The sequence below is a fragment of the Prosopis cineraria genome, unplaced genomic scaffold (assembly GCF_029017545.1).
Source record: "Prosopis cineraria cultivar Desert tree isolate PC_DT_omini unplaced genomic scaffold, ASM2901754v1 PC13, whole genome shotgun sequence".
NCBI lineage: Eukaryota > Viridiplantae > Streptophyta > Magnoliopsida > Fabales > Fabaceae > Prosopis > Prosopis cineraria.
This window is the reverse complement of record NW_026555344.1, coordinates 404,513-476,497: the sequence shown is the minus strand read 5'-3', so window position 1 is coordinate 476,497 and position 71,985 is coordinate 404,513. Positions and strand designations below refer to the sequence as shown.

At 31.8% G+C, this 71,985-nt stretch overlaps 3 protein-coding genes across 11 annotated transcripts; 1 reads left to right on the top strand and 2 right to left on the bottom strand.

Moving 5' to 3' along the window:
• Window positions 1-17,369: 17,369 nt before the first annotated feature.
• LOC129291533 (polygalacturonate 4-alpha-galacturonosyltransferase-like) lies at window positions 17,370-23,047 on the bottom strand. Of its 4 annotated transcripts, none has more exons than XM_054928937.1 (11): window positions 22,702-23,047; window positions 22,458-22,610; window positions 20,451-20,485; window positions 20,295-20,370; window positions 20,066-20,163; window positions 19,874-19,937; window positions 19,747-19,793; window positions 19,331-19,665; window positions 18,893-19,250; window positions 18,096-18,683; window positions 17,370-17,992 (listed from the first exon to the last, which is right to left on the bottom strand). In XM_054928937.1, the coding sequence occupies exons 2-11, from the start codon at window positions 22,588-22,590 to the stop codon at window positions 17,711-17,713; spliced, it is 2,016 nt and encodes a 671-aa protein (XP_054784912.1). In that variant the 5' UTR covers window positions 22,591-22,610; window positions 22,702-23,047; the 3' UTR covers window positions 17,370-17,710. The 4 variants fall into 4 exon arrangements, with proteins under 4 accessions (XP_054784912.1, XP_054784911.1, XP_054784913.1 ...); XM_054928936.1 differs by having other exon boundaries at window positions 20,066-20,191; window positions 20,295-20,354; window positions 22,702-23,046; XM_054928938.1 differs by lacking the exon at window positions 22,702-23,047 and having other exon boundaries at window positions 20,295-20,354; window positions 22,458-22,556.
• Window positions 23,048-42,309: 19,262 nt separating this feature from the next.
• Window positions 42,310-46,464, top strand: LOC129291682 (agamous-like MADS-box protein MADS3). The gene is made up of 8 exons (XM_054929160.1): window positions 42,310-42,684; window positions 44,883-44,961; window positions 45,139-45,200; window positions 45,322-45,421; window positions 45,572-45,613; window positions 45,741-45,782; window positions 45,901-46,073; window positions 46,181-46,464. Exons 1-8 carry the CDS (start codon window positions 42,503-42,505, stop codon window positions 46,275-46,277), a joined length of 777 nt encoding a protein of 258 aa, XP_054785135.1. The 5' UTR covers window positions 42,310-42,502; the 3' UTR covers window positions 46,278-46,464.
• Window positions 46,465-55,999: 9,535 nt separating this feature from the next.
• LOC129291623 (MADS-box protein SOC1) lies at window positions 56,000-68,404 on the bottom strand. 6 transcript variants are annotated; one of them, XM_054929091.1, is made up of 9 exons: window positions 68,128-68,404; window positions 67,799-67,877; window positions 67,483-67,682; window positions 61,087-61,168; window positions 59,364-59,425; window positions 59,143-59,242; window positions 59,008-59,049; window positions 58,497-58,538; window positions 56,000-56,490 (listed from the first exon to the last, which is right to left on the bottom strand). In XM_054929091.1, exons 3-9 carry the CDS (start codon window positions 67,662-67,664, stop codon window positions 56,323-56,325), a joined length of 678 nt encoding a protein of 225 aa, XP_054785066.1. In that variant the 5' UTR covers window positions 67,665-67,682; window positions 67,799-67,877; window positions 68,128-68,404; the 3' UTR covers window positions 56,000-56,322. The 6 variants fall into 6 exon arrangements, with proteins under 6 accessions (XP_054785066.1, XP_054785064.1, XP_054785062.1 ...); XM_054929089.1 differs by having other exon boundaries at window positions 67,483-67,692; window positions 68,128-68,403; XM_054929087.1 differs by having other exon boundaries at window positions 67,483-67,692; window positions 68,232-68,403.
• Window positions 68,405-71,985: the final 3,581 nt, after the last annotated feature.

Below are 71,985 nucleotides of genomic sequence, written 5' to 3'. Positions count from 1 at the left end.
CATATGTCTATTCAAAATTTTAGAAAATATTTATTATTATTCAAAATAATATTTTTAACTGATAAGAAGCTCTACATATTTCTTGTCTCTTTATCACCTATGGTAGAGACAGTTATTGTAATTTTCATTTTTTTTGTAGTGAAATTCCTTACTCATTGTTGTGGATTTTTTGTCCCTCATATTGAGGGTTTTTCCATATTAAATCTCCTATGTTATCTTTTATCATTTTCTTTAACTTGTCTATAATTTTTAATTATTTTATTCTAGTTACTTCTGCTTATTTTTTGCATATTTTCTACCAAGTGGTACCAAAGCCTTGAAATTTTTTTATGATATTTACCATTACAAAGTTTAACATTAAAATTTTGATGACAAGGTTAGTTTTGCTATTTGGCGAGTTCAAATGAAAGCTGTTTTTACTTAAAATGGGTTAAGAAAGCTTTATTTGAAAAGCATAAAAAGTTGGTGACTATGTTTGATGAGCAATTTAAAAAGTTAAATGAAAAAGCTCTTTCGACTATTCAACCATGCCTATCCAAATTTATGAGAAGTGGTCAATGAGATTAGCGCTACCTCATTGTGGTTGAAATTAGAATCTTTCTATATGATGAAAAATTTAGGAAATAAGCTTTGTCTGAAAGAACAGCCATATACCATTTGTATGGTTGAAAGTATTCTTATTCAATCTCATCTTAATGAATTTACTTCTATTATTATGGATTTAGAAAATACTGATGTCAAAATTGAAGATGAAAATAAAGCCATTATATTAGTTGTCTCATTGCCTCTTATTTAAAGAAAATTATGCTATATGAAAATTTAGACATCTTAGCCTTTGAAGATGGAAAATCTAATCTACTGTTCAGAGAAAATTTTGATCTTGAAGTTTGTTATAAGGACAAAGGTGAAGATTTAAATGTGAGAGGAAGAAGTGATGAAAAGGGAAGTACTAGAAAGTTATTCTTACTAGAGATGTTACATTTAATGAAGATGCATTATTTTTTTTAGGAAAAATTCTTGTGTTTCTTCTTCAATTGGTGTAAATAATGAGCAGAATATCAATGAAAAGGTAGAGTCAGAGATTAAAGCTACTACTCCTTGCTCTATTATAAGATTTATCTCTAATGGAGGAAGTTATGATCAAATATATGTTGTTATTACAAGCACCACTCTTACTATCTATCAAGAGTTGTGCTAGTTGCATTTGTTATTTTATGTTGATGATATGCTTATTGCTTCTATAGAGAAGTCTTTGATTAACAAATTGAGAAAACTTAGTAAGGAGTTTGATATGAAGGACATTGGTATAGTAAACAAAATTATTGGCAAGAAAATTTGTAGAGATTGTCGAGCTAGTAAATTGTTTGTATTTCAAAAGAAATATATTTTAAAGATACTTGATCAATTTAATATGAGTGAGTATGAATCCATGTTTGCCCAAAATTCAAAAAGGATACATGAATAATTCGAAAAGGTAGTCTTGTGTATGCTATGGTGTGTACTAGTCTTGATCTTGCATATGTGATGAGTGTGGTAAGCAGAAACATGCATAATCTTAGAGAGGGTCATTGGGATAATGTTTAATGGATCCTTTATTATTTGAAATGTACTTGTAATGTTGGTATGGTATTTCATAGGAATAAGGCTGTAATTAATAATGTTGGTTTTAGTGACTTTGATTATGGCCGTGATTCTAATGGATGAAAGTCTTTTTTTTGCTTATATTTTCTATTTTGTTTCGATGTCTTGTTATTGAACTTGGCATTGTCCAAGGAGCTACTGTTGTTTTTTGTGATACATATGATTAAGAATGATAGGTATCACCTGAAAACTAAGCACATAGATATCAAATATTACTTTATTAGAGATATTGTTATAATTGGTGAAATTGTTATGAAGAAAATTCATACATCTCAAAATCTAATAGACATGTTTATGAAGCCTCTTCTTGATATTAAATTCGAGTATTGTTTGGGTTTAGTTAATATTCGTAACACTAGATTGCCCTTTGAGGCTATTTGGCAACGATGAGTATTACTAAATTTAAGCCAAGGAAATTTTTTTTGAGATTTTGACTCAAATCTTTATAATTCTTTGTTATTATTTTTAAGTATAATCTTAGTTTAAATCTATCATATTTCTATTTGAGATTTTACGAGATATTTATTATTATTGCAGATAATATTTTTAACTAATGAGAATATATATATATAATATTTTTTTATCATCCATAGTAGTGACAATTATTGTAATTGTTTTCTCACGTTAAATTTTTGTGTAATCTTTTATCATTTTTTCTAATTTCTTTATAACTTGTACTTGTTTTATTCTATTTATTTTCATTTATTATTTGAGAAACTTTCTAACATTTTCCTTAAAAAAAATCTCTACATTCTTGTTCAGATTTCAAACTTGAAATTACTTTACGAGCTATAAGAATCTAGTGATATATAGACTGAAACTCACTTATTTTGTCATTACCAAGAAGAAGAAGAGAAAAAAGAAAGAAAACTTACTTATTTCGACTACTTCAGAGTTTAGATAGAAGTTTACCTTTTTTTTTGGTTCAGCATAACGTCTAACATAAAGTTTTACATTCAAATTAAGACTTTTAATCCACAAAATGAAAAAGGTAATCAAGTAACTGGCCTCAAACTTTAAAGAATCTCCCAAAAGGGTTTCTAAACAAGTATGTTATATGCCATAGTTTAACTAGCTAATAAGTAATTTAAGATTAATTTATTCAACTCTAATCCACTTGTCTCTATATTTTTCTTTTCTCACTCAACAATCCTTTGTTCAATTTTTTAATTAAATAAAATAAGATAGAACTTAGATGAGTAGTCAAAATATTTGTAATGAAGGTTTATTTATAAGGACTAAACTAAAATTACGAATTGTAAAAATAAAAAAATAAAAAATGATTTAAATCTATTAAAAGGAATAAATCATGTTTCTCAATTCTTCTTAAATAAGTTTGAAGGGTTCAGCCTTACATATAAAAATAGTTATATTCAAAGAATTATCTCTAATATAATTATATTTGACAACACTTAAGTTTAATTCAATGAAATACATATTACATAATTATATGTAAAAAAAAGTAAAATTTATTTATCTAATATCTCAATGAATATCAATATATATAATAAAATTAATAAAAAATTGTACTATTTGTAAATTATAAATCTTATAGTTTGTTATTGCTTCGGTTTTATGTGGTAACAATATTCACAAATCAAGACTTCTTCTATTTTAGGGAGAATCTTACTTAGAGCCTTCAAAACATAAAAAAAATTATACTTTGGGCCCAATAAAATCTGAAAATGTACTATAAGCTCAAAGGCCCTTCTTGCAATTTTTGTTGTGAACGAAAATATAATCTTACTCGTCTCAAAACAAACTAATCTTCTATGATCTGATCTTCTTCCTCTCTCTTCCTGTTTGTCTTTCTCTTCCTCCTCATAGCATTTTATTACAATTCTCTGATTCTTCCATTTCCTCCTCCATCTTCTCAATCTATTCACCCTTTTTTGCGGTGAGCCAACATATAAGAGCTGGGTTCTGCACATCTTGATCTCGCTACTTTTACTATCATCCCCAAACAACTTCTGTATATCACTCTTCCTATATCAATAACTATTGTTTCTAGATGAGTACTGGTGCATTCTTTAGCATCTAGCCTCTAAAACTCAAGTTTCTCTATGAGTTTTCTTTTAGATCTATTCATCTTTCATTTATATACATATTTTCAAAATTTCTAGGAATTGCAATGAGATTTTTGGGAATTGCTATAAAAGCTGTAAAAACCAAAACTTGCCATCTCTGAGTTTTGAATATTTGAATTTGGAAATTTTGGATTTAGATTTTGAATTGTGAATGGATGAACCTATGCTTGTGAATATTTGGATGTTTAGTTGTAAATTTGTAAACTTTGGTAGCATGTCAACTCTAAACCTTTGCTTGTCAAGATATGGACTTTTATCTGTACATATTTGAACCAATATTTGTGAATATTAAGACTTTTAATTGTACATTTTTGAATTTTGCTTATCTATGCAAAAGTATAAAATGATTTAGGTGTAACATTTTGTACTGGCTAGTTGAGCATTCGAATAACAATAAAGCTTAAAGTGTCCGTGCACTAATAGCAGGAACCAAAGGAAAATGAAAATAAAAGGGAGGATGGCTTCTACATCTCCCTATGTAGTGGCATTCGCTGGAACTTCAACTTTTAATGGTTAAATATTGAATTATGTGTTGTAAAAACATGAACGTTATCTTGTTAATATTGAATATTCAGTTGCAAATTTTTCAAATATGATGTACATGTTCTTGAAAATTCAATGAAAAAATATTGTTAATAATAGAAGGACCTTGTGTAGATATTCAAGTGTGCCATATAGAATGATCTTGTGTTGTTAATAGATGGAACTTGTCATGTTCTTTGTAAATTTTCAACTTAATTACACAAAATATGTGAAATATATGGATATTATATTATTAATAAATGAATATTGTTATGTTATATACAGAATTTTTGTAGTTCATAAACCTGAAATTTTTTTACAAATGTTTAATTTAACCACACGAATAATGTGAAATAGATAGATATTATATTATATTGTTAATAAATGAATATTTTCATGTTATATACAGACTTTCTATTGTTCATAAACTTTAAAAACTTTTACAAAAGTTGTAAAAACTAAAACTTGCCATCATTGAACTGTGAATATCTGAAACAAAAAATTACAGATTTTAAATTGTGAATAGTTGAATCTATGCTTGTAAATTCTAGACTATCTGCTTGGAGAACACTTGTTGTAGTGTAAATGAAATTATTTGCAATTATCATTTGTACACATTTATGGGATTTATGAACAACAAAAAGTTCATATATAACATAAAAATGTTCATTTATTAATAACATAATATTCATCTATTTTACATGGTTTGTGTGATTAAGTTGAATATTTGTAAAAGTTTCTCAAGTTTATAAAAAATAAAAAGTTTGTATCTAACATGAAAATGTTCATTTATTAACAACACAATATAATGTCTATCTATATTACATTATCCGTGTGGTTAAGTCGAATATTTGTAAAAATTTCTTAAATTTATAAATAACAAAAAGTTCGCATATAATATGACAATGTTTATTTATTAATAATATAGTATCCATATATTTTACATCGTTTGCAATGCATTTTCAGATTCTACAATATAATTTTTTGTGTTTTGAGGGTTCTAAGTGAGATTCTCCTTATATTTTACTCTTTATAATGCACAAAATGGTGTTAATTTAAAAAGAGAGAACAAAATGTGAGGACCCTGGCTTATTATGAAAAAGGACCATAAAATGGATTAATTCCTCTAAAGTTCCGAGTCAAACCAAAATTGTGTAGAAAGTATATAACGGACACTACAAAGGAGTAACAAGGACGAAGCCCATGCGGGGGACATTGTTCTCAAAAGATCGGTGGGGGGTCATCTGAAAGAGACTAAACTCAAACCTGGGCAAAGGCACTGAATTCATTTAGCAAATTGCCAAACTGTGATGTTGTTAGTGGGGCTAGAATCTCAAAGCCTGCAAGAGATAATGTTACGAAACTATATTAGATTTAATTATGAGCGAAAATAGATCAGGTCAGGCTAGACTAATTGTTGACTAAATAGACCTGACCTATTCATATAAATATGCTTAATTATAAACCTACAAGCCTATTTATTAATTTTAATATTTTAATAAAATTTAATTTAATTATATTATAATATGTTATAGATGGATTTTATAAGGGAGGAAATGATATTTACTTATATTTATGATAATAGTTTATTTATATAAAATAAAATGGAATTTTACTTTATTTGTTAGTTTAATTTCTAATTCACAAACAATAAAATTTTAAAATAAATTAACACAATTCACACTAATTATATTTATATATATGTCACAATGTTATATTTACATAAATATAATGTAAAAATATATTCAAGTAGGATTTTAAGTAAATAGGCAAGTCCTATTTACTTAAACAGGCTGGGTGATAAATCTAGCCATGATGTTTTGATTTCTCATTATCCACCACTCTAGTACAATAAGAGGGTGGGTGAACAAAAGTACCTGAAAAAAAAAAAAAAAAAACACAAAGCAAGGATAGCTAAAAAGTGAGAGATTTAAAGGAGGGACAGGGGAAGAAGCAGGATTTGACGGAAGGATCCAAATCCTGAAAGCTGTGAGGAGAGTGACATGGAAAGCAAAGATTGCGCAGTTCATAGCATCTGCACCCAAAGCATCTGCACATACTGCCCCACTGCTACTAGCACCCCATCTTCACTCGTTGCTATTCTTCTATTCTTTAATAAAAAATATTATAAAACAAGCTCTGGAAGATGGCCCAAATTAAGACACATATCACCCAAGAAAATATTTACAAATTATTTACTATCAAAATTCTCCACCTATAACGAGGAGTATTATTTGATTTAATTGGTTGAATAAGTTAAATTAGCATATTTTAAGGTCTTGAGTTCAAGTTTTAAATATGAATCAAGTTAAATAAATATGTTAAAGTCATTCATATAATATTCATAAAACCATTATTGATAATAACAGCCTCACACAAACAGAGTGTAAATTTGTTGTTTGGATGAAATATGGTAATGCCCCCATATTACTTGCTTCCCTATGGGTGTGTATGAGAGGGGGGGGGGATAATACAGGGACAATAATTAATTAGTGATATTTTGTGTTACTTTACATTAAAAAAACCTAACTCTTAATTGAGGGAGGTCAACATAAAAATAAAATTTGAGTAAGCCTCCATTTAAACAGTTATTTTAATCGAGTCACCTAAATAATTCGTGCATCAATTAAGCTTTTTTTGGTACATGAATTAAGCTTTTTAGTGAAGTATTCATATATCATAATTCATCCATATGGGACATTTGATCCAAATTAAATCTGTTTCACATGGATATGGTTATGAGCTGTATTAATACATCCTTTCAACTTGTAATAATTATTATTACCACTAATCACTTGATATATTTCTCTGATAAAATTAAATCTAGAGAAAAATGTTTTTGATTATATAGTTTTCCACCAAGTTTTAATTTATCTTTTCAGTAAATAAAAATCATATTTCTTCTTTTCTAAACCAAAATCAATAGTTTTTTTTTAAAAAAAGCGTATAGTCTAAAAAAAATTCCTCTGCTACACATAACCAATACCAAATTTGGTTTTTAATATTTTTAAAATTAAAGAATTACGATTTTTTTAAAAATACAAATAAGAATTAGCAAAATTATATTTTTGTCTTAAGCTATACAAATTACAAAGTGAAAAAGTTCAGTATCTTTAAAAAATATCTGGCTTTTCATTCTTTGTCTTCTATTCATTGGTCCTTCCCAATACTTTATTCGGACAGAATCTTTTTCCGATTATTATTTTATTGCAAATATGAAAGGAGAATCAGTTTTATGTGGCGTGGCATTTTCTCCTCTTCTCGATCGTTTCTTGAGGCATCCCATTTGACATAAATTTAATAATGTAGAATTTAACTTTTAGGAAAGCATAAAAGCTTGATTTATACATAAAGCACAATGGGGATTTCTATTCTCTTCGTATCCTTTTTAACATTTTTTTTTGAATAAATCCTTTTTAACATTTTAAACTACGCATCTGGTATGAGCATGACCAATTCAAATCAAATGATAATATTTTTCATTTTTTAAAAAAATAAAACATAAGAATTATTTAACTTATGCAATATTGTTCAAGTTATAGTGTCTGCCTTACTCTAAGCTCCAGGACATACAGCTAAACTTTTTTCTCACGGGCCCAAAAAAAAAAAATTCTATGAACATATAGATAATGTGAAAAGGAAAGAACTTAATCTTAATCTAGAAAACTAATGACAGATGCATCAATGCACTCCTTTCGTATTAAAATTTGAAAAGCAATATAAAATAAACTTCCAGTTAATTAGGAATCAGCTTATCATTTAGATACACGAATTTCTTTAGCATGATTACGTTCAAAATTGTGCAAATTAGCCCTTTGTAATTGTAATATTCTAACAAACAATACGATAAGATATCCCCAAAATTGTTCCCCAACAAATTCTACTTTTATTTCAGACCCAATAAAAGGTTTACGTTTTCTTCGTAATCAACTGCACTCTAAGAGGGTGTTTCGTATATAAAATAGAACTTAACAAAAATAATTTTATAGATGAAAATCAGGGAAAATTTATTTTATATACTTGAATAAGAAAATTAGTAAAGAATAAAATCTTCTAAATATTTATGAAAATATTATAGATATTACACAACTCACTTTATTAAAAGTAAAAAAGCTTTCACTTTCTTATAACCAAGCATTAATCCCTCAAAGGTAATTTTTTCCTGTCAGCCCAAAATCCTGAATTAACTTACAAATTATTTTCTTAGTGTAATTTTGAGTTTGCCAATAAAGAATTGTCGGCCTTTTTTATTTGCCAACAGAAGTTCAAAATTCGATACACTATAATTCTTAAGATTTACTCTTAAATTAAGACTCTAATTGTGTCTTCCAAACTCCAATTTAGAAACCAATAAAATTAGAAAAAAATTGAAAAAGTTGAGAATATGCGTAACATATATAATGAGTTACTAGTTACTAAATCAAGAAAGTGTATGTCATTTTTTTGATACGTATAACATTTAAAGGGAAGATCTGGGGTGTGGAGGAGGATAGGACATAGGAGGGTTCAAATTCAATGCATTAATTAGAAGGAGAATCTGTTTGTAACTCAGCCTAAAGAGGATTTGTCAAATTTTTGTGCTGCTGAATCCTTATGTCCGATCTGCTTAAAGGAGGAAGAGACAACTGAGTATTTGCTTTTTCACTGTCCTTTAGTAAGATCTTGTTGGTTTGGTTGTAGTTTAGCAACTTTGATACTCTCTCTGTTTAAAAATATAAAGCATTTTTAACCGAATCTCACCCTTCAATAAAATAATTATCTTCTTTCAAAATAACCCTATCTTTCTATATTTACCCCTATTAGATATCCTATAATAAATATAAACTCACTATCAATAGGGGTACTTTTAAAAAAAAATAATAATTACACCTCGAAAGACTAAAAATACCTTACATTTTTAAACATCCAATTCCTCAAAAAATGTCTTTCATTTTTAAATGGAGAGAGTATCTAATATTAGTATTTCTACTATATCTGCTTGGCTGATTGATATTTTGTGTGATAATAATGTGATTGGGGCTTTTGAAAGAACACTTGTTGCTTCAATTTGTTGGGAAATTTGGAAAAGTAGATGTAATTGGGTATTTGATGGGGAAAGGGTGAATGCTAAGAAGGTTATAATTATAAATGCTTATAGGATTGTGAATGAATGTAAAAATTTGAAGCTCCAACATAAATTGAAGAAACATGATATGCATATGAAGTTAGTTGATAGAAGTTTGTCTTGGAGGAGACCTTTACCAAGGGGAGTAAAGATTAATGTTGATGGCTCTTTTAATAGTGCCTTGAAGTCTTCTAGTATTGGTCTTGTTTGCAGAGTTGAATTTGGGAATTCCTCAAGTGAGTGTGGGAAGAATATTGTTGCTAATTCTGCTCTCATGGCTGAATGCTTTGTTGTTCTGGAATGTTTGAGGTTGGCTTAGTGTTATTCTAGTTAGATGGTCTCTATATATGGAAATGATTGTGAGATATTCTTTCAAATGTTATTAGGTAAACTTAATTCTGATTATGATTAGAAATATTCTAGAATTATATTGTGCAAGATATATTCTGGTAGCTAAAGAATCATGCAAGAATGTTTGTTTCTCCTTGGTGGGTTGCCAAGGCAATAAAGCTGCTAACTTTTTAATAGTGATGGGTTCTAAGAAGATATGTTTGATGGAATGGCTTTCTATAGCTACATCTTTGTTTCGGTTGTAACTTGCTTAATTGGAAGCTGCTAATTTTTCTTTTGTTACTTGCTTAGGTTCTCAGAATAAAGAGAGCATTGGTTAATATGCTGTTTTGGTTTTATTGATGTTGTTTCTAGTTTGTTGTTTTGCTTTTATTTTGTTTTGTGAGTTATGTGACGTTGTGTCTTACTTTTTTTTTAGTGTTTTTTGGCTTCAGTTATTAGTGATTGTAATATTTTTTTTTAGTGATGAATAAAATTGGCTCTTTTTTTGACCAAAAAAAAATTAAGGTAGCGTTTTAATTTGTAAATTTGGATTTAAATTTTTAATTTCAAATCTCATATTTAAAATTTATGTATTTAATTTTTTTGTTTGGATAATTTAAAAAATTTCAAATGAAAAGGAGAGTTGAATTGAAATTCAAAATGAAAATGAAAAATTGTAAATGATAGATTTATCCCCATTTTTTCAATCAATGAAGGATGAGAACAAGAGTTAGAAAAGACATGAAAGTCCTAAAAACATCAATAGTAAAGCACGAAGGAAATGAGAAGTTTGAAGTGGTTGAAATTTCAAACGATTAAGGTGTAGAGGGATTTAAAATTACAAAAGAAATATAACAAGAAATGGACTTTGATTTATAAATTTTTATGTATCCAAATAAAGGATTTGATTCAAATCCAAATCTTCAATAATCTAAACACACCATAATATGATATATTAAAAGATTCTTTCATTCACCACAAGGCAACAACCAATTTTAACAAAGTCACCTTTCCTCATGCTTTCGTGATTCTATTTGCTTGACATGCTTTTTATTGTGTTTTGAGTAGGGTTGCCCATGGGCAAGGCCCCTGTCCAATGTCTAGCTCAAGGGATGCACGGGCCATAAAATGTAGCTTGTTGTCCAGCTTTACTAGCAAAAAGCCTTATCAACTTGGGTTGAGCTGGGTGAGCTAGGTATCTTTGGATTGCCTTACCCAACAAATAGCGCCTTGCCCATGATTCTAAAAAGCATGTATAAAACTACTATGAATTAACAATAACAACCCTACTCATCAATTTAAAATAACATCCATAAAGGCATAACAACTGAAGCTAGATCCTTTATACTCACAATTAATTAGTATAACAAAATTACAGAACTACAAATTATTTATATAGTTAAGAAAAATAAATAATAAAATATATAAGCAATATTGATCACTGTGAGTAGACAAATCAAATACAACGATTGAATAAGAAAATTGTAAGCTAATTCTAGGAATGCAAACAAATAGGCTATCACACAAAATTTTTTCCGTACTAAAACAAGATCAAAAATTAACGTTACCTCAAGTATAAAAAATTAATAAACTTTATTGCATCATTAGAAACATTTTCAATTATAATAAATCAAATTGAATGAAAATGTTTTGATTCCTTATCAAGGGTTCAAATTACAACTATAAAAAAAAATGAACTATGTAGTTATCTTTATCAATATATAGAAGAGATGGCAAAGCGTATTAGCTAGAATGAGCCAATAGTGTGTACAAAATTTAAATTTGATCAGTTATACTTAGATCGTTGCTATGAATACAAATTACAACATTGGATTGCATCTCTAGAACTTCCAAGGATTTTAAGACTAAGAAAGCGAACACTTCTAACTTTTGACCTTAATTTTCAGATGAATAGAATGAAGAACGAAGAACAAATTTAAAAACCTTGGTAGATGCAACAACGCAAATGATCAACTAATAACTACTAGGAATGAAAAACAAATTTTAAAACTTGGGCAGATGTGAACAGAGAAATGAACAAAAGATAGAGGCGGCTGACAAGCATGGCAACACAAAGTCACAGTTGAGCAAGACATAGAGATGAGAAACTAGTCAAACACGGCAAGGCAAAGCCGAGTAGAGTAAGAGACGAGCAACACAAAGCCGAGTAAAAGACTAAGATCATGAGATGACAATGACAAAGAGTGTATGCGACGAGAATGATAGCATACAGAGTGAAGATGTGATCCCTTTGGAAGTGAGAGTGAGAGGGGAGAGTGGAGAAGAAGAGTCTAGACTCTAGAGACAAGTAGGAGTGACCGAGTGAGCTTTGAGCGACAAGAATGGGAGAGAACTACTAGGGTTAAGAGGATGGAAACACCAAGCGCAGATAAAATGACTAAAATCTCCCTCCTTAGTCCTTCCTTCAAAGCCTTAAAAAATTAATAAATAACCATATATCTCGGGTAGGGCAGCATACCTTACTTGTAGCCTGGCTTTGCCCAAACATGTCCAAATTATGTTAGACTACTTTTTTTAGAGTTGGGCTAAGTGAAATTTCATCAAGCTCAGGTAAGTATCTTGGGCAATGAACTGGATGAACAACCCTAGTTTTGAGTTCCATATCTCATACTTTGATAATTAACAATATATACACACTTTTAGGCTCAAAAATACCTTTTTATTTTATATCACCAATTAATTTGAAATCAAATTACATTTGAGGAGATTTCTCAATATGATTTTATTTGTTCACAGTACTCAAACTCAAGATCCTCCCTAAGGGTCATCAATTTTCTTATGCATTCAATCCAACCAGCATTATTGTGGATGGATATTTTCTTAGAAGAAAATTCAACCACACGATGAAGGAGGCTAAAAGAGGAAATTAAAGATATTACAAAAGTTTTCAAAAATCCTTATGAAGACGAAAGAAAACGGCGTAGATTGGCGCTATATTATTTTATTTGTGCAAGAGGAGAATGGAACATTGAAAATGGCTCAAAACATGAAAGCTTGATTGATTGGCGCTTTCTTTCTTTCTTTTTAATGCACTCTGCATAATCTTATTGAGGAGTTTTTAGACAAATTTTATGATTTGGTCCTTAAATACTAATATTACACTTTTAACCTCGCTTTATCTCTTGTTTTTTTATTTTGTTTTTGCAATTCATCGAGCCCTTGGAATAATTTCGAACAGGTTCTTCCTCCAATATTTTTATATTATGCTTACCTAAGTCCACAGCAAACTTTTGTTGGTATGCTTTATCATCTTAACTTAGTTATAAAAACACTTATATATATTCACTCAAAGTGCTCAATTTTCTTAATTTCAAAAAATAAACGAAAAATATATTTTCTTGTTAATCTAAAATTTACTGTGTAACACTCTTAACACTAACCTCGACCTACTACTTCCTTGTATGAAAATTCAATTTTTCTTTCAAAATAAAGTGGAGTTTAAAAAAATAATCTGTTAGCAAAATAGCAAAATAACAATCTTTCTCTTGTTAAAAAAAAAAAAAAGCATGAATCATTCTTTAATGATTGAATGATTGATAGGTTCCAAAATATTAATTTTAAAAACAGATTCAAGATGAATTATTTTCAAAAGTATTTGTTAATATCAATTCAAATAGCTGTAAATAAAAATGTCATTTACATGTTGAGTTATATTTAAAACATTAATATTTAATTTGAAATTAAAATTCCTAAATTTATAATAATGTATTTTTTTTCAATTACTTTGCAGAGAATTTTGTTAAAACCAAAATATAATTAAATTATTATTGTGAGACGTAATTGTCTTTTTCTCTTCTTTTATTTATTCAATAAAATACTACGATCATGGATAATATATAAACAATATTATATTCCTTTTTTTATGAACAAAATATTATATTCTATAAATTACGAATACAACAAGCCTTATCTGCCAGATGAGAGTGAGTACATAAATTATAATACATAACCATGTGTGACTCAATGGACAACTTAGGTTATTTACTTATTTTCATAAATTATATGGAAATCATAGATTTCAAATGACTTCATTGATACTTGACCGGGGGAAGACGTATTGATGACCGACGTCCTGCACTATGGTTGCTTTTCTTTTTCTTTATTTTTTGACAAACTTTAAAGAAAAACAGCACATCGTTCAAATATGCATAAAATCTATAGCAAAATTTAAATAAATTTTGAAAAAGACCTACTATATATATATATATATATATATAAAAAAAATCAGTCATGCCCGACTAAACTACATTAGTTGTTATTATGGACTACTCCATTCGAACTAGAATATAAGTTATAGTTAATTAATTTAGGTTAAAATGTATAAAACCTTTTGAACTTTAAGATAGTTGTAAAGAACCCCCTCACTTTTAAAAGTTTAAAATTAACTCTCCTATCCTTTAATTTTGCTTTTCAAAACCCCCTATTGTTAATTATGTTATTTTTTCATAAGGGTTAAAATGTCATTCAAGTAAAAGATGTTATTAAATAAAAATATTATATTGTATAACTATTTACAATAAATTTTTTATATTTTTTGAATAGTTAAGGTATTGATAACAAAAAAAAAATGTTATTATCATTGTATAAAATTTTAAATATTTATGTTTATATTAGTTTTATCTATATTTTTTTGTTATCAATGGTGCGTGATTTTATTATTTTTAAAAATAAATTTTTATTTATATTTTCATATTAAATTAATGTAATACACATAGCTAAAATATTTAAAATTTTAAATATTATCATTTTAGATTAATTTATCTTTTAATACTAGAAAACTATTCACCATTGATAACAAATAAATAGAAAAAAAAGAACATAAAAGTAAATATTTAAAATTTTATATGGTAATAATAATATTTATTTTGGCTATCATCAATGCCTCAGCTATCTAAAAAAATATAAGAAATTTATTATAAATAGTTATACAATATAATATTTTGTTTAATAATTTTTTTAGTTGAATGGCATTTTAACTCTCATGAAAAATAACACAATTAACAATAGGGAGTTTTGAAAAATAAAATTAAAGACTAGGGGGTTAATTTTAAACTTTTAAAAATGAGGGGAGTTATATACAACTGTTTTAAAGTTTAATTTTTTTATGTATTTTAGCCATTAATTTACAATTTATAAACAATGTTAATTGAAACCTTAAATTCTTAAAAATATTCATGTCTTTTTATTTATGCCCTTGAGTGGAATAAACTTATTGTATTTAACTTATTTAATTAAAATACTCTCATTAATTACATTTATTCCTTTCTACTCATTATTGCTTTAATTCACTCCCAACGTGATGGTAGAATTAGGGTGAAGTTTAAAAGAAAATTTTAAAAATGGCAGGTGTGTGGCATTTGGATGTGGCAGGTTCCCAGGAGAAAATAAAAGGTTGGGCAAAGTTGACTCCAAACCATATTTCTATATTCCACAGAAGGGTATCTCCTGTCAACATGAAAGGAACACATGCAATAGCTCCCATTCTTCCTTTAGACTTAAATTAAATGTAGAGGCAACCTTCACAGACAAAGATAACCCATGCATGAACGGGTCTGGAAGCCAAGAGCCAAACATGCTCTGTTCTAATAGTACAACAACAGGGAACTATGAAGCAAGTTCAAAAATTGGAAATCGTGAAATTGAGATTGAAGCAGACATGGACTCTCATGAGTAGGGTGTTCACGGGACGGGACGGGACGAGACTGGGACACCCCCGTCTCGTGTCCCGTCTCGAAAAAAAGATCGGGACTGAATTTTGGTCCCGTGTCCCGCCCCGTCCCGAAAGTCGTTATCCCGTTAAGAGTCGGGACGGGACGGGATAAGATCGGGATATCCCGTCGTCCCGATAAATGGAATAATGTCGAAAAAAGATCTGGACAATAACGTTCATTAAAATTTTAAATCATATAATTTGTTAAGTTTAAAATCAAAACAACACAAGCACATAAATAACAATAATTTAAAATTAGTTATTGAATTATATTAATCACAACTATATATTATAACAAATATAAGTGATCTTTATGCTATAAGATTAGCAACAACAGGTAAGTCAAACACAGCATCAAATCATTATTCTTTTACTTTAATGAAGATGTACTAAGCTAATTACTCTTCTAAAAATAAGCAAGAAATATGTTATAAATAAAAGTTATTAAATTGATAGATATAAGAATAAATTATATTAATATAATTAATATATTATAAAGAAAGATATCGCCATGTTTATTCCATGCTATTAAAATTATTAATATAAAAAAACTCTAGTTTTAAATAAGAATTGCAAGTATTAAAATTATAATTGATATAATTAATATAAGTATAAATTATATTAATATAATTAATATATTTAAAATAAAAAATAATATATATAATATTCGGGACGGGACAGGACGTCCCGATGGTAATCCCGTGTCCCGTCCCGTCCTGAACCCTTTCCTGTCCCGTCCCGATTATTTTCGGGTCCGGGACAAGATCCGTGCCGATATGATTGGGACGATACCGGGCCAATCGAAACGGGTCCAGACTGAACACCCCTACTCATGAGTTTGAAAACAATGAAGTTACGTCTCTTGCAATCCATACCCTTAATTCACCGCAAAAGCCTCCTCTGGAAATGCTGTATTCGCCATTGAAGACGAGGGGCTCTAAAGGCACGTAGAAGATGTAGAATGTGGCCATTAAAAGAAGCATGTGCATGGAACCTTGATCTTCAACTCAGAAGTGTAAACATGATTGCATGGGCTCAAGAGTTATTGCTTTAAACAGGGAGCATTTAATTAAAGAAAAGGATTAAAAAAAAACAGCAAGTGTATAAATGAAAAAAAAAACTATAAAATTTATCGAATGCCATATATTTTGAATCAAAGGATGTTTCTAAAAACTTACTTATATTGTAGTCTGGAGGGAGTATATATCTAATATCCATTCTGTTTTTGCCTTTTGACCTCAAAATCTCCATTGTTTTTTACAACATATTTACAACAACAATAGAATAACTCCCCACAAAATGCAGGGTATATATAAAAGATTGAAAAAAAAAGGGGTGCATGAATTTTATTACTACAGTAAAGTAACAAGAAATTTGTTTTAACATCATACACATTCAGTGGCCAGCATTTAACAACCAAGAGCCCATCGGCAATTTCCACAAGTAAAAGGAATAAAAAAAAAATAGGGAGCGCTTGATTAAAGAATAGGAATTAAAAAAAGGCAAGTGTATAAATGAAAAAAAAAACCATAAAATTTACCTAATGCAATATATTTTGGATCAAAGGATGCTTATAAAAACTTATATTATAGTTTGGAAGGAGTATATATCTAATATTCGTCCTGTTTTTGCCATTTGACCCCAAAATATCCATTACTTTTGACAACAAATTTACAACAATAGAATAATTCCCCGCAAAATGCAGGGTATATATAGAAGATTGAAAACAAGGTGCCCGAATTTTACTCCTACAGTAAATTAACAAGAAATTTGTTATAACTTACATACACATTCAGTAGTCAGCATTCAAAAACCAAGAGCCCATCGGCAATTTCCACAAGTAAAAGGCTGAAAATATTTCTCCCGGATAATACTCACATACATCCAACAATTGGAAGAGTTGTTATACACGCATGGTGCATAATTTGATTAAAATAAAAACGAAGGCTCGTTTTCAAAGAATGCAGAAATTTTATAATTTTGAATGCCCAATCCTGTCGTAGCTCCAGAGTATGATACAATGAGAAGTTTTTTCAAGTCAACAAGGTATCTTCTATTCATGTACCTTGCTTCAAACGGGTGAGGCTACTGTAAACAAATCAAATGAATTGCAAACAAAAATCAATGCTACAGAGAGAGGAAATGATGTTAATGTAAAACAACACAAGGATTAACCCTATCCCTTCTAAGACACTTTATCTCGGACACGGCACTGAAGCTAACAAGGGGAAGGAAGAGAGGAGGGCTGAAGAAAAGGCTAGCTTTCCTCCGTGTACCTTTAAACCTTAGTCATCACCTTCGTTCACTGAACTTACAGTTCCGAAGATAGGGATGATCATATTTGACATACTTGGTCCAGTAAGGCCGATATTTTGCCATGGAAATGTCTAACCATGGTTTCATATTACCATTGTAGTGTATAACTGCTGCATTCTGTATCTCTTTTCGACCCACACTGGGATTGTATCCCAAACCAAGTACATGCCATGATTTATTTAGCGGATGAGTCAGCCCATAAAATGTGATTAGCCCGGGAGGTAATGTACCCAGCTTCCAAAGAGTCCTGCCTTCATTCTGGAACACAAGACACGAATATTGATCAGGAAAAGATTTCCTTATAATTTGCAGCAATCTTATGTGTGTGTGAAAAGAAACAACGATGTGTCAAAATGCTTACCATGTTCTGCCATTTGTGATAAATACCAGTGATATCTTTCTTTTTCCACACCTTCAGATCAAAAAAGTTCATGCCGTATGCCCAACCACAAGCATTTGGATCAAAATTTCTTGCAATATGCGGGTTTGAAAAGTTAAGATACTTGTCAAACCGGTGAAAACTCTCACCACAGGTTTCAACAGCACCATTTACTTTCCCATGAAGATCCACGGACCACAATCCAGTCAAATCCTTCTGGACGACAATGTCATCATCGAGAAAAAGGATCCTATCCAATTTTGGATATACTTCAGGAAGGTAGAATCTCAGATGGTTGAGCATTGAGAGATACTTTGGGTTCCTGTACTTCAGATTAGAAGCACCAGATGAAAGCGTTGTTGGATGGCCTGCCTTGAAGTAAAACTCTTTCATTGTAGCAGATTCAAGTTGCCGCAAAACTGGGCAGTAGGATGAGTTCAGCCACTTGAATTCATCAACATTTTCAACATGGATTGTAGCTTTTCCGGGAGGATTCAACAGAAACCACATATTCATGGCTCCAAAATTTAGTTTATCAGTGACTAGATGAAAGACATGCTTCGAAGGATCCTGCAATGTAAAAGACTCTTTAAGAACGTAAAAAGTGAAGAAAATGAAGCCAGAAATGATATGATTTATTAAATCGCAGATGCAAGTAAATCCCACAGTCCAACTGTCCAGGAACAAAAGTATTAATAATCTACAAAGAGGAGAAAAAAAAAACAGACATAAAAGACATAGCTGCACACGCTTGTATGCTAAAAGGCAATCTGATTCACCTTGGCATTCATTACAGTTGAATTGACAACAATAGATGCTGCCAATACATTGTCGGAGAATAAAGCATAATGGTAAAGACCTGAATTCTCCAAATTCTCACTCTTAGGGAACTTTCTCTTCTCAGGAGGAAGGAGGTAGTAATCTATGGTCAATCGCATAGATAAGCAGTGAATGGCATTAGGAATGGTCTTGGCAGCCGTCTGACTGAGGAATGTACTCTGTTTTTTCAAGCCCCTAACTTTCTCATCAGCTGTTTGCAGCATTGCCCTCAACTTTGCAGTTACAAGCTTACAGTCATACAACTGCTCCCTTGCTTTTGACAAAATTTGGCCCATAGCCTTGATTTTCTCATTTACACTAGAAATAAATTAGACAATCAATTAGGCATGCAAGACATGAGCTTCAAAGAAAAAACACAGCCAAAAGCATAATCCTACCTGTGAGGTAGCTCAGCATCAGATGTTGCCTCACCTAAACTACGCTGACTCTCTCTAAGCTGAGACTGCAGTTGTTGGCACATTAAAAGGTTGTTCTTGGTCTTAGCAATGCTTGAATAGACCATAGCCATGATCATTTGGTCCCGCATCAGCCGTACTGTAGTGTCAGCATTTTCATTCTCATTTTCTTTCCTCCAAAGGTTATATTTACCCAGAACTGCTGAGTCAACTGATTTGGAGTGCTCAATAGCTGCATTTTCAATTTTCACAATAGCTTCATCATCTTTTTTTACCAAATCTGCAGCACGCTTTTCACGCCTTTTCTCCATCAGTTGCTGCAGTTAATAAAGAAAATCAAACATATTCCCCTCCATCATATTAAAGGTGAAACAAGCAAAGTTTCTGGAGAGGCTCACCCTTCGAGCTACTTGTGCAGGGCTATCATTCCACCGAGCATAATCATCTGCATTAATGAAACATCATATGAGATAGCAGATCAGACTACAACATGATCATATCAGATGACATAGTGTTTGAAACTACTTGAAGATTTTCCTTCCTTAGCCTTTGGTATTTCCTGTCTGGCATGCAGTATTGGTTGGCTCAACTATTTTCAATGCAAGGAAAAATGTAAGAAGCAGAAAGAGATTAGTAGCAATGAACATAAAATGTCAATTTTGTACAAGCATGCGAGTAAGCTCAAATCTCAGGAAGAACCAGAACGCTTTTGCTTACCTTAGGCGTTATATTTGAAATCTTTGCCCCAACAACTCTCCATGAAGCAGAAAAATTGTTTTTTTTGAAATTGTCAAGGCTCAGAGGCCCCATATCATCTGCACTGTCCATAATAGCATCAAGAACCTAGAATGTAAAATAAATCAAAAGGCTGGGAGGTAAAAATTCACCAGAAAGAATGAAATTGAAGATATGGATCAAGAATGAATCATAATCATCTCGTATTTACCTCTTTTGAGAAATGTGATTTCAAGTCCTGCAATGTATGACTTTCTTTCCATTTGGCAACCTGCAAGAGTCAACCACTAGCTTTATGGTGAACATTATAAACCATATCCACTAATTAGTTGCATGTCCAATAAGAACAAAAATGCTTAAAGCAGACCTGTTTGCTCGGAACAGCTGAAATATCTTCTTGTTCTGCACAAAGCATTTCATGTAATTAGATTGACTTAGAACTTTTCAATACTTACATATAATGACATATCCACGCTAATGTCTATGGAAACATGATATCTTTGGTCCTTTTTATTAGTCACCTCGTAGGATTGTTGGAGCACTGAATACTTTTTTTCCATACATGCCTATATGGGAAACTGTGACGCAGGGGTAGCAAGAGATGGTAGAAATAACATGATAGTGGGTTTAGCGTAATTAATAAGGGTATTCAGAACCAGATGGAGTATATCTATACAAATTCGTCTAAGAAAATTATAAAAAATTATATGCGCAGATATTTCAGTGTAGTTAAGGGGTTTCTCAGCATCTTTAATAAACAATATGATATGATTGACACACTTTAGACCAGGGGAAAAACAGTGAAGATATTTGACAAATGATGTATGATATAAAATTTGGCGCCAAAATGCAAGCACCCATCCTTCTCAGTAAAAGTGCCAACACTGATGGAGAATGAAACGTCTTCCCCAATCTCTTCACATTTTCCATCAAACACAATATCAACTTGACTAGTCGTTCTAATTTTTAATTGAATGCCCACTTTAATCCCGTTATTTTTGCCATAAGCCAAAGCAATGCAAAACATGCAACGAGTTGTTAAAGAATATTGCCGTTGCTACTTCTACATACAATATAAAACAAAAACCAATATCGAATGCCATACAAAGACAATAAAGATTAAACCCATTATTGAAAGAAAGGAAAAAGAAGCCCAATAACACAGTTGGTTTCAATTGGAGTCACCTAGGGGAATGAGAAACCAGTTTGATAGCCAAAAATCCAAAGCACAAACAAAAGCCCATAGAAAATGTAGATCTACCATAAATGGTGTAGACAACGTGACCACAATCAACCATCATAGGTAGTAAGATATGCATAAAAGTTAATCTTAATAGTATGCCATCCCAAGAGTAAGAGTGACTGGAACTGAAAGATGAGTCTGTTAAATAGTGTTTGCTTTTCTCCAGTAGACCAATTCTGCTCAGAAGAAGCTACCAAATCATTCCAGGATAAGGACCAGCAAGATTATAAACTATAACTATTTCTACAAAAGAATACTAAGCTTAGCTTGTTATTAAGTTCACAACAACCCACTAGTGTATACGTCATTAACTTTCAAATAAACCCTCTATATTTGCTCAGAAAGAACACAAATAAACCCCATTAACTTTCAACAAAATATAACAGGCCCAAAAGAATACTTGAAAACACCTAACATGCTCACTAAGTGCATTGCCAAGTGTCATAATTTAAGTAAAGGAAACCTTGTAACAAGAATGAATAACCAAATAAATCTAGGATGTCAAGTTGGCTGCCATCACAAATACCTTCAGCAATCATCGAAAGTTGTCAATTAGAGTCCTTTATGGACAAGCATGAAAGGGGCAATCAAACAAACACTTTATATGATTTCTGAAATGAATATGGTACATAAATACAAAATTCAGAAACAAAAACAAGAGAATCAGCTCATCATTAACATGAGAATTATCTAGTTTCCCCCCTTTTCCCTTTCACATTTTTGACATATCATACTCAATTCATTCTCACGGCATCATCCTATCAAAATGGTAAAGGAAAAATAAATGCTTCTTTGACTACCATAAAAAGCGGAAGCCAGCTCCCAGTAGCAGAGATCTTGCAATACAAACCACCAAACGCTTTCTCTTTTCACTGCCTTATCACTCTCATGTCTGTGGTTTGAAAATAAGTAACACTAAGGAAGGTATCTGAACCTCGTCTCCTTTAGAAAAACTCTTTCACACGAAACCAAATACAAAAGAAATGCTAACCCAAAAAATCATAAACACTTCTCAATCAATAACTCCCAACACCATTGTTATGCGGAGATCTGCAAGTTAACACTTCGGCTGAAATGCCTTAAATGACAATCAAGAGTTTAGAAGAGAACTGATGGAGCACAAGAACGAACCCGGAGTTTGAAGCCCTCGGCCGAAGAAGAAAATCAAGGGCGCAAGAAAGCAGATGAGAGTGAAAGCCACTACAGGAAAACGAGATCCATTGCCGCGAGTCCTGCTGCCGGGCAGCGATCGCTTAAGCGTCATTGCAGATCAGGATCCAAAACCTTGAAGAAAGAACAAAGTAAGAGAAACAGAAAGTGAGAGAGCAACGTTATAAAGGAAGTAATCATGAGAGTAGAAGTTAGATAAATTTACAGGTAAAATTGCAGATGTGTAAATGAAGAGTGAGGCGGGGCTTATGGTGCAATGCTAGTCGAAATCCATGAAGAGGGAGAGATAAAGAGACAAGTAGAAAAGAGGAGAGAGAATAAGAGACAATGAGAAAAAAAGAATAAGATAACGGATCGTAAATGAATGCGCTAAAATGTTGCCCTGGGAAGAGAGGGAAAAGGCAAAGAGCAGGAGTGAGGATTAAGATATATCAGGTTAGTCCCCGTGTTTGGGACTTGGCATCTCTTCTTCTTCCTTTCGCTTTCGATTCTCCTCCTACAAATTTTTACTGTTTTCTTCAACATCAGTACAGAAATCAAATGAGTGGCTCCACAGTCCATTCCATGGGCTTACGAATGAAACTAATAAACCGCGTAGCCATGCGTTCTCTTCCAATCCAACTACTTCACTTCTTAAATAGTATGTGGGTAATATTAATGATTAATGATGATGATAAATCAACACATGAATAAACGATCAATTACTGTTCCTCCGTCATTGTGACTTGCTAATTAAATATGAAGGTTGACTTACTCAAAAAAATTATAAAGGTTAACATATTATTTTATCTTTTAATCTTGCCGGAAGGTTGAACTTTTAAATCCAATCACACAACCTGAACATATAATCATCTTTCAAAAATTCATGGATGCCAAGTGCGTCGTTTCTGCCCTAACTTCAATGTTTAAAATTTTATGGCAAAAATTTAAAATTTAAACTTAATAAAATTAGCCATCTTTCTGTGTTCTGCCCACAATCTATGAATCCATTCAAAAATATAAGGTATTTTTTGAGGAGTTGGATATAAAAAAATGTAAGGTATTTTTAGTCTTTCGAGATATAATCATTGTCTTTTTTTTAAAAATACTCCTATTGATAGTAACTTTATATTTATTATAGAGTATTTAATAGGGGTAAATATGAAAAGATGAGGTTAGTTTAAAAATAAATAATTACTTTATTGGGGTAAAATTCAATTAAAAATGTCTTATATTTTTTAATAGAATGAATAATATTTTTAATATTTATAGCAGTTTATTATAAATATAAATTTTATGATCAACATCAATTAAATAACATCATGATAAGTTGAAAGCCGCTCTCGAACATGATAAATAAATAATGCGGTAGAATCATGAGAACATCTTAATTATCCTGATATATTATAAAAAAATCTTTGGGATAGGAAAAAAAAATGTTTCTAAAACTGAAAGCAAAGGACAGATGGCAAGAGCTCATCAAGTTTGAAATTTGGAGTCGATTTAAGAGCTTAAACAATGAGGACTAAATCTTTTAGAGCTTAAACTTGGAGTAGACATCATAAGAGTCCATTATACAAGTATCATGGGATGTTCTATTTAGCTACATGTGTTGGGATATTTGGCGTACTTGATGTAAATATGTGTTTTTTATAAAGATACTAAGGCCCAATTTGGTATAAGGTGTTGCATTTTATGGGATTAGGAATGAAAGTCGGAATATATTTTAACATTATGTTTGGTATAACATTGGATTAAAAAAATGACATTGGGATTAAACCAAAAAAAATTATCAAAAAGACACAAATACCTTTATCTCTTTCCTTACACCCATCTGAACCCAACTAACCCTCATCTCTCATACTGCTTTGTCCCGCTCTCTCCATCTTACATTACCTCCTTTCTCTCTTTTCTTTGTTGCATCATATTTGCTTGGATCGCTGATCATGCTTTCCGATCACCTGGTTTCTTAAGTTTTTTATATTGGCCGATTCCTTTTTCTTTCTTTTATGTTTTTCTGAATTTTCTGTCTAGTTTTGATGCTTTTCTAGTGTGCTAGAGATGGGAGAGACACTATCAGGGGAGGGAAGGGACACGAGAGAGACACCATTGAGGAAGGGAAGGGACAATAAAGGGAGACTGTTAGGAAGAGAGGCTTGGGTCGTCAATGATTCTCTTTCTCTCACCTTCGATCTCCTTCTCCTTTCAAATCTAATAGTAGCGTTCATGTCAATGGATGAAGGGATGATGTCCGTGGATAAGATGGGCGTTGGCATTGTTTGGTCTGAAAGTATGTTGACTGAGTGAGGGCCAAAAGAGAGAGATGAGTGTGAGAGGTGAGGGTAATTTAGTTTAATAACAATCAAACTCATGATTAATTTTTCAATACCAAAGAGTGGTGGTATTAGGTAATCCTACCTAGGTGGGATTGGGATTGGAATTAAATTTCCTATTCCTTCATATCAAATATAAAAAAGTGGGATTGTTCAATTTTAGTTTCACACTTCCAATCCTTCCTATCAAACAGGGCCTAAAAGATCATGCTCAAAAGAGGTAATACTACATAAAATCAAGACTAACTAGTGTGCCCTTAATACCTATTCTAATAAGAGTAATTCCTCTAAGCATTCATACTATCAATGGTTCAGACTTGATGGAGATGACACTCATTTAGATATTGATTATTCTTATAGGAATGACATTTCCAAATATGTGAGCTATAGAATAACAATGCAGAGTAGGTTGCTAGATTTCATGTTAATGTTGGTCACTTTCCCCTTGCAATTACTGAGATTATTGGTATAATTTAAGGATTTAGCTTGTGTAAAATATACTAAGAATTCATGTCTTCGTAGATTGTGTTAAGGTGATCGATTTGCTTACCAAAAATGATATTAGCCCATGCCCTTTTAAAGACATTGTTGATTACACTAGAGTTTATTTAACTCATCCTAATTTAGTTTCTTTGAGTTTTATGTATAGAAAAACAAATTATTGTGTTCATTTACTAGCTCAGAATACTTTGGATTATGTTGGCAGTCATTGTGCTTTTGACCAACCATCACTTTTTTACCAAGAAATAGTGGATGATGAAAAGATTAAGTCTTGTTATGTGAATTAATAGCTCTGTATCCTTTTGGATTAATACATCTTCATACTATTGAAAAAAACTGAAAAGCAGATACATATAAGAATACAAGATGTAAAACTTATACGCTGATGATTTCCTTTAATGTGTAGCTCTGTATATATTTTTATAGCCTTATAGAAATTTAAACCCAATAATGATTAGCGAGTTAGTAAAAGGCTCCCTTTTCTCTAGCTAATTGGACTTGCCAGAGCCAAAAATTGAATAATTGAACATAAAAATCAAGTAAAAATACTAGTTTGGCAAAACCTTGATATGATATGGTAGATCTTGAGTAAGCTTAGATATAAATAAAGGTGTGTTTGGTTTAATGCACAGGAAGCACGGTAATGGTAAGTAATCCAAATCCCAACCCACCTGAGTATGTGTGATGGGTACCAAATGACCTTCCTCGTTCACATCCCTTGTCCCTCTTTATCTTCCTCAACCTTCCCACACATTATCCCCATTGACTCTACCAATTAGCAAACCTCATGTATCAATACTCCCCTTAATAAGATATCCATCAGTACAAAAATAGGAAAATATATATCTAAAATAAGACTTATCTTTTTTTTTTGTTGATCTTAAGTTGCAAAAACTTGTAAGATAAAATAATTTGAGAGCAAAATTAATGGACATCAAAAGCCCAAACATGCTGCAATACTCCTTCAATCTATAAGCCCATTATGGCAAGCCACATAAACTCATGAGGTAGGGTTTCCCTTACTAAACTATAATTAACTCCAAAATCAAGGTAATCAAGGAACTAAACCTTCAAAGGATTACTAAATTTGTAAAAATCACAAAACCAAACAATTCTCAAATCAATTACAATAGGATCCCACAATTTAACATTTTCAATCTCTAATAAACACTTGTTATGTTCAAATCAGAGTTTGAAAATAATGCGAAAACTTGAAAATTACATGAGAACTGAAACATTGAGTTTCAAAACTCAAAAATGTATTTTGTGCAAGAAATGTGACATGTACTGCAGCTAAGTGCACATGTGTTGCAGTGCATTGCATGAATTTGACAAATATTAACTGTTAATTTGATAGCACAAAGAATGAACTTCAAATGCATCACAAATCTCTGTCTAACATTCGATTGAAGTGGTTTCAATGTCTGTATGAAACTTTCTTCTAACTCTAACTAATGCTTTCATATTCAAATTTATTTTCTAAAAAAAGTTAGATACCAAAATCCATTTTATCATTTTTTCACACAAAACACAACATTAGCATCCCAACTCAATCACAAGTGCTAAAAGCCTATATCAAGTCTCCAATCACATTCAATGAACTCTAGCAGATTTGTGCAATGCACCATACACAACTAAAAATACATAAATATTAAAATTATCACTCAACTCCAAATTTCATAAAACTCCAAGGGGAGGAAAACTTTGCATAAAACCATCATTTTCTTTTCAAATCATTCAAAATACACACACTCCTACTTGCACAAGTTTTTTGGCCTTATTCACGAGTTTTTAATTAAAACTTACTAATCCAAGGCACAAAATACGCAAGTTGTATGCTACCATAATAAAAGTAGTATAAAATGTCATATAAAACCTAGTTAGCAATTGAATCAACATTTATATACATAAAACAACAAGGAGAGACATATGAAAAGATTACTCTATAAATCCTAAGCCTCTATGTATTTTTCCTTACTCGAATTTGATGAGCTAGGCCCTAAAATATTGAGAATTAAGGAGTGAGTACAACCACTTAGTAACTAAGTTTTACCTAATCTATACGATTACATATCAATTATAAATAAATGCAAATAGGTAAAAACACACAGTTACAACCCATATAATGGACTTAGCCACGGTTCACAATATTAACAACCATGTGATCGGGCTTTAAGCATAGATAATCTATATTAAACCACAATCATAACACAGGGTCATAATAATACCAACTATGCACCCCAAATACATACCAACCATAATATTAACAACCATATGGCCGGATTTGGTCGGATTTTTAGATGTATGATCAAATGCCAACCTTATACCCTTATGTTATCTCAAACATAAAATCGATGGCTATCACATAGCTACATCTTTTACAGGCTAACCCAGCCTTCTACTTGTGAGAAGTTAATGGGCTAGGGTTAACTCACTTACTTATATAATCTGATTTCCCTCGACATTAATAACCATGGGGTGTCGTACCCTTAATCTAGCCCCCTCATAAACCGATGGAGACTAGTTAGGTTTGAGTCCCTCGTAGAATAAGTGAGACAGTTTTGAATTAACTATGGGATATGGCTTCCTCCCCATTCCAATGGTCAGAGCCAAGGCAAGTTCCCGATTCTAACAGTCACTACCAATACCACGTGAATTTACCAACTACTCCTCTTCCTAGGTGAACTCCCATCGATGATCATGCTATGCACAATTCACATAATTATGCATTAAAATTAAACATATCATGTCATATAACTCATATGGTCATACTCAATTACTCCAAATACTCTATATTATACATCACAATTTTTCACTTTCATAATAGCATACCAAGATAAATTCAGAAATCATAATTGGATGGCATGTAAGAGGTTTTAATTTATCAAAACATTCACAGGTTCATCATTTGTCAAAGTTACACCAATAATTTAAAATATAAATCATGATTCAAATTAATCCATTTTCAATAAATAACTAATTAATATTCAACTATATAAAATTAGGTTTTCCCTGGTTACCTTAAATTTTAAGAGGTCAAAGGTTTACTCTTTTATATATCATCTTCCAAAGCTTCTCACAAGCTTGAATGGTGCCAAAACAATTATCTACAATCACATTACAAAGATATCATCATAATCTTACCCTTAAGGATTGTATTAACATTAATTCCATATTTCTCTATTCTACTGATCTCATAAATCTCTACCTATTTATACTCAATGGGTTCATTAGGTTTCATTGACTCACATTACTATCATTGAGTCTTTAAACCACTATTAATGAGCCTTAACTCTCCTAACAACCATATTAATGATAATTTTTAGATAGTAATTACTCTACCCAACTAACCACACACAAAATCATCAATATAAGATTTAAATACTCCAAACCACTCTCATTATATCCATTTTAGTCAATAGGTTTAGATCCATAGCTCGTGTAGACAAAAAACCACTATTAATACTTCAACCCTAAGTTTACTCCTTATAAATATGGTAGAGAAGGAAGAAAAGAAACTCATAGACTCACCTTGTAAGTTAAGAAGCTTTAAAGTATCATCAACAATCTCTAAAGTCATGCCCTAGCAAAGCATTTGGTGAGTTCTTCATTTTCTCCCTTCCTCCTCTTCTAATTTCGCATGCAAACATGAACTGATTTAATCAAGATTTTAGCCATGCACCACAATATACTCTACCCTTAGCCATGGTACATGACACAAAGAGGCCCAACGCACATAAATTTACCTCTGTGCATCACAACAGATTGTCCAACACAGTAGTATATGGCACAAAGGGCTTCTTCTTACTTTTTCTTCCTCTTTCCTTGCCCACATGGCCCGCCTTTAATCTAGACCCATATCTAGGGGTGAAATCAAAGCCAAATCCACTAATTAAATCCTTCTAGCCACTCACCTAATCAATTCACTAATCATACTAATTATGCTACTTAATCTTGATTAAATTTCCTGGATGTTACACATGAGATGCAACTTCACGCCCTCATGCCATCCAAAGGCTTTTGGGCTCATATATACTTGAAAAGCTCAATTATCATCAACATAAGGTCTAACAGTATTGTTATTGTAACATCCTAAATTTTTAACTTAAGACTTTGAGTGTTTAAGAAGGGTAAATTAGTCAAAATAAAATATTTATCAAATTAATAATGTTTGAGGGACACTAATACAGTTATTGGACCTTTAAATAGTTTTACAAATGAGCTAAGAAGGTGTAAGGATCAATCGGGCTCGAATGGGAGGATAAAACAACATTTGATGTGAGGTTGATCTTGTAGTTGAGAAATTTAGTTATTAAAGTATGAAATTAAATATTGAAAGTAATGATTTTAATGATTATAGTGATAGGTGTTAATGTAATTGTAGACCAACCTCATGAAGCACTGGTGAACTTGAATTTCGCTCAAAAAGCAAGTTGTAATTAAGAGGTAACTTTTGACCTCTTAAAGGTTTAAAGTAACTCAAAAAAATCTTGTTTGTATAATTATATGTTAATTATTTATTAGTTGAATTGATTTATTTGAAAGTTTATTTACATAGTCGAGAACCCATTGATGCAATGTTAGCAACTTGATGAATTATGTGTGTGAGATTTTATTGAATTGTTGAGAATATTACTTGACAATGATATTCACCAATTCACTTAGAGGAAACAATAAACTATATCTCCCTTGAATCCTTCCCCTACAGAAAAGAAGTAAGAGCTTTTCAATTTTAATCATTCTTGCGCATTCAAATGGTGTACAAGATACATGATGAAGATTAAGTAGAATGGAATGTTGATATACTCTATTAAGTAGTCTAAAATGCACTATGGGATGCTTAAGAGTATTGATAATCCAGCTTCAATGACTGGCTTAAGGGTAGTGCCTTTTACCTTACTCTGTTGTTAAAGTAGTTTGAGATGCCTAAATCTTACAGTAAATAGTATAGGCTGCTTTAAGCGTACTAAAGTGAATTGGTTAGCCCATCTTAATAGCTAACATTTTACTACCCATTTAGATGATGATCAATTAATATCAGCAATTACAATCAAGGGTTTAAAAAGGGAGAGGCTACTTGCAAAGGGTTCTAATAAGTGATGGGTTCTTAATAGCAAGGCTAAAATGAGCTGTTATAGGGTGTAGCTGTTGTGATGCCTTCTCTCTAAAAGTCCAATTAATGGATATGGAAACTAAAATAGCATGAGATGCCCTTACATTGGATACTTAATGGTATACATAAGTAGATTGTTTCTCATATCTCAAAAGCTAACTTTTAGATTAGGGGTTAGAACTAGTCCTGAGCAAGATTTAAAGGCTCTTGGGAATTTAACACTTACTCTGTTTGAGATGTAAGTACCCACATGTCCATGATAGTCAAGGTGCAAAGCCTCCAATAACATCTGTTTCTTTTACAAACAACTCAATTGTAAGAAAAATATATTCCTAATCATCAATAGATAATTATATTTATATAACAACTATAAGTGACCTCTGAAGATAGAAAACAAAATCCTATAAATCAAATGCACGAACAATTATCACACCAAAAAAAGTACACACAAACTAAAAACTTGAAATAGATTATCATTAAGCATATAAAGTATAGATACTGTAAAATGGCATACCTTAGTAAACACTTGCAGTAGTAGCAGGCATGTCTATAATCAACAAAAAAGTTATAAAAACAATCACTGCAACAGCAATAATCATTATCATGTAAAACATAAGTAAAATCTGACGACAAAATTTTAAAAAAACAACATCAAGCAGAATCATTCTTCCTGATAGGTTAAAGTGACGTCAAAGTTTATTGGAGCTACAATGACATTTCAATGCAATGAAACACACAATAAGTAGGTCGAATATGGAGAAAGAGCTAGGTTTAACAAGATAGGCAAGGAATGAAATAGAAAGCACGCATCAAGAAGAGAAAGCAATTGAGGACTAAGACCCTTAGGTCAATGAATGGTGGAAGGTAAAAACTAGCTTTAATAGGAAGATTAGGGAAGAGAGAACCTTTTCGTGATTAATAGGTTCAAAATGAGGGTGCTAAGAAGGAGGAGAGGGAGGATCTTGTAGGCAAGGGCATTGGTCAGCCTCCTTTCCTCTTGAGTGCGTCACTCAGTTTTAGAGAGTGTTGAGGTTTGAAGGGGAGAGATTACTCCCCTCACTTATTTGGTTGATATATTTAAGGTTATGTTTGATTGAAAGTTTTTGAAAGGAATGTGAAATAAGATATGAGGAGTTGCTCCCCCTCATTGGCACTCCTTCTATTCAAAATATAAACATTTTTTAATTAATTTTGATTTAAAATATAACCAATCTAGTATATAGAAAACAAATTTTCTCATTTTATCTCTTGTATTTATTAACATAGATATTTGTGTAAATGTATCTTTCATTCAACATAGAGTGAATTGGCAATAAGGACTAAGAATAAAAAGAAAAAAATAATATATATTTTTATGGGATGATGACTTTATTAGTATGTAAATTTTTCTTAAAAACTACTTATATTTTAAATTGAGTGCATTATTTAATAAAGGGAAGGAGGAAGTCCCTTATTCGATTAAAAAAAATGAAAAGGGGGAGGGAATTTCCTACCCCTCCACTCTAATTTGAGGTCCTTTTGGGGATAGAAAAGAGAAAATAATTATAAACTAAATTACATATTTATTATTTTAAAAACCCTAAACTATTCTTGATATTAAAAAAATTATACATTATCTTCCTCTCTTCTTTATAATAAAAAAATTTTATCACCTTATAAAAATTATATATAATTTTTAATGTCTAAAATTTTATTATCTTTCCGTTAGATATGTTGATAAAATGTAATGTTAATGTATTGGTTCTTAAAAAATATTGTTAATATAAGTTGAAAATATTCATATCCTTAAAATAAAATAATTAATAAATTATAAAAAAATTAATCTTTTAGTTTTTTAACTTTTAACTCATTTATAATTCAATTCATCAATTATGACTTATTGTAACTCAGTTTCTTAACTTTTGATCCGTCTATGACTCAATCTCTTAATTTTTATTAATTCTCTTTTTTCATGTTAGTTTAGATCTCATATCAAAAAGCAAAACATGAGCATTTCTTTTATCTCTCTTATTTAATAATGATAATTAAAATCCTTTCCTGTCTTCCCCTTCAATTAATCCAAACAAGAAATCATTAACTCTCTCCCCTTCCCCTCTTCTTCCCTCCCTCCTTTTAAAACAAACACCCTTAACTTTCTTTTCCTGGACTTTACTTGTTTTTTGAAGTGGGTTTCTCTCCACTATTAGTCCATTATAAATCTAAATTGTTTAAATTAAATATATACTTTTAAAAATATTAAATCTAAATCAATAGATTCAATTTAACAGTTCATATTTCAGTGATCATTATGCAGAGGAGGGAAGTCAACTCTCTCTCTCTCTTTTTATTGGGGGTTGGAATTTGCTTGCTGTTGAAGGTGACTGAATGTTTCCTTGAGGATATCTTTGCCTGGCCTGGGCCTTTTATCCATGCAAGTTGGGCTCACAAATAAACGCGACCCAAAAAAAAGCCCATTTCTTGACGCAACCCAGATCACCCCACTAAGAAGATGACATTGCTCAGGATGATTTCCATTTATTGATATTGATGGATTCGAGTTCATGAGAACAACTCAATTCATATTCCAACCACCAGAATCAGATACATAAGGGTTGAATAGAGTGCCATGTCAATTTTAGAAGAATAGAAAATATTGAATGCCAATGCATGTCTTAAATCAGTCGAGGCAAGTTAGGGAACTTCTCGATGGGAGAGAGGTTGAAATTTCTGATTTCTAAGCTGTCAACACCTAAAACCTCCTTGTTGTAGCGTGCAAAATACCATCTTCTCCAGGGGCCAAGCAGTGCCGCCCATATTTTCTATTTTCTTTGTATTTAGTTTAATTGTTTATTTTCTAAAAAAATGGTAAAATTAATTCTGGACCCCATTTTTTATATTATTGTTTAAAAGTTTACCCACGTATAAGACTTCGGACCCGTCCCTGTTCATATCACGTCCAACTTGAGGATTTCCCCAACCCTAGCTAATTTATAGATTTAATTTGTCATATTTATAATTTGATTGTTCAACATTTTGAGAGTATCGCTTTGATCTTTACCTATTAATTCTCTTGCAATTATATTCCAAAGTTTTTAAACTTCAATTCTAATTACACCACTTCATTTAAATTTAAGTAAATAATGGGCACACATTTTGTATATTTACATGTGTGATTCCATATGTTAAATTATATGCGCAATAGATAGTTGAGCTTATGTTAATTGTTATTGAACCAACTAAAATGATTATATTAGAATACTTACAGAGTGGTTCCCAGCTTATCGCCCTGGGAAATGGTCAGTGAAAAAGAAAAAAAAAAGCTGAGAAATCAATATAAACAGAAATAGAAACATTCAAGAAGCATGCATGGTCTCGCACTCTCGCTTGTGTCCAATCACAAAAAAAAAAAAAAATCAAATTGGATTATATTTTTGAATTATCCTAAAACAATTTTAATTTAAAGAGTCCACCCCAATTTTCTTAAGGATGAAAATCAATGGACCCAAATGTGTCCCACTCAGCCCAGGAGGTTGCAGCTAGCAACAAGGTAATGTCACGTCTGGCTTCTGTTGCCATGTAACAGGTTTAAATGCACCGCACTTGATATAAGAAGTGTGATTTATTAAAATAATAAATTGAAAGAGGCTCATGGATACAAATTCTTTCAAAAGATGGCGTACGTAGAGAGAGATGCAAAGGATTTTGATTTTCACGGATGACGGAGTTCATTTTTTTGTATTGGTTTAAATTGAGTTAACCGTACAATTTCGGAAGGCACAAACTTTTCGAGCGTTGAGAGGGAAAAATAAGATGAAATGAATTTTGCTGGGATAGAAGTGCATGTTCCCGGTTCGCACTTGAGAGCGTGGGGGCCGCAGCCAAAAATGGTAAAGAAGTGAATAAATGTGCCCTAAAAATAGGCATTAAAGATTTCCGAAAATAGAAGGCCCTAACCACTTCACTATTCGTTCATCATCTCCAGAGCGTAGTATATGTTTAGGGTAGGCTCTATGCGGGCCCCCCACCATCCATCCATCCAAGTCGCCGATTTTGATTTTTGAAAGAAACTCTTTTGCCTCTTTTTAATATTCTTGAATGCCCGTCTCTTTTCCTAATTACAAGCCCTTTGGGGTCGTAAGTCTGTTTTTTTTTTGGCACATACAGTTCTTATCGGTCCCAAAAAGTCTACGTGTCAGGTAACATGGATTTCTTCAGTAATTTATAAAATTCATTGTTTATCCTGGTATCCTCGAGATATTGCGTGCGCGGTCCCGTGACGAAAGATGTCACTGTTTTCCCCGTTGGTCAAAACGTTCACAAACACTGGCCAGTTTAAGCAAAATCTGTAATAAAGTTGAGATTCGTGATTACATGTGTGTGATTGAAGTTAAATGTTAAACATATTTTTTTAATAGATGGCCACGAATGAACCATGTTAAACAACAAGTTGTTGTGTGAGGAATATAAAAAATATGAACATTTAAATTATTAATAAAAATTTGATAAGGCAACTAATCCGCACATTTGTGAAAGTATCACATGAGCCAGAGATTATGGAAGTAGGAGGGATGTGATGGGGACGCGTGAGGAGAGGAGAGGAGCAGTGAGCAAAATTGGACAAGCAAGAGGAAGAAAATAAAGCGATGGTCACTGACATTCATTGTGTGAGATAGAGGCTCATATACACGTATGTACTTTTTTCAGAGAGCCAGTATCAAACCCTCTTATGCTAACATTTACGTTTGGTTGTTCCAACCATCTCAACCCAGTAATTCAAAATTACAAAAACAACATTTAGGGACAAAACAAACACACACGGATCTCACCCCACAAATGACCGCCAATCTTCACTTGTATGTGTGACCCTGCAATTCTCCAACTAGGCTCTCCTTGAATATATATAATCTCACAAAGGCGGGCAATCCTCCTCAATTTTTCCTAATTTTAGCAGTTCAATAATTCATATATGTCACAATGTATTTATATAGTCCTGCTAATTAAGAAGTGATTGTATTTAGTTTGATTATGCCATCCTGTTGTTGGGCTGTCAAGAAAATTTTGAATCTTCTACATTTACTTGTTCATGTAATTAGTAGAAGTGTGCGAAGGACGAGAGGGGACCAAAACTACATACCATATTACCTGTCTTATCTCAAAAAGAGGTTGGGACTAGATTTTAGTTGCATGTCTTGTCTTGTCTTGGAGGTGGTCCTATATCGTTTGATAAAAAAGGTTGGGATTGGATCAAAACAGGGACAAGTCAACCAAGACTCAATAAATATCCCAATATTTATTTAAAATATTTCGAGGAAAAAAACTCTGATAGAATATTTGAAGAAGCAGTAGAATATATAGATACAAAATCAAATCGATACAATTGTCACAGTCCTATATCAATCTTTAGGAATAAAGATAGAACATGAAAGCATATCTAAATCCATTGCTTGATTTCAGTTTTTGAATATGCGAATGAGTGTGTACTGAAGGAAATATCTAAATGCTTTTAAGAAGGGGGTTGGAGAACGTTTCAACTAACTGGCCAAATTATATCAACTTAACTTTGTGACGTTTATGATTTGGCTCTTGAACAAATTGCAAATATTACTTTGGTCTCTGCACATTAACCATTACAATTATACCCTTAAGCTTTAAAAATTCAATCTAAATAGTAGATCTTTATTTAGGCTTAATTAAATATGATGACCAACAAAATCAAATCTGATTTTTTCTCTTGAAACTCAAAGAAGTCAAAGATGAAGAAGAGTCCGATCCTCATGAAGCTTCAGCTAGATATTTTCATTCTTGTCAACTCTGGCCATCATCGCCCCATAGGATGTTCTTCCTCCACCCAAGATTCACTCCTCAAACAAGATTTGTCCCCATCAACTTCTTTGTTGAACCACCCAAGACAAAGGCTCGATGACAATAATTGTGGATTCACTATTTGCAGACCTTAGTATCATCTCACCATCATTGTTGTTCAACTTCATCATCATTGTTGTGTCCGATCTTGTAGGGAACGAAGGGAAGATTGTGAGTTGTGAGAAGAGAGAAAAGGGAGACAATTGAGAAGAGAAGAGTCAAAGAGTGAAGAGTGAGTAGAAGCTAGGGTTTCAATTTCATTTGAAGTTGCTACTTGGCAGCAAACAAAATGATATGGTTTTTATAAATATACAACCTCGAGTTGAGCAGGCTAACTAGTTGGACACCCTAGCCCTAAACCCTATCTAACTTGAGGTTTGGGCTCAATCCAACCATGTCCATTTGTTTTCAAGCACGGGCAGGGCAAACCTTCAGGATGGGTGGCATACTTTGAGCATTCGAGCTTCTTGCACTAGTCTATTATATACAACCAAGACTCATATCAGGCTTGAATATGTTTAGGGCTTTAATAAGGAACTCTTTTTTCTGTCTCCTTCATTCACTTGAAAAATAAGGGCAATAACAATTTTTAAATATCTGTTTGCATTGTAAGACAAGGTATTAATTACCAACCCTCTCCCCGATAAGAAAACACACCAATAATCTACTGTGTAAATCGCAAAAAATAAGAAAATTATATTAAACAGTATCTCTAATTAATTGTGCAAACAATTTAAAAAGGCTAAAAGAACTCATCATAAGTCACACCAGCAACAAAATGATTGCGAGAAGCATGTGGATCAAAGAAAAGGATTTGACCCATGAAAATGAGAGTATGCAAAAGACAGCGAACGAGCAAAAACACGAGAACCAATAAATTACATATCAATTTTCTTTCCATTTTCAGGAATCTAAACTATACAACTAAGATTATAGACTAGTCGGATTGCAATTTAATGCATTTGAGCTCATCAGCTAGTCCAATTTTTCATTAATTAATTAATATAAAACAGTATTTTCTCATCAACACATCTGCAGAAAATATTCTCTTGGACTCTTGCTTCTGTCAAATATGTAATTCTGGTGAAAGTACTGTTTAAAAAAAAAAAAAAAGAGGAATCCGCAAAAGAAAAACAAAGGTGCAAGAAAGGCTAGCGCGCGGCGGCGTTCGGGAAGCAAGAAGCTAAGTATTCTTGCAGACCTTTCCGTTTATTCTAGCTCGCAGAAAATATTTACGAGAATTGAAAAATGAGAAAAACACAAGTGAATATAACAAAATATGCAAGAATGTTTTTTCACGAAATTTGTCCCCAGAAATAATATAATACACTTAAATTTTTATGGCTTCTCGCGGAGTAGGTGCATAATTGATATACAAAAAAATTATATTTCTTGTGACAATTATTTAATATCTCATATTGTCAATTGATTTGTATTCAAGTATTGTTGGACTCTAAATGAGATGTATTTTCTAGTATGGTTTTTTAAAAACTTATTAATCCACAAATTTTGAATTTTTGATTTTATTTAAAAGGTAAAAAATTTACATCCATCACAAATTACATATAACTCGAACTTCCTGTGATGTCACCTTCAAGTATTATCTTCACCTTAATTTTACTAAGAGAGAGCATTTAAAGAATATTCTGGAGGCATGAACTTACTCGTGTCTCTCCAAATAAGTCAATATAATTAATGATTCATTCGAAACATGGCTGTTAGTCTATTTAAATTTGACATTGGTCCACTTGGTTAAACTTAATCAAACACTTCGAAACTTAACCCTAATCATCAAACTTCTTTTATACACAACGCGGTTCCAACTTCGTCTGCATCTTAACAAATTTGGCAATTATATGTAGCTGGTTACAACTTACAAGTTTTTCAAACCTAATTAACGTTTACACACTATTTTCTTTAATTGGTAAAATATTATAGCAAAAATTGTTCTTTTTTATGGATAAACTAAAAATTTGTTGTGTAGATGCTTTTAAACAAGAATGTAGCAAATGGAGGAAATTTTTCATTTTTTAAATAAAGAATTACTTGTGGTATTATATATTTTAAACCTAAAAGAATGTCCATGAAAAAGCTCAATGGCTAATATATACTCCTCTAGTCTTATTTACAGGGTAGAGAAAGAAGAAAAAAATTGGTCATATTTATAGAGCACTTGTTAATTTTCAATGCTCCTCTTTACATGTTTGCCTTTACTAAATGCTTTGAATAAAAATATCAGTAATAAAATTTAAAAATATTTATCAAGAATAAAGATGAAAACTTGTTAAAATTTAAAATAAAATTAATGAGATTTAAGACTTTTCTTGGTTTTGGTAAAACATATTGGAAATGATTTATAATAAAAAAAGGGTAATTTTGGAATGTTACAATATTTTTGAAAATGATTTATAAATAAGAACCTCTTCTCTTCGGTAGGTGATAAAGCTCTTAGGTTTTCCAAGGCACTGAATGATGTAATAAAAAAAAGTAGATATTAATTAAATTTTTTAATAAAGGGTAATTTTGGAATGTTAAAATATTTTTTATTAAAATAAATGAACTCTTTTGCTTAATGAGTGACTTGATAAAAAAAATCTTATATAAACATAATCAAAGGGAATGATATTAAAGATGTAACAATCACTAGCTAATTAATTAGTACTCCCTTCGTTTAAAAATATAAGACATTTTTAATTTTTTAAGATGTAATTATTACTTTTTTTTTAAAAGTGTCCTATTAAATAGATTGCTTTATATTTTCTTTAGATGAAACACCCTATTAAATAGGGGTAAATATGAAAAGATAAATTTAGCTTAAAGTCAAATAATTATTTTATTGAGAAGTAAGATTCAGTTAAAAATGCTTTATATCTTTAATCGGAGGGAGTAAATTAGTAGGACTAGATTCATTGCATTCCTTGAATTTTTATTCTAATTTTGTCAATAAAATTTCCATTGTTCGCTTTCACCTATCGTTTGTCAGCATGACATGTTACGCTCTACATGTCAAATTATATTAAAAACTATTCCTGCTATGATTTGTGAATCAATATCAACATAAATAATACAATAAATTATAGTGGCTTTTGCATATATATATATATATATATATGTTATATGATCAAACCAAGTAAATAATTTAATATTTATTATATTTTGCATTATAATCAGTTTATTATATTTATCAATGATATATCACTAATGATAAATTTTTTATAAATTTTTAAATTTTCAATGATAAATTTTTTATAAATCAATGTAAAGCAACTATACTTTCAAACATGGTTCATATTTTTTAGGCGCAAGATTTCTTTCACTCTGTGAGCCAATTTATCCTAAATTATAAAATTTATGAGTCATAAAAACGCACACAGTTGATTTCAAGCTGTGTAACTCTAATTCACTGTAAAAGTATTGCCTCCATTTTAAAATATAAGAAAAAATAACTAATATATTTTAAGATAGTTGGTTTAGTATATATGACAATTATATTTGAAATTTAAAGTTTTTTATTAAATTATCCCTGTAATCAATGAAATAAATTTGTCTCGTGAAAATAAATCTTATTGACTTTATGGAGGGGCAATTTGAATAAAATATAATAAATGTTTCTAAGAAAGTATATGACATCTCTCTTGTAATAAATAATGGAGGCATAGTACTCCCGATGAATTTGCACACCATTTGTTTCCATGATTTCATATCTAATTAACAATCAATATGATTGATTAACACGGGAACCTGAAGAATATATAGAATGATGTACACGGCAAGATAATTCTTAAAAGTTAAAAAATCGGGTTTTTTCCCACTTAAAAAATACCTTTAAAAATAATGTAGCGTCTACTGATATTAGGGTACGTGAATCGTAGTTTATTTTCGGAAACTTAATTAGAATGTTTAATAATGTTGGAATAGGATAATAACAGATACAAATCCGGCCACATGGTAAAATTGCAGGAGTCAATTGTATTAATAAGAAGTCTGAGTGGAGACAAATGAACTTACTCACGTAATTAACTAAATGTTTGGTGTATATATAAAAATAATGAGGCTCCAGATATTCTAAAACAACAATTATTGAGAGTTCGGGTTTTTCTTCTTCTTTTGGAAAGTAATTCACAATAGATAATTATCCTGAGCTTTAATTTTATTCTGCAGCTTTTTGATTGGCCAAAATCCATAGTAAGGCAGCGTCACTCGGTAGAACTATTATTATTATTATTATTATTATTATTATTATTATTTCTCGCCTTCTATCAGCATATGTAGATAAGGAGGTTGGCGTTTGGTGGGGTATAGTTGAAATGAAAGCCAAAGAATATATGAAGTAGTCGAACAGATTCCCTTGTCTCTCTCTGAAACAGACCTCATGCATTATTCCTCACGCCTTCATCAATTTGATCCATTATTACATGTTTCCATTGATTTTTATTTTTCCCAACTTCATTTGGACGATGCTTCTGAAATTACCATTTTTGAGATGTCTTTTATTCATGATATTATCCCCTAAGATCTCTTTAACACATTCAACCTTTCTTTTAAAGAAAATAATATAGAAAACAATTCTGTAGGGAATGTGTTAAAATAGTGCAGACCTTGTTTTTCACACTTTTGAAGAGTGAAACGGAAGAGAGATATGAGAAAATGTTATAGTTTCACTTATATGAACAAGTAATTAGTATTGCCAGGGTCCGCTAATAATATTTTGGTTGGATTTTGTGCTGTTTTTTGACCAGACTGAATCCATATACCTTACAAACTTGGGACATATACGTATCATCATTTCATCCCTCTTAGGGTATATTGGCGTGACCCTGCAATATCCTGAAACTGGCCGGAAATAACACTGACTTGCTTTTGGAATTGTAAGACCCTTTAATTTGTGCGCTTTCTCGGTATGCATAATGAAGCTTCCTTATTCGCTGCTAATTACAAGCGGTATTATTCCGTAACCTAGTTTTACATTCTTTTGATCAAAATCATGCTATCAACGTAATACCCCTTAATCCCATACCTCAAGGACTTTGGCTTCTTTTGGGATTCTTTAATTTAATCTGTTATTATTTGTCGTCCTTGTGCATTGTCATTTTGTTGTATCAAGAAGCGACTAATCAAAATGAATAGTAAAAATAATACCTATGCGAAAAAGTAACAGCAGTTCAATGTCTTTTTAGGCACCCATGTCACACTACTTAAAGCTCTCACACGAATCGGGGTGAAATTCAATACTTTTTTCTTTTCCTGGTTATTTTAGTATTAGGATGAAAATCGATCTGTGCTAAAAACAATGATGTAATAATTAATATCTGGTGGGAACTCAAAGTTGTTGGTCAACCTGCAGAGAGATGCATTTCGTTTCAGTTTTAGGCTAAACTGTGTCAGCAGTCACTGGTCAGTATAATTTCCCACAAACATTGCTTTCACATGGGCTGGTGGCCTCCACACAAGTGCCTCCATGAAACTTCATAATAACAATTCAAGGCACAAATTAGACATAAATAAAAAAAAAATCATATACTTTCAGTAGTTTATCATTACAAGTTAACTTGGTAATTTTTTGTGGATGTATTTATTAGATATATACTCGTGTTTTTGAAATCGAATTCATCATTGAATTTATCACGAGCCGGTTTCAGCATCTCCAAGAGAACAGGTTAGTTTAACTCAGTTCTTAAAATCAAAATCTTGACTGCTTCTTAACTCAGTTTTTTTTTTCTTTTTTGGTTTTTTTAACCCAGTTTTTTCCGTTGAACTGACAAGTTCGTCGGTTCTAATAATAACAACATACAGCGCAACATTGTAAAATTTCTAATTTTCCAATCATTTACATACGCACCATTTTAAAAAAATTAAGAGAAGAGATTTCCATGCTTGAGCAAATAAATACAGAAAAGGAAAACTGAAAAAAAAAAAGAAAAAGAAAAAGAGAAGAATAACAGGGTTTTCCATATCTTCTGCTTAAAGAAGATCAAGTGTTTGCCCCTGCCCCTTCTTTTTCTGAGTTTTCCATTGTCTATTTCTATGCTCGACTCCAACTTCCACTTCTCCGCCTTCCCAAAAAGACAAACCCCATTATCACGCTCTTCTTTATACTCTCTCTCTCTCTCTCTTATATCTTCCATTGTTGTTCTATTTTCTTCTTCACTCATATAGATCAATACAATCTGAACCCAGAAGAAAAATATAGCTCAAATTTCGAAGCAAGACTCTAGCCATATAAAAGAGAAAGAGAAAGCATGGGTAGAGGGAGGGTTGAACTGAAGAGGATAGAGAACAAAATCAACAGGCAAGTGACTTTCTCAAAAAGAAGGAACGGTCTGATGAAGAAAGCTTATGAACTGTCAGTGCTTTGCGATGCTGAGGTTGCTCTTATCATTTTCTCTGGTCGTGGCAAGCTCTATGAATTCGGAAGTGCTGGGTACAATTGTTCCATTTCAGCCTCTCTCAAAATCATTTATTGCCTTCTCTTTAATTTCTTTCTCTATTCGTTCATGTTTTTGGCGGTGCAAATCCCAATGGGCATGTTTTCTAAATTTTATATTTCTTTCCCTCAGGTTTGTTTTTCTGATCCATGCCCTTCTTCTCTCTTTCTCGTGCGAACACGCTTTCTTCCGGCTTCACTTCTCCTTTCACCAAAATGGACACTGACCGGTTCATTTTGTGCTTCTGGGTTTCTTTTTTGTGCAATATTGGTCTTTTTATATAGAAGCTGTTATCGCTTTTTGAGATTTTTTTTCCCACTTCAATTTATTTGTTTGTTTGTTTTGGTCTTGCTTTATAGTTTTTGCAACACCGTTTCTTGGTTTCATTCAATAATATATGCATGATCTGATACCCCCCCCCCTCTCTCTCTATCACACACACACACACACACACACACACACACAGAATTACTTGAAGAAGTTTCATGGATTATTCTAGAGAGAAGAGAAACAACGTTCATTTTGATTTCCAATAACAGATCAACACGTTTTATCTATCCATCGGCGTTGCTCTCTCTCCGTTCTGGGGTAAAGAGTTTAGCTTCCAGTTACTCTTTCTGATGAAAGTACAGTACAATCGATTTCTTCTTTTTCTGTCAGAGAAGAAAGCATCAGTATGTATGAGTGAAGCAGTGAGTGGTATGCAGGTAGTACCAGGAGTTTAGTTGAAGTTGAGGGAGTAAGTCCAAGGATGTTCACTCTCTTGTCCGATGTGCAAGATCTAGGGTTTTCAACAGGGTCTCTCTCTGTAAACATTGAAAAGCCTTAAAGCCTATGGCCTTCAACTTTAACACGGTCTCTAGTGGACGACTGTCTGAAACTCTTTTGATGCTTTGATCTCTCGGATCTATCGTTGTTTCCATCTTTCTCACATTCAACACTTCTCTTATAATGGTCCCCCACTTCTTCCAGTATTCTTATATGCCTCTTTTGCATCAACTCTCTCTCTCTGTCTGTGTATACTGCCATGGAAGAATAATGACAGCTTATTTTTATCCCTGAAGGGATTATAATGGCTTAGTCAAGCACAAGGGTCTTTGGATTTTGGCACAAGTTTTCACTTTACATCCAGCCGGCCATCTCTCTCTCTCTCTCTCTCTCTCTCTCTCTCTCTCTCTCTCGGTGCATCGTTTTCTTCTTCTTCTTCTTCTTTACCTGTTTTGGAAGCATTGCGTTCGTCTTCTGCTAGATGATGATACGTACTGTGGGTTTTGTGGAAAAATTGGTTTGAAAAAGAAAATCTTGAGAGTGAGGCTTTAGTAATTGTCAATAAAGAAAATAAAAGGAACGCTTCAATAACATCAATGCCTTTTGGATTTGTGTGTGTTTTCTTCTTTTTCTTTTTTCGGCTAAGAGCCCTAATAAGATATGAATCATGGATGTATGGTCAAGCTCATGCCCTGGCCCTGGAAGAAGGTATTAAAAGGAAAAAAGCTGACTGCTTTGTCCATATAATTAATTAATTAAAATTAATTAATCATTTGCAACACATGGAATTTGTGATTCAGTTTCCGGCCCCCTCTGTTTTACTTGTTTTCCACCGTTAAAAGAACGAAAAAAAAATACTTATTTTCTCTCCTGCCACAGACAATACTCTACTTGGTCTGTTTGAAAAAAAAAAAAAAGAAAGCTTATTTTTTGAGCGACAAGATGAGTTTAATTTATTTTGTTAAATGTAAATTATACGCAAGTATAATCGTGGTTGTCGATGTAGAAATTAATTCCTTTGTATTATGAAATTCAACTTTCTTTCGTTGATAAAACTCATTATTCTGTACAATGTCCAGTAACATGTACTAATTCATCATAGACAGGTCCGATCATAATTGCTTTATTAAATGAGAGATTTAAATCTTTTTATTTGATCAGAATGGTTTTGTTTAGCTTCTTTAATTTTTAATTTAAATGATCATGTTTCTAATTATGTGCAGTTAACATATTCTTTGTATATCTTTTATTTTCACTTAAGTATATTGTTTTATCTTTTTTGATTCATTCTCCGCAATCTAAATATATTTTTCAAACAAAAAAAATATAAATCTAAAATGTCAACCTAAATAAATTAGCTTTTTATCCATTTCCCTTAAACTGAGAGACATGAATTCTTTTTCTTTTCTTTTCTTTTTTCCTGTAGTATTACCAAAACCTTGGAGAGATACCAGAGATGCACTTTTACTTCTCAAGACACCAATGTTCTCGAGCTCGAAACTCAGGTATATGATTGACAACTCCAACTAATTTCAAATTTCTTACTTTTTTAATAATATTCTACGGTAATAATTAATCTACTTTCCGAAAGTCAAATATAATAAACAAAGGAATTCATTTTTATTGTCGTGGATTCACTTTTTTTTATTGAGTTCCTTTTTTTTTTTGTGTGTGGAAATCAGAGCTGGAGTCAAGAGGTGTCAAAGCTAAAGGCAAAGTACGAGTCTCTACAGAGGACTCAAAGGTTAGAAAATATCATTACTGTTAATGAATTATGGTGACAAATCAATGACATATGATCTCAAAATGTAGCTTAATAGTCAAGAACTAGGGAATTGGTAATGTAATGTTTATATAAAATTCAGGCATTTGCTTGGAGAAGATCTTGGACCACTGAATGTGAAAGAGCTTCAGAATCTCGAGAAACAGCTTGAGGGAGCTCTAGCTCAAGCCAGGCAAAGGAAGGTATATATTCTTTCACATACTTGCTTTAAACTTTTCCCCTCATACAGACAAATTAAATGACGTTGTCCATGATCTCTTAGTGCTCTTACAATGCTTGTGAGAAATGAGGATTTTAAATGACAGTGCTCGAATTCTTATTCGAATTTGCAGACGGAAATTATGATTGAACAAATGGAAGATCTTCGCAGAAAGGTGATTTATAATTGGGACCATGGATCATCTTAAGACATGCAGTTTTTGATTATTTTCTATTAATTGAAATTTATGGAATTTACAATGAATGTCTGGCAAATCAACAAGGATCTAAAAATCTTGGCAGGAACGCCATCTGGGAGACATGAATAAGCAACTTAGACTCAAGGTGTTGCCGCATTTTCTAATCTCTGTTTATATTAATTAATATTTATTATAATTAATTAAAGAGGGGTGTTAGAGAGTTGAAATAAGAAAGAAGCGTGTGTGTGGTATGTGGTGAGCAGCTGGAAGCAGAGGGATATAATGTGAAGGGCATAGAAAGCTTGTGGAGCTGCCATTCTCAGTCAGGAGGAGCAGGATCGGGTGTGGCCGCATTTCCCAACTTCCCCCTGCAACCATCCCATCACACCAACCCCAACCCTCTGGACTGTTCTCCCCACCCTTTCCTGCAAATCGGGTATATATATCTCTCTCTTTATATATATTTATATATTGTATATAGACACACAGACACGCATAGAATTGAAAGTTTTAATTTAGACATGAAATGATGCATGCATGCAGGTACCACCATCAATATGTGGAAGCAGAGACGTCTAATAATGCTTCCAACAAGGCCATGCTTGCTGAAACCAACTTCATGCAGGGATGGCTTCTTTGACCCCGGCCGTCTCCTCTCTCTTAATCATATATACATCATCACTTAATTAATCGCTGTTATATCTGTATTTACAAGCACATTTGGGCTTTCACTTTGATATATATGCTTGTCAACATATTATACATGTATTCGGAAGCTTATCTATATTGCAGACTTGATTCTAATAGCTAGCTTCTCTTCAAAGTAATTCATATATAGCTAGATGTGTATTTTAACTAATGTATTGTGAATGTAGGCGTGTGTTTTCTTCCACTTTTTTTAGGACAGATGTAGTGATAAAAATGACAGCCGTGAAGGCGAAACCTGCCCTACTTCAACAGAAAGAAGAATGACAATAATGAATATGCAGGAAGCTAATCTTCTTTAACGCTTGGCCAAAAAAACACTTAAACGCAAACCCATTTGCAACCTTTGCCAAACGCAAACCCATTTGCAACCTTTGCCCTTCCCTCTCCCTTCTTTGCGCTTCTTCTCCTTCTCTGCACTTCAAAAGGATGCTTCGGCTTGAATAGTAGGAACCATGCCAGAGAGTGACTGGTTCTCGCTGAAGTTGTAGTTCTCGGCGATAATTAGCCCTTAATAGAGCTCCTCAAGCTTGTTTTGAATCAAATACTGTTTGGCCGTGAAGACCCTGACTGAATGGGATAGAGAAATCAAGGAAGATAGAAGCTTGAGTGATGGATTAGCCCTAAACGTGTTCTAATGGAGGAGAGATGGCAAACTGGTAAAAGCTTGAGCGCTCAATTCCTATGGATGGTGCGACAAATAAGGAAGATCTCGGCCCACGATGAACAAAAAGTTTCCCGTGAGAAGATGATTTGGACCACAGATCTGGATTCTGGCAAAGTAAAGGGATTTCATCTTATCCTTTTCTACATGCAATGTTCTTGTGTTCTTCCCTTTTCATTCGTTTAATTTTGCACTGGTGTTGGGTTTGTTTGAATTTTTATTATTTTGAAATTAGCAAGAAATTTTGTTTTTAATATGGAATTTTGGAAAAATTGTTTGAGTTTTCACCGTATTTTCTAGAGAAAAATTTGGAAATGTTCTTGTTCTTGTTCGTTTTGAATCTAGAAATGTTATTGCTTCTTCTTGTTCTTGCCTTTTTCATTTTGAATCAACAAATAAATTGATCAAGAGGTGAGTCAAAATCCAACATTTTGTATCTTTGATCCATTGCAAAGTATTGGAGGACCAATAACTAAAGCCAGAGCCAAGATGATGAAAGAAGCCATAAATTCATTAATTAAAGATGTTTTACATGACCAAGGAGTCTTAAAGATAAATGGAGTTATAGAAGACTTATTGAATTTATGAATTGAATTTTTTTCAATTGTACTTAAGGCTATTTTGATCAGTGTTGTTTTCCATGAGATGAACACAGTGAAATTTTGAATTGTTGTGAATTATCGTTCAATTACTCCCATATCATTTGGTGTTTAGAGCCTTGATTGCTTTTTCAGATTGTGTCCTTCCATCATGTTCTTCCGTTGTGTTATTCATTGTTTACCATATTCACTTTCTTATTTGTTCATCCTTCATTGTATATATAATTCATTTTCATTATGTTCTTCATTATTTATCATATTCATTTTTCTTATTCATTCATCCTTTCTTTCATATATCATTCATCCATTTTTTTTATATCTTTTCCTTCCATTCTTTTATAAAGAATAAAAAAACTCATCCAATTTGTTACTGATTTTTAAATCTCTTTCCCTTATATATTCAAATTGAAACAAAAGACAGTGTGCTCCAAAGATAAAAGCCATCATCGTTATAGGAAAAAAAATTGTGCAAAAAAAAGGTGCAAAGAAATTGAAAAAAAAAAAGAGTTGAAAAGAAAAATTCATTGGAAAAAAAAGTTAAAAAAATTGAGAAAGAGAGCAAAGATTCGATCTAATAGAAAGGGAGTTCGTATATTTTTTTTTCTAATTTGGTGAATTTTGTCATATCTTAACTACCATATCTTCTACTATCTCATCTTATTTTTTTTATTTCTCTCATCTTATTTTATCATATCATATCCCATTTAATCTTATTTTATTTCACGTATCTTATCATATCTCATTTTTACACTTTCTTTGTAATGTCAATTTCACAGTAATTGTTATATCACACCATTATTTCTCACCTAGAACTTTTTCAAATCAAATTTGAATGAAGAGTGTTTAACTACACAATAGTGATAAACATAAGTGACATTCTATTGAGTGGAACATGCGAGCAAGTGTGTGAGGTCCAAATTTTTTACCTCGCTAATCTTTAGGTACATCATAACTGAGTATTTCTGCTTAAGAGAATACTCTTCCCAACAACCTAAATTGATTATGCTAAGACTATGTATGAGAATCTTACTCAACTTGAAAGCAAACTTAGAGAAGTAAAAGCTTCCCAGGGAGATGAACATAATGGTTATAGTGAAGAAAAAGATTATTTCAGGAGGAGAAAATCTCAATCTAAATTTGACCTTTTTGGCCAAAAGGTTAAATTTGTGGATTCAAGAGTTATCTAAATCCAAATATCTATCTTGATTTGGAGTTTAAAATGGAGGAAATATTTTGATCTAAAACATGCCTAATAAAAAGTAGGTAAAAATAGCCACCTGAAAATTTTTTGATTATGCATTAATATGGTAGGAAGATTTCTTGCTGAAGAGCTAAATCATCGGTAAAGGGCCTCCCAAGTCTTGGAAAAAGCTTAAGAAGTGCATAAGGAACAAATACATGCCTCACTACTGCTATAGGGAGTTAAGAAGAAGGCTGCAATTGTTTAGCCAAGGTTTAATGACTGTGAAGGAGTATGTACATGAGCTCGATTAACTTAACATGCAAGCCGGAGTATATGAAGATGATGAAGCTTCCAAGACCTGAATTATTAATGGGCCTAGGCTAGAAATCAGAGACAAAATGGATATCTATAATTTTGTAGATAAGGAAGAGCTCGCACATAAGGCTATCATAATTGAGAAAAGGTTTCAAGAGAAACGATCAAAACTTTCAATTTTTAATTGGAGGGACTTAAAATCGATCTCCAAACTAAAGGATTCTAAGGCCTAAGAAGAAGCTAAGTCTATGCTTAAGGCCAAGGAGGAATCCAAGTCCAAATATAATGGTGAAGGTGTATCAATTATTGAAGCTTTAGTTACCATCTATTCCCTATAAGTGCAACCTTAGGTAGACAAAGAGCAAGAACTTAAGAAAAAGATAAGTTCAAAGACTAGCTCCAATTTAAAGGAGATTGAATCCATAGCTACTGTTGTTCTTAATAATGAGCTAGAAGTTGAATCAATGAAGGAGAAAGAAACATTTAATGTTGAAAATCATAAAAATAAATGAGTATATGAATCTCTTGTTATTCCAAGTACCATATTTATGGTTGAAGAAAATCTTATCAAACATGAAGAGAAAAGAGAACATATGAGTGATAGTGACTTGAGTGAAAATATTCAAGGGAATGCATATGAGTTAGAGAGAGAAAAAATAAGAGAATGAAAAAGAGGGAGAGAAAAATAAAGAAAAGGAGTCAAAATTTGAAAAAGAAGATGGAGAGGTTGAGAATGTTCTATCCACTAACATTATTAATTATTCTTTTTCTAGTTATGTTGATTCTCATTACAAGGATTTGATGATGCATTAATGAAAGTAGATAATCAATATGTAAGCATATCATTTCAAGATCCTCAAGAGTCAAGGATGACTTTCTTCAAGATGAGGAGAATGATATGATCCTGTTTAGCAACCCAGTTGGTATCCAAGATGAAATTCTAGGTGACATTCAAGATGGTATCCTGTATGGCAATCAAGTCCTAAATGACAATATATATGGCAACAAAGTCCTAGATGCCATGTTATGTCATCCAGTTATCTCAAGTTAAGTCATCCAAGTAAAAGAAAGTCCAAGTAAAGATATTTATATTCAAGATGCAACAATATGTGTTGAAAGTCAACATCACTATATTAAGAGCCCAATATACAAGTATACACTTAGAGGAGGCAAATTGGGCTATAATCTTACTTTAATTAAGCCTAAATGCATATTCTAAGCCTTATTCTCCTTTTAAGGTGAAGGTTTCAATTAAATGGAGCAATGAGCAATATGATAAACAAGCTAGCAAAGGGCATAAGAAAATTATCTTTGAACCTGAACATTGGGTTTGGGTACATCTTAGGCCTGAAAAATTTTCAAATCTAAGGAAGATAAAGTTGCATCTAAAAGGCAATGGACATTTTCAAGTGCAGGAATGAATTAATGATAATGCTTATGAAATAGACATTCCTAGCTCTTATAGAAATGTGTCAACTACATTCAACATTCCAAACCTTCTTATTTGATACATGTAATTCGAGAAAAATAAATCCTCTTCAAGAGGAAGGGAATGATAAGAGTTAAGGGACGATTCAAAATAATATTTAATACCTTTAATCCATTACAGGGCATTGGAGGATTAATGACTAGATCTAGAGTTAGGTAGGAGATGAAAGAAACTCTAAATTCATTAATTAAGGATGACGTTCTACATGTTCAAAGAGTCCTAAAACAAATGGAGTTATAAAAGACTTACTGGCTTTTATGAACTAAATTTCCTTTCAATTTTAAAGCTATTTTGATTGGCATTGTTTTATGTGAGATAATACACTATGGGATTTCAGATTATTATAAGCTGTCATTCAATTGTCCTCATATCATAAATCGTGCGCAAGTCGAGCAAGCATGGGTTGAATGAGAATTCTTTGTTTCATTGGTTGTTTGCTTACTGCACAAGAAATTCGAGTATTTCTTTTGGGTCACTTCTGATCTATCAATGTCTCCGTGTGGTCATATCATATTCTTGTTCTTGAATGTTGTTTCGCTGGTGATGAGTTTTTTCGAATTTTCTGAGTTGCACTGGTCATGTGGTTTTTGGGTTTTCATTGTGTAATCTTTTAATTACCTTCCAATCAAGTTTGTGTGGGTGACCGGGTTGCTTTGACTTCTACTACTGCAGCAGGATATTCGATCAAGTTTCTGGGTTTTTTGGATTTGAATTGATTGCAAGGGTGTTTGATTTGATTGTAAAACCTTTGAATTTGGTTCGTATCTAAAGTCCCAGGCTTTTGAGTTTTTGAAAAATGAAAATTTTTTCTCACTTTTGATCTTAGCCCAGTTCTTGTTGTTCAACACATACCTTTGTAAACATTAATTCTTAAAGAAGAAGAGTAAGTTCATTTAGGAAGAAGACATGGAAAAAAAGAATGATTGGGTGATTTTTTTTTTTTTAAATGCCACATGGCTGTTAACAGCAAAGTTAAATATACAATCAACTAACGGTCAACCTGACAATAAAACAAGATTGTCCTTTTTTTTTAAGTTTCAACATAAAATTATTTAAATGAAAGTTTAAAATATCAGACACTCTTAATAAAAAAATTTAAAGTATTTTTGGCTTAAAAAGTAAAAACTCCTATTTGAATATTGAAATTTTCATTGAAAAGAAGCAAGCTCTCTACGTGCCTCAGCAATGACGCGGCTTCGCCACTCACACGCCCTGATCAATTCGTCAATAGCAACTCCTTTTTCATTGATTTCCAACACCGGGATATAAGCCTCCAATATATTTCAAAAGTAATAAGTTCAAATATGTCCAATCAGAATTTTTTTAATAAAAATTACTTTTTTGATATATATATATATATATAACCGATTTATATACATTTTGATATTTTTGACTTTTATTTTTGTACAAAATTTTTTTATATGTTAATAATACATTTACTTTCCATCTTACATTTTCATCTTGCCAAAGAAAAATCTTTAAATAATTCCATCTTGATTTCGGATTAAACAAACCCGGACATAATGGCAAAAATATAATTGTATATTTTGAAATTCTGGTTTTAATCAAACACTTCCAAAATCCTAACCCTAATGATCAAACTTTTCTTTGATACACAACGCGGTTCCAAAGTCTATATCTTTACAATTATATTACAGCAATATATATGTATGTATGTAGCTTGTTATTACAAGTCTTTCAAAACTAATTAACGTTTACACGCTATTTTCTTTAATTACTAAAATGTTTAAGTAAAATTTGTTCTGGAGATCCTTGTCAACCAAAAAGCCAAAAGCTTAATTTCTACCACCACCATTGATCTTATTCATGACGCTTCTTTTCTTTGTTAATTGTTCCAAGGCATCTTTCTAATGATCCTTTTTTAATTATATTGTTCATGATATTGAATCCTAGCAACTTCTCATTTTTGGACATTGATTATGATATGTTAAGGGCAACTTCTCATTTTAATGTTGATGATAGATCCATGTTGAAATTTATTAATTAATTATCTCAGAAGTACTGTTATCTTTACGTTTTTTGATAAAGGTTTTGATTTTGTTAGGAAATTGCAAGAAAACACTTTTATCCTTTTTATTTTTTTGGAAATTAATTATATATATTTTTATTATTTGACTATGATACTTGATTAATCTTGTATTTAATATATTTTATCCCACCTTTTTCATACATTTTAATGATGATTTTGAGCTCATTTATGTTTATTAGATATTATTTGGATTATTAGCTAATTTTAAAAAATAATATATTTTAAAATTAATTATAGGAATTTTGGGCTTAATTGTGGATATTTAATTTTTCCTATTTGTAACATGGTTTAATTTTGCCTATCATTAATTGAGTTTAATTTGAATTATCATACATTAGTTGAATTTTTGGCCACTGTGTGGAAAATTATAATTGCTTAAAAAAATTAATTTAAAAATATTTTATGAGACATGGGATTTATTTTAAACATAATCTACATTAATAGATTTATGTTGACTTTTCAAATTATAAAAGCACAATTAATAAAATTTAATGGTGAAAATTAATTATTGAATTTCAAGATATATCCAATGATCAAGGCTTTTGAAAGATAAGGAAGAAATTATCAATATTCATTAAGAATATAGTGGTCATTTCTAATTAAAAAAATTAGAGAATGTTTACACTTTTTTTTTATCTTTTTTTTATTGACTTTTTTTGAATTCAATAACTGAAAATTTTCTTAAACTCTTCACCCTCTTTTCTAGCCATGAGATCATTTGCCTCAAAATCCTCTCTTCCTCTCATCAATTTACGCCGCCATGGGAAGAAAATTGGAAGCTAGCTCTCTGTCTCGTATTTTTCCCTTCAGCGTCCAGAATCATCGTCTCCAGCGTGGTTCTCCTCCATTCACCAAGAGCACAATTTGTCATTTTCTCCATCTTTTACTTCATTCTTCAAGTGCATTTGTCACGTCACCATCATCTTCTTTCTCTCAAATTTAATTCTCCACAGCCACGCACAGCCCATTCTTCAACTCTTCATCTCTCCATTCTGCGCCATCTCACCTCTCTAATCTCTCACCCACACCAATCCAAATTTAATCATTTCCCATTCCTCTCACTCACGGCCACACCTCATCTTTCACTCCCATAAATCTATACTTAATAACTTTGATGCAACGCTTTAGGAATGAGAACAGACCACTTAGAAACTAGGGAGACAAGAAATGGTTAGAAGCACACTACAACATTTTTGTCATTTAAAACAATTGAAAAATATTGCCTAAAGTTTTTTTTTTTTTTTTGGACAGAGTGTTGCTTAAAGTTATAAATAACAGTTTTTAAGTGTTTTCAATTCAAGCATTGCCAATTGCTTTAGGCAACCTTTTTTTTAATTTTTGACTACATTTTTTGTAAAACTATTGTCTAAAATTATAAGAATAGACAACAATTTTTAAGAAATCTATTACAGCACTTTTCAAATGTTGCTTATCACATAAAATAGACAACATTTAAAAATTATTGTAAAATAATTAAATAGCCAAAATTTAATAAAGGAATAGGTGACTCCAATTACTCATCTAACTTGAATTTTGAATATTAGAATACAATATATATATATATATATATATAATTTTTTAAATTAATTTTTAAATTTATCTAAATAATGAATTGAAAAATTAAGAGAATAAATAAAATCATATAAAAATAAATTTTTATGTGTAAAAAGACAATAAGCAATAGTTCTTAAATGTTGCCAAAAAAAAAACTCTAGAGAACATTTATATTTTTATTGCCTGTTAAAATAGAGAATATTTTTTAAATGTTACAATAAAAGATCCTTTATGAGAACAATTTATGTGTTGCCTATTTAAAAAATTTATTACAACACTTAAAAACTGTTGTCCAATTTATTTTAAGTAATAGTTTTCAAACGCTGCCAAAATTATGTTACTTAAAATAGGAGAACAACAAGATACAAAAAATGTTGCTAGTGATCCCGTTAGACAACACTTTTAAAAACGATCCCGTTAAACAACACTTTTAAAACTGTTGCAAATAAAACTATTGTCTAAGGCAAAAAAATGTTGCAATGGCAATGATAAGACACCACATTCTCACTTAAAGTCTAAACAGAAAAGAATAGTCATAAATTATATTTCTTCTATGTAATATAAAAGCAAACTTCGTTTGTATAAAGAGAAGAATAATATCTCTTCAACATTAAAACCAACTTCAGAAAGCACATATTAATTGAACAAGAAATTGCTTATAAAAAGAAGGGAGTTCTAGGTAAAAGCATGATACAGAAAAAGTCAGTGAGTGAAGTAAACAATTCACATCCCCATATAATGATCTCATCCTTTTCTTTTCTCTTGTTTTTTTGAAATTTCACCCTTAAAAGTTCACATAGATAACAAGACCGCTATCATTTTTCTCTTTAATGATGAACGAACAAATTCAAAGGCAAAACCAAATGAGAGAAGAAACAAAACGATTAAGCCTTATCCACCTAGGAGGTTTGATAACATCATGACGAAGCTTCACTTTAATTTTCTCCATCGCACCATAGAACTCTTGAAATCTTGCTATGTGATGGCTAGGAAGGAAAGAGGCGAGAATCTCTTGAAAGATCCCCCAGCAATTGTGAAAGTATATGGGAAGGTGTCCATTACACCTAAAATAGAGCCTTTTTTGTGGAACTCGTTGATGGTGCTACAGCTGTCAGAGATAAGTTAGACAAAAGGAATTGTGCAAGAGATCTACTGTGTCCAATTGAATCAGAGGTGGACACGGCAGAACTGATGTTTTGTGGATAAACAACAGAACGCATTTAGGTTTTCTAACGGTGAAAAAGTAAATGTTGACTGTGGTGAGGCTTGTGAAGGTGAAGGTGAGTGAATTTTGGAGGACAAAGGAAAATGCGAGCAAGAAGTTCAGAAGGGTGTTTACAGAAGAAGTTCCAAGGCTCGGTAAGTGGGAGGCTCCTGCAGAGGAGACTGTCAAATTGAATATTGATCTGATCGTGATTCTGTCAAATTACCCAAATGATGTTTTTTCAGACTTCACGATCCTTTTTGGATCTTAAACGAGATTACTTGGGCCTGAAGCTCTTATCCGAACGAGCACTTGGTGTAAATACAGATATACTGATACGGCATGCACTTGATATAAAGAATAACCCAGACAAAAATTAATAATTCCAGTCTTGCCTATACTATCACACTAAGCAACACTTGGAGACCCTAAAATATTGTCAAAACTTGTAGGCTCAGTAGTTTATGTAAGGCATTCACTGCATGCCCTTTTGTACGTACAGTAAGCCTCGAAACACCCCCCCTCCCAAAAAAAAAAAACAGCAAAACTATATAATCCCGCTTAAACTATCAGACTGAGCAAATAGACCACACCCAAAAAAATCCAAAAAATGTTATTTACCAATCCATAACTCGATATACAGCCGGTGCAAGTTCTTGGATTCTAAAACATCAAGGGAAAGTAGTACAAATATACAATATGCGAGTTACTGAAGATCACAAAGCGTGAGCAATGCTACGAAACAAAATGGCAATGTCCCTTGCATAGTCACCATCACTATTATTATTTATCCTACTGAGAGAGAGAGAGAGAGCCTTTAGGGTAGACATTTCTGATGTACAATGCTGAAAAACAGGTGGGGCTTACCCTTATTTTTTTTTTTTCCTTCAAAATATTTGCAGAGGTAGAGTTATAAAAATGTTCAACTAGACCTTGGAGGTAGCGGAGGCAGAATGCTTCGTCTTGCTCTAGTTTCTGGTAATCCAATGAATAACTCAGTCTCCACCTCTGAACTTGGACTGCTTTCTGTATTGGGTTGGCTTTCTCTCTGCTGCTCACCGTTTGCTGCTTGCTGTGGCTGTATACCGCACTGCAAAGGAATATCAATGCAGTTTCAATTTCGATATTTAGATTACTAGGTACAGGCAGGAAACGAGAATGTGATTATAAATAACTCACATGCTTCTGCTACAAAAAGCATAAAAAAGAGATAATTATTGTTAAGCGGGGAAATTAAAAACACAGAAGAAAGTGTATATTACATCAATTGAATTGAATTAAGCAAAATCTCAAGTTCAATGAAAAAAAAGAAAAAAAACATTGAGAAATTTTCCCCCAAATAAGGTCCAACTCGACTCAAAATCCAGATGCTAGAGATTTATCACCAAAGAGCAATTCATTCTTGTGAGAATATCGGGCGAGACAAAGGATTTTTCTATAAACATTGGTCTACATCATGGATCATCCCTAAGTCCTTAATTACTTGATCAGCACCTTCAAGAGAGAATCTCAAGTGTATGTTATTTGCAAATGATATAGTCCTAATTACAAAGTCAAGAAAACAAGGTTAACTCAACTTGAGTTTTGGAGATGGACTTTGGAATTAATAGGTTTCTACTTGAGTAGAAGTAAGATGGGATATATGCAAGGTAAGTTTAACAAAAGCAAGTTGGAAATGGTTTGAATGTAGAAAGTTGGAGATCAAACCATAATGCAAGTGGCAAAGTTCAGGTTATCTAAGATCAATAATGCAAAATGGTAGTGAAATCAATAGGAATATTATTCATAGGATACAAGATTGGTGGTTGAAATGGAGAAAAGCATTAAAAGTTATTTGTAATCACAAAGTACTTACCAAGCATAAAGAGAAGTTTTATTGAACTACTATAAAACTAATGATATTATACAGTAGTAAATCTTGGGTGTTAAAGGAACTTCAAGAGCAAACAATTACAATAGCAAAAATAAAGATGTTGAGATGAATTTATAATCTTTCAAGAAAAAGATAAGGTTTACAATAATTGTATATGAGGAAAAGTGAGCTCGGAATCCATTGACGAGACAATGGTAAAAAATCATTTAAAATGATTCAGACATGTGCAAAGATATTAATGGAGGTGCTTGTGAAGAGGATTGAACATGTAGCCTTTAGCCCTATAAGGACAGGTATAGCTAAGAATGACACTCAAGGAAGTTAACAAACAAGATTTATCTGTCAATAAATTAATATAAAAAAGTTCATTGTCAATATAGTATAATGGGATCATGCTAAGAATATAACTGATTTCACTTAGTGAGATACTTAGTGAGATATATGAGACTTTTGGTAGTAATGGCTTGTGTGCTAGAGGATCCGATTTCCCTCCCAATAACATATAGGCCTTTTAAGACATGCTTGAAAAGATTGGGTGGGAACAAAATCTAGAACCATTTTTTAGATGGTAAATAAGTAATAGAGTGGGGTAAAGGGGAATTCTGCTCTCACAGAACTCGTTTGGAACATATATTAATTGAGTCTTGGGAGGCAAAGCAAATAAATAAAATCAACCAAAGTGGATCTTAGGGTCCATTGTACCAGCTTTGAGCAGCTTTATTGGTTTCTTAAACCGGTTCCTAAGTATTTATTCATCATGTGTCTTGAATAATGAAGGGATGATGATATAATGTTAATTTCAATTGATTTATAAGGAAACTTCTCAGATCCTGAGAAATTAGAACACCCATCTGCCAAATCAAAAAGTGTTGTACCCTTTCTAATATCCAATATTCTTCATATTAATCTTATTCCATAAAGGTAATATTAGAAATTAACACTCACTCCACTCCAATGGTTACCTTGTAACTTCTAAACAATGAGGAACAGGTTATAAACTTCTCACCACTTTTTTCCCTGATCTTTCAAACGATAAAGTGAGAACTCTCCCACTGTCTGCACTTAATTCACTCTCCTCATAATTTCCAGACAAACCCAAAAATTTCCAGGCGATCAAGATCAACTTCTTAAGTTTGCTATCGGAAACTTCTAATCATAAATTTCTCCTCTTTTTTTGAATACTATTCAAAAAAAAGAAATATTCTGATGTTATGTGACTTCACCTGCTCAGAAAGCCTTGCATTTTCAGCTTCGAGGACTTTTCCCTGAAAGAAATTCAGAACATGGTTTCAATGACCAGAACTCGTGAAAAAAGAACAAGAACCTATCTTTTCTCGGTAAGTGTCATGAATTCTGGTTGATATGGACGAAATCAAGTACAAAATGTGAAGATTTCAAATTCCATAGTTTTTTTTCTTCTGCAATTTTGTAGAGGAAAAAAGCTTGAATGCAGTAATTAATTTTAGGTTTTCTTTATCAATCTCTTGAATAAGAATATGCTAACATATATTTTCTTCCAACCCAACGACATAAAATAAAATTATATAAAGATCTTGTTTACGTATCATAATTTTGTAACAAAACGTACATTTGACAGCGAACAATTCAGAACATCATCTAAACGTTGTCCTCTCATATCACGTATGAGCAAAATCAAGAGAAGAAAACGGTATTAACTTTCTTAACCTCCTGGTCTATATATCATATACATGTATGTGTATATGGAAAGCTTACCTTTGCTTTTAGCTGCTCGATTTGTTCGTTGTAAACCTGATTCTGAGAAGTCCCAAGTTGAGAATGAATTCATACTTTATACTTATTATTAACTTGGAAATTAAAGAACAATAATATATAGTTTAGTATTGGAACCTTTCTTGCTCGAATGGTGCTCACACTCTTCTCCAACTGTTGTTCTATCTGGTTTAACTCTTGTATGGAGCATGACCCTAAACCTTCCCCCAAGAGTTTCCTGAGAGATATTTGAAATTACAAATGCAGTAAAATGTTTTTTTATAGTTAGTGATATTCTATATTTGAATTTTTAAAGAAATATGTCAAGATACACAGAAATCTAAAATTAGGTCTTTAACCGTTTTGAAAGTTCAAGAAACTCGATTTTCTTCAGCATGCTTGCTGCTTCTTGCTTCAAATGCTGTCACACACAACAGATTTTTCAGGCATCAGTCCTTAGATGCATGAAAATGATCTACAAGTGGCTGAAAGAGAAAACTGATGGAATCCAAACAAATTAATCCTGCGTTTCGCTTGATCAGGCACTTTTAGGAGAGATTAATTTGAGTTTTTTTTTTTTAAATACTCCACATAATTATGTCCGGACAGCTAATTATTTTACAATTTTAAATAATTTAGTCATCAAGTTTGTTTCATCGACAAACAACCATTTCTGATATTTTATTTTCTCAATAATGTTTTTTATTTAATTATATTTTACTAGTTAGACTCAAATAGAATTATATCAGAATTGGCTCGAACCTAAGACCCGATGTAGATGCGCATGTGGTGCATATCTTATTATTTTTTATTCAACTTAGATTTAAATTTTCTAATTACAAAAAATGTAAAATAATTACAGTCCTCTATCTATTCATTTTAAGAGAAGGATAAAATAAAAATATAAGAAATATAATGATGTGATCTCATCATACAAATCAGACTTTACCAGTCTATGTATAAAGTGTGCAGTAAGCACGCATTGCTCAAGATTCCAAATTCCGGCCCATGACGATCATAAATATAAGGGAAAAAAACAATAATAATGTGTTTGGATTAATGGGAATTTGAATTTGAATTTAGATTTAAACCAAATCTCTCATTTGGATACACAAAAATTTATAAAATTGAATTTTATTCAAATCCTAATCCATTTCAAATTACAATTCCTTTATAATTTCAAATTCCCTTTACACCTTAGTCATTCAAAATTCTAATCACACCAAATATTTCATTCTCTTCTCATTTTTATTATTGATACTTCTATAACGTTCGTATATTTTCTCATTTCTTGTCAATTAAAAATAAAAATAAACTCACCATTTCTAATTTTTTATGCTCATTTTGAATCTCAACTCATCCCTCATCTTCATTTGAATTTTTTTAAACTAATTAAACAAAGGATTTTAAATAAATGGATTTCAAATGTGAGATTTGAAATACAAGTTTTCAAATCTACAATCCAAATCCATCAATCTAAACACTACATAAGCGTAAATGAAAGAGTCTCAAAATACACAAATCAATTTTCTTTCATTTCAACTTGCATAAATTTCACAAAGTCAGTATACAAACATGACCAACCATTTATTGACTTGTTGATACATTGCTAGAGAGAAATGAAGATGGAATTCAGTGGGAGTGTCCAAAGCATGAAAGCAAAGAGTTTCGGCTACAACGAAATGTAGCATCATCAGAGAAATTGGAGCAAAAGCTTTTCACAACACCTAATGTTCTAGTTTGTTATTATGATATTCACATGCAACTCCAATCTACCAATACAGAAAAATTTCTCACTGTAAGTGCATCAAAAACTGATGCATGTTAGTTGCTCATGTATAATGCACAAATATATCGTAGAGAAGATATAATATTTTAATAGGTCAAAATCTGGCTTTTGAGAATTTCCAGTCATGTACCGTCATTATTCATATGGTTTATTTCCAGTGATACAAGGAGGTATAATTATATAGATATTTGATTTTGAATATACATATAAATATCTTTGAAATAATAGAGAAGATATAAATTCACGTTTAGAACATTCTTGAATTAACTTGTAATAGCATGATGAATGATTACCTGCATATTTTGTTCACTAGATCTGTTGGCTGTTTGACTATCCCTGGTATGCTTTCGGTAGCGTTCAATCGTCTCGTGCAAACTGTTGCATTAAATCAAATATCACAACGATTAGCTACTCAAAAGCCTATAAAAGGGATGGCCTAAACACAGTTATATACAATAAAATGCCACAAAAAAAGAAAGAAAGAAAGACAGAAAGAAACAAGAAGAAAAAAGGCATGCACATGCCATATCTGCCCACAAACATGTGAGACAAACAATATAAATCAAGCGTATAAAGCTTGAAATGGGAAGAATTGCTGGAGATATGATACAAGTGACAAAGCCCATTGACTAGCGTTTTCCAAATGTTCTCTTTTAGGAATGATGTCTGTATGGTTCAGAAATACCACTTGTCGAAGTTCTATTTTTCTCAGCATTTTTGGGGGGTTTAACTTCTTGACAGTTGACAACACCATTTCCACACCCAATTGTCATGTATTCCCTAACAGTCTTCTTTCCTTTGACCCTTCACTTTGTTTATATAACTAATCCAAATTCAAGAATCATCAGGCTCAAATAGAAGAAACTCTTCAATTTAGTTTTTTCATTCCATTCATAAGATTCAAACTTTCGATATCGAGTTCATTCCACCCAACTCAACCACACAATTAGATCCTCTTATCCTTTCCAAACATGCAGCTAAGTCGTCCGGTACCATTTTTCAGGCTGGGAGGGTGTGGATGAATGTTATGACCCCTGTGAGGCTACATGTTAGAAGTATGATATTCTAATGCTGGGTTATGTAAACCTTAATTTTCCATCTGTATGAGCTTGATTTTCGGTAGGATTCTGTCAAAAATTCCATCATAGTATAAGCCATCAAGTACACCATTTTTCTGGTAGGACAATGCTCTCAATCCGACAGTATCTTTCAGTCTGGTTTTGGTTATATGTTCAGAATGAGGATTCGTTGCTACTAAATTATTCGATTCATTACAGGTTTGAGCTTTTATAACCATATTAAATTGTTATTCATCTTTATCAGTCCTGACTTTTAACAACAGCCAAGTGATCATCAACCAGTTACTTCATTTTCAACAGCTCTATTCCTATTCTGCTTTTAATTGCAATGCATAAAGGTCACCAAAAATATCCGAACAAGGAGAATTCTGATTACCTGTAAGAAGTGAAACCCAGTATGTATTGAAACCCAGTAATGTATATTATTTAAAATTTTCATTTTATTTAAATATTTTTTCTCTATCCTCGTGTACTGTAACAGAATAGATTCATTAGCATATAATGAACCTGCATTAGCATCTGATTTCAACAAATAAAAAAATGTAAAATATTTCTTTCATGATTAATTGTGATATATGTTAATTGAATTTTATGGGAAAGTACTGATCGTTTTCTATCATGCAATGGAAATTCAACTGTTACCCTTAATAGAAGACAAAAATTGAAAGGAATAAGATGTTAAATGTCATGTAAAAGAGAACAATAAAGTAACTTAGAAGTAATTTTGATCCATGGAACATTTCCCGAGATTAGCAATTCTACAACGGAATGGAAGTTGTGGCTATTAATGTTTTTGTCTTTATAGCTAAGGAATATAAATATTACATGATAATTTTCTTCTCTGATAATAATTTATTATTATTCAGAAATGAAATAGAAATAGAGATAGAAATCTAAATTTAGAAACGATGTCATGCATAAAAAGATTATCATGCACTTGTATTCAATATCAAATGAATATTGTCAAATTGAAATTTTGACGTATAAATGGAAATTTTAAAATCATTCTCTTTAATCTAATACATCAAATTATTTTTAAAAGCTACTCAAAGTAATTTCTTCAAATAATCAAAAAGCAAAGCCAAACAATTCATTCTTTTTGTTTTCATTGAAATTATTGATTTCATCCAAATTATTTATCACCTATGCAACGCATGGGATTTGAGTCTGATTTATTTGAATTCTCATCAATTACATTACAGCTGAGCTTTGAAAGCTGTATTTTCTTGGAAATAAAATTTGACAATTTTCAAATCATTTTTAATAGGGAGAATGACAAATAAATCCCCTCGAAATAGGAAAATAACAATTTGATTCCACAAAATATGATAATGCCTTTTAAATCCCAAGAGATCTAATTGACATCAAAGTTTTGATGAAATGACAAAAATATTCCTTAATTTTAAAGAATACAGCAAAGTTTTTTTCATTCACAACTTTAATTCTAAAATTTACAACTCTATTTCAGCAAATGAGTAAAGTAGTTCAAGCGTTCATAACTATCTCTCACAATTTTTCTTTAATCAACAAAGTGCATTTTTTTCATTTAAAACTTTGGTTCTGAAATTCATAACTCTAGTTTAATAAATTACTAAAGTGGTTCAAGCATTCACAACTTTTTCTCAAGAGTTTTTTTCATTCAGCAAAATGCAACAAAGTTCATTCACAACTTTTTCATTCAATAAATGATTAAAGTGATTCAAGTACTCACAACTTTCTCTCATAATTTTTCTTCACTTTTTAAATTAAGGGGTATTTTTGTCATTTCATCAAAAACTTTGATGACAATTAGATCCCCTAGACTTAGAAGGCATTACCACATTTTGTGGGACCAAATTATCATTTTTCTATTTCAGAGAGACTTCTTTATCATTTCCCCATTTTAATATTTGTATATACACATGTTGAATTGCTTGTATCTAGTGACACAACTATAATAAATTTAATTTCATGTTAGCAGGTGTTAAAATTTCTGCTTATGACATAATATCTACTGCATTAATTAATAGTAGATCAAAAGTGAGAGAAAGTAAACCATGTGTGAGAAATTCGAGAGTTTAGGGAAAGAATGACCTAGTCTACAATCACTTCAATGTTGTGGAATGCCATGAATTAACTCATGCAATAATGTCATTATTTCCCCGTCAGTGTTCTCTATGTATTTGTACCTTTATACATCTCAACGTATATAAATACGGGGTGATGAATAAAAATTAAAAATGTTAAAGATTTTTTATTTGTTATCCACAGTATTATGTACAACTTCAAAGCTTTTATGGTCATTTACAGTTTTACACATAACACACAAACTCTGACAAGTCACACTACGCATGAAACGTAAACAAGAAATCATTTCTTAGACTCCATACAATGCACAAGAGACCGGCAATAAAATTACACCCACCGTTCAATATTAAAGAGTATTTTTAATCAAATCACGCTCTTAATTAGTTAATTATCTTTAAAATTACACACTCTTTTCATATTTATCCCTATTTAATAGGATATCTCAAATAAAAAATCTTATTAATTACACCCCTAATTAAGGGTATTTTTGGGAAAAGAACCTCATTAATTGTACTTTAAAAAACTCAAAATACTTTATATTTTTTAATATCTTACCTAGAGAAAAAATACCTTCTACTACCCCCATCTCAAATTATGAGATACTTTTAAAAAAAATTCGGCATCCGAAAATATAAAATATTTTAATAAAAAAAAATTTCATTAATGATGTTTTTTCCAACATTACCATTCCAATTATATTCTCTCTCTTCAATATTTTTTTCATAAATCAAGTATTAAATGAAAGGTATTTTTCAAAGTTTTATATTTTTATTTTTAAAAGATAAAATTGTAAAGTGTATTTAACAAGCTCTATTAGTATGTATAATTTTATTTAAAAAATATCTTATAATTTAAAACAAAGGAAGAATTTTTTTTAACAGACGGAGTAAATGGTAGTAATGCATATATAGAATAAGTAGAAATATAAATATAAATTATAATTGGCGTCAACTTTAATGCATTCCAAGGCCACTAGTGACTTATTATTTAAAACCTAAACAAGCAACATCTACATTCCAACAAACATGCCATTCTTTTGGAGTAGGACTAAACTGATATGCATTCCAACAAACGCTAGTCATACAATTAAAACTATAAACTTGTGGGAACGTGTATGACAACAAATATGTCATTCTTTTGGGGTAGGACTAAACTAATAAGCATTTCAACAATATCAATATCATCAATGTAACGTGATCTTAGTTTTTTATTCGTACATCTATAATCATAGTCATCAATATCAATATCCTCAATGTATATTATAAAAGTTGGATGCTTTGCACTGCTACTGCCTTCTGTAATTGTGGATTCTGTTTTTTTTTTTTAAAAAAAAGACCTTCAATAAGTACGTGGTTCTAGTATGAGTTCATATTTTGTTTCAATGACTCGGGTAAAATTCAGAAATAAACCCTGATACTAAATAAACAAGTTCGATTGGTTTGTCAGTTAGAGAACTCTACATTAAATTCATCCCTCATAGGCGCCCCCTACCCCGGGGGGGAGTTTCAAATTGAGCATACACAAACTCCAGTTATGATTACCAGAAGGGCCACGGACCAAGTCAACAACTAGATTCAGTATCAACAGCATGACAAATGACTTAGAAATTCATGAGCGTTTTAGTGTGTGTGCGCGTGTGTGTGTGTTTTTAGGCCAGTGGTTTCTTAGTGCATTTGCTATGAGAATTTTTAATAGACAAATGCTTTTTCTGACCTCATTATCATATTATTGACGACCACATATATATCTTACTTATATTATGAACTATACAATGGATATATATAATGACAGCATGAGATTCATTAACATTTCATCATATTAATAGTTGTTTAATTAATATGTTATGCATGAATCGCACGAATTAAATATTATAAATACATTGTTAAGCATTGAAATTGAGAATCTACGAACTCAAAAGGCCATGAACTCAGATAATTTCTTCTTTCAACTGTTACTCTATTTTTTTAACAGAGCTTCAAATTACCTTTAATTAAAACTATTTACCTTTAATTCATAGACTTTTATTTTAATTAAAATTACATATATGGAAGTTGTAATTAGATTACAATCAAAAGGTAATACTGAGTTTACTCTGAACTCATTAATAAGAGTAACTATGAACTAGATGAAATAAAACTAGTCAAATTCTTTGTCAGAATTGGGAAGATTAAAGCGAGTAAACATTGAATTGTCAAGCTGTTATCATATGACCTAGAAAGACAAACATGGACCATTACATTAGGAGCTTTTATTCAGAAGTGGTACTGTACAGTAATTACAAGAACTTGCAATATCATGTGGTAATAAAAATGGTCATATGCACCCCCAGCAAGGAATAGAATGAAAAAGACAAGAACATTAGAGGTAGGTACCTTCCAAAGAAACATTCAAAGAAATCAAAGTTAGAAGTGGGTTAACTACAATACACCCCAGAATTCAAATTTTAAATAGTATAGAGACCTCAACTTGACAGAAAACAAATCAGTACAAGTTTTCCGGTTCATAACAAAGAAACACGCAAACAGTTTTGGCAAAAGGTTTATGTGTCCTTTAGTTTGATTAAAAATTAAGAACTGCAGTAGTGACATTGCACACCATTTCATGGAACATTACTTTTGTTGTCTTTGGGCACAAATATTTGTCGGACAAAGCTTACTCACATCATTGGTCGTATAAAATGTATATTAAAAAAAATAGAGTTTGGAAGACTATTTTCCCAGGCCCAAAAAAAAATTTAATTTATAAGACGATCAAGGCATATGATCCGGCGTCGGAAGCTGTTGCATAGAATCCTATCTATTTAATTATGTCGGCGAGTGGTACATTCATAAAAAGAATCGATGGTACGATTTCTATCTTCAAATTTATCTTTTCCTGTGTTATATTAAAGAGGTACAGGATCCTAGTTAGGAATGACCATATTTATAATAAAGATATCCTCACCTATTTATGGTTCACCTCTTGGGGAAAATCACAATCTCAAGTACACAAAAAATTAGAATTCTTTCAGTGTCACCTGTCTGATGAACATTCTAGTTTCTTTGGCCCTAGAACATAATTTGACAAAGATGTATTTAGACATGCAATGTATGGGGGAAAAGGAATTCTAAAATTACTTTTGATTGTTTGTTTATGGTTACCCATCAATATTTTAAATATTTAAATATAAGCCCACAAGTTATGCAAGGTCTGGGCTAAGTAGCTAAACACTCATTCAATTCAGGAAGTATTGAATGTCACGTAAAATTCATAATTTCCCTAGTAGTGAATCGCTTCTTAGTTTATCATGGCCAAGTGACATGAATGGAATAACTATTTTCTCGGAGTAATAGCACAGTTTCCAGATCTGTTTTATGGGCAAGAAGAAAATCTGAGCCACTCATGAACTCTTAACGGCGAAAAGGCACAAAGAGAAGATGCAGATGCAACTACCAAACAAGTTGAGATATCATAATAAACATGGTGTGTGTGTGTGTGTGTGTGTGTGTGTAGAAAACTAAAACGGAGACTTAATGGTGAATCCATGGAAAGTCACGGTCGTACCTGGAGCTAGCAAATTCACAAAGCTTGCCTCTGGGAGAGAAGATGATGAGAGCAACCTCAGCATCACAAAGCACTGAGAGTTCAAAGGCCTTCTTGAGGAGCCCATTACGGCGCTTTGAGAAGGTCACCTGCCTGCTTGTGGCGTTCTCTATACGCCTCATCTGAGTCTTCCCTCGTACCATCTCTACCCCCCCTTCTCTCTATTGAATCCTTAGCCAGAGAAAATATTCACAAATGAATCCAACGGAAATGTTTAGAAATATACAGGAACTTGTTAGCTTACAATGGTCAGAAAAAACAATAAAATACTCCTCACCCAGAAATCTCTAGAGAGGAAGTAGTGAATTTCAGCAGATCCGAGCCCTTCTCAGCCTAGAACTCGAAACTCCAGGAAGCTAAAAGTAGAAAGGAAAATGCATCAGATTAGTACTTTTCATCGATATCAATGGAAAACCCAATATGAACTTGAGGGGTGGAAATGACAGGAAAAAAAAAAAAAATCGGAAGTCAAGCCAAGGAGAGACCCAAATTTTTCAAAACCAGCTAGCAAAAGCAAGTAATCCATAAAATCTGCCAGTCCCTTTCAGAGAAGGGATCAAAGGAAGCAAAAATCCAGGTACAGAAACGGGCTTTGACGATAAATACCTAACGAGGAGAAAAAGCAATAGTTCCAATTTCAAGACACAGCTAGTTAAGAAAATTAAAAGCGGGTATGGATGTATGGCCGAGAAAAGGAATCAGAGAATTACATAAAATTAGCAAATAAGAACCCAGAAATGCTCAGGGGAAGGAAGGAGGAGAGAATAAATAGTGGGGTGCACAGAAAAGGAAAGAAGGGACAAGGGATGGAGGCAGGAGGCCCCCCAATGGAGCGCAGAGAACCCAGAAAGGGAATGGCTAGAGAGAGAGAGAGAAGATGACAAAAGCAAAGCAATGGTGGAACTTTATGAGTGCATTGACTAATATTGACTAATTGATTCCTTGTTTTCTCTTTTTTCCCATAAATGTACATAATATTGTCAAAATCAACCGAACTAAACTGTAAAATTTATAATATAATATATGATAAGTGTAATAATAAAAAATTTTATATATATTGCATTACTTAGATTCCAAACATGTAAATCAGTGATATATATGATTTAGAGGAGGAAAGGTAGCCACGGAATCAACTTTCCATATTGATACATTGCAATTCCACCTTGCATCGGAAGGCATCCATGCCCCCACCATAATAAGAAACCAATCATATAAATAGTAATGCGTTTTCAAACCTCTTTCTTTTCTTGTTTTGGTAAATCCCCAGTTTACTCAATTACTGTCAGCCCACAAAAGCTTTTGCTTCAAAACTTCACGAAAATGATACGCCAACCCAAATTGTTTTTAGAAGAAGAAGAGATAACAATCACTGCTCCTTATTTTGGTTCGGTGATTCGGTCAAGGACGTGAAATCCTTGATTTCTCTCAAGACTCCTCTCTCGTCTTAAACTTTTTCAACAGCCAGATTAGATATTAGCTATCTCTCAAAAGACAAAAAAAAAAAACCCCAACAACTACTTGAATATTTAGAAAAAGAGAAACTAGAAAATTGTGAGTTGAATGCAAGAGGGTGAAGAATGAGGCGGGTCATGAGGGAGGAAAAGAAAGGAGGAAGAGAGAGAGGGAGAAGTTAAAAAGACATCAACATCGGTCCGTACAAGGACGTACGCAACGGACCAATCAGAAGTCGAAAACGCAACATCCTGTCATCATTGCTTTTTGGTGTCCTGTGGAGCTCAGCTTTTTTTTTTAAATTTCATTCACATCCGTTTGCCCCACGCACGACATGATCACCTTCTTCCACCTTGCCATCCATTACTGTGTACTCCTCCTTTATAGTAATTACCTTGTATAAACATAATTTAATTCATTTTATAAATAATTAGTTGATAAAATTATTTTATTTTAAATTAAAATTTTCAAATTATTTTTAATCAGTAAGAGAAACAAAAAAATAAAAAATAATATTATATTATTTATTTATTATTTAAAAATTATATTTAAAATTTTACTTATTTTTATTCTTTATATGTTTATTCTATTGATGTAAATAAAATTAATAAAAATAATTTATAAATAGAACGAGGAGTACTGACGTATCACCCATGGTGTTTCTCTCTTTGATTTGGCCACCAATCAGATTGCACGGACACACTCTTGACTCTTCTTATTTATGGAATCCTATCATAAACTACAATCATTGCCCTCCGTTAATCCTTCCACGCGTCACGTGATCATGTCCGCGCAGTGCCCCATGCCCAGCATTCCCCACGTCTATTCTACTTTTCTTCTCAGTTTCACAGTCAATCTTAAATTATTTTTCTCCACTATTAAATGTCCATTTAGAAATATTTATTAATCTTAATAATTATATTTAAAATTAAAAAACTTAACCTAAAAATATTCTTGTCATTAATGCAACAAGTTAAAATTATGCTTGTTTTTATTAAAAGGAATCTAGGCAGCTCGAGATCCTTTTAACTAAACTATATGAAGCAAGGTGAGAAGTAAAAATTAGTTAACAATCTTAACCGTTTTCCCCCCTTCAAAAATGACAATATCTTTCTAAAAGACTAAAACAACCTGCGTTAAATTGAAGAGTGGATCCGCTCGATTTTCTGCATTTTCAGTAATATACCATGAATTTTATATCATCGTCTAAAATGACTTTCATACTTCATCTGATCTCTTATACGATTCACATTTAATAATGATTTTGTTGTTCTAAATATAAGCCACCTTGCATCCGTTTTTTAAGGTGTTTAATTCTATAATTGCCTTTCTTCTATATTTCCAAATTTTATGTCATTTATGTGTGTATTTTTAAATGGATGGCATGAGTTATAGGGTAGATATTAAAACTTCTTCAATTTTAAAATAATCTTAATAAGCTAACTAACCTATCTTAATCCCATTGAGACAATTAAAAGTACCTTCAAAGGATTATCCCTGCTCAAGAATCAAGATTTCTCAAATAACATAACCACAAGATTGTCCATCCATTGTCACAAGAAGAATATAGTTTGCCCGCGCATCTTCTCAAAGAACAGTCCATGATCTACGATTGTCCGTGACATTTATTTTTATGGTTGTTATTTGTCAACATTGAAATGAAATGGAATGATTTCAAAAAATAAAGCAAAAATTAACTCAATTACCTTTTTCTCTTAATAAATATAATAAAACTCATCAATAAATATTTTAAATATAAAAATTATCACACCTTTTAAAAATTTTATGAATTATGATTTCCAACTTTATAAATTAAGTTATCCTAATTCTTTATAAATATACTCACATATCTCTTTTAATTATCTTATTTTTTACTTTTATCTTTTCAGTACATTACGTTTCTTTTTAGTAATCAAACAGAACCTATCAACACTTTATATTATTTAGGATTGAAAGAGGTATTTAGGGACAATTAAAAGGCATTAAAGACTAGGCGGGTAATAAGCTGCCACAAGTAACATGTTTTGTTTTTTTGAGCTAACCGTTTAAAGTTTTATTGCAAAAGACACTATAACGTGATTTGTCTCAAAACAGATGTCTTTGAATATATTTGTATACTCCCCCTCTAGATCATAATGCATTTATACAAAACTTATAAAAGTCATATTCGGTCTAAAATATAGGATATTAGGTAATTTTTAAAATAAAAGGGTAAAAATATTCTAAAACTTTTTCGTAAAAAGTGCTTGGTATCTTAAACTTTTTTCAGAACACTTAGAACTTTGAAAAAAAGTGTAATTTTACCTTGTCATCAATGTTAACCTTTAGTTGACACATTTTAAAAAGATTTGGATTCTGGCTCAATCGTCTTCGTCTTCACTAGCTACCAAAGCCATTAGAGCATCTTCAGCTCGTTAGGACTCTTCCCTCTCCTTTACTTATCGTCACTTGAACCTCCCTATTGCTCCTTTGATTGCCCAACCTACTTCTACTTTACTTGTATTTTCTAATGTTTTTGCTACGTTCCTTATCTTTTGTTATAGGATGCTTGTGCATGTTTTCTGAGTTAATAGGTCATGGATAGTAAAGTAGTAACTATTCACTTGGGTAAACTAAAAAATGATTAAAAAAGTTAAAGGGCAAAAATGCTCCAGAACTTTTTTGTGAAAAGTGCTTGGTGTCTTAAACTTTTCTTGAAACAATATTGCTTCAGAACTTTAAAAAAAGTGCAGTTTCACCTTATCATCAATGTTGACCTTTAGTTGACACATTTTAAAAACATTTTTTTAAAAAAGCAAGACTTGGATTCCAGCTCAATAGTCTCTGTCTTCATTAGCTGCCAAAGCCATTAGAGCATCTTCAGCTCATCAGGACTCTTCCCTCTCCTCTACTTATTGTCACTTGAACCTTCCTATTGCTCTGTAGCTACCCAACCCACTTCTACTTCACTTGTATCTTTTAAGGTTTTTGCTGCCTTCCTTATCTTATGTTATAAGATGCTTGCATATGTTT

Excerpts from the sequence above, each read along its gene's own strand:
- LOC129291533 (XM_054928936.1), bottom strand. The coding sequence starts at position 22,590 with ATGACGCTTAAGCGATCGCTGCCCGGCAGCAGGACTCGCGGCAATGGA. Across the intron at positions 18,684-18,892 it reads CAACTGTAATGAATGCCAAG|GATCCTTCGAAGCATGTCTT; the intron begins GTGAATCAGATT and ends TTTACATTGCAG. Across the intron at positions 17,993-18,095 it reads ATCACAAATGGCAGAACATG|AATGAAGGCAGGACTCTTTG; the intron begins GTAAGCATTTTG and ends CTTGTGTTCCAG.
- LOC129291682 (XM_054929160.1), top strand. The coding sequence starts at position 42,503 with ATGGGTAGAGGGAGGGTTGAACTGAAGAGGATAGAGAACAAAATCAAC. Across the intron at positions 45,783-45,900 it reads ATAAGCAACTTAGACTCAAG|CTGGAAGCAGAGGGATATAA; the intron begins GTGTTGCCGCAT and ends TGTGGTGAGCAG. Across the intron at positions 46,074-46,180 it reads CACCCTTTCCTGCAAATCGG|GTACCACCATCAATATGTGG; the intron begins GTATATATATCT and ends GCATGCATGCAG.
- LOC129291623 (XM_054929091.1), bottom strand. The coding sequence starts at position 67,664 with ATGGTACGAGGGAAGACTCAGATGAGGCGTATAGAGAACGCCACAAGC. Across the intron at positions 61,169-67,482 it reads TGTGAATTTGCTAGCTCCAG|TTTGCACGAGACGATTGAAC; the intron begins GTACGACCGTGA and ends TTAATGCAACAG. Across the intron at positions 59,050-59,142 it reads GCACCATTCGAGCAAGAAAG|AATCAGGTTTACAACGAACA; the intron begins GTTCCAATACTA and ends GGGACTTCTCAG.